At 39.3% G+C, this 72,089-nt stretch overlaps 2 protein-coding genes across 7 annotated transcripts; one reads left to right on the top strand and one right to left on the bottom strand.

Annotated features, from left to right (window-relative positions):
* The first annotated feature begins 20,528 nt into the window (after positions 1-20,528).
* Positions 20,529-22,867, top strand: LOC125099643 (P2Y purinoceptor 2-like). 2 transcript variants are annotated; one of them, XM_047728906.1, is made up of 3 exons: positions 20,529-20,655; positions 20,850-21,847; positions 22,306-22,867. In XM_047728906.1, exons 2-3 carry the CDS (start codon positions 20,900-20,902, stop codon positions 22,309-22,311), a joined length of 954 nt encoding a protein of 317 aa, XP_047584862.1. In that variant the 5' UTR covers positions 20,529-20,655; positions 20,850-20,899; the 3' UTR covers positions 22,312-22,867. The 2 variants fall into 2 exon arrangements, with proteins under 2 accessions (XP_047584862.1, XP_047584854.1); XM_047728898.1 differs by lacking the exon at positions 22,306-22,867 and having other exon boundaries at positions 20,850-22,250.
* An 8,396-nt stretch (positions 22,868-31,263) lies between these two features.
* Positions 31,264-54,386, bottom strand: MFSD1 (major facilitator superfamily domain containing 1). Of its 5 annotated transcripts, XM_047728876.1 has the most exons (16): positions 54,130-54,386; positions 53,507-53,559; positions 52,463-52,575; positions 50,067-50,109; positions 49,483-49,550; positions 47,595-47,703; positions 44,059-44,161; positions 42,166-42,264; positions 41,611-41,722; positions 40,236-40,292; positions 39,727-39,883; positions 38,366-38,463; positions 37,683-37,795; positions 36,151-36,198; positions 34,370-34,427; positions 31,264-33,090 (listed from the first exon to the last, which is right to left on the bottom strand). In XM_047728876.1, the coding sequence occupies exons 1-16, from the start codon at positions 54,299-54,301 to the stop codon at positions 33,087-33,089; spliced, it is 1,407 nt and encodes a 468-aa protein (XP_047584832.1). In that variant the 5' UTR covers positions 54,302-54,386; the 3' UTR covers positions 31,264-33,086. The 5 variants fall into 5 exon arrangements, with proteins under 5 accessions (XP_047584832.1, XP_047584834.1, XP_047584833.1 ...); XM_047728878.1 differs by lacking the exon at positions 52,463-52,575 and having other exon boundaries at positions 54,130-54,267; XM_047728877.1 differs by lacking the exon at positions 31,264-33,090 and having other exon boundaries at positions 34,366-34,427.
* Between the last annotated feature and the right edge of the window lie 17,703 nt (positions 54,387-72,089).

Here is a 72,089-nt window from a genome sequence, read left to right as displayed (position 1 = left end):
TCAAAGTCACCATTTTCAGCAAACATTTGGGAAAATATATGAAATCACTATATGGAGATGAATGGGCATGTAGAGGTCAACCAGAACTTGGTCAAGTGTTTAATTCAGTAGCTGAAGCTCTGCAGGGTCTGATCTAAGCTGAAAATCTGTTTGAAAAGAGCTGAGTGTTTCTAATTTAAGACACATGCCAACTAGACCTAAATAGCAAGGAAAAACGGGAATAGGTGTACTGAGAGAGAAAAAAAAAATCCTGACAGGTTCAGGTTAGCTTCTCACTGAAAAAGTTTCCCATAACCCCTGAGGTTCATCCAACATGAAGAGTTATACAGAATTAGTTGCAGATGGATGACATTTTCAAACTCTGATTTCATTTCTCAATTTTTTTCTTTCCAAAAACTAACAGTTTAGGGCCAGGCTGGAGTCAGGATTTCCATTCACATCTTACTGCTTGCTGCTTTTTTTCATCATCACTCATCAACAATACTCAAACAACCACCTTGTCAGAACTTGCCCTCTGGCTAAGTGAACTGAGAATGAAAAATCCTTTTAAACTGAACAGTAGTCTCATGTGGGCAAGTGGCAAGGCTTCAGTTTGGAAGAAATTAAGTACAGGATCCATCCCCTCAAAGTTGGCTGAGGGTGAAGGTCTTTGATCTTCCCACGTGCCTACAGAGTGCAGAGTAATGCTTTCAAACAGCCCTAAGATACCCCACAAATTGAGCCCTCAATTCTGCCACCACTCAGACCATCATGCATCATGTACTTGCTATCAGAGGAGCGCAGACATTTTTTATTTATGATGAACTTGGAGATAATCTCATTTGAACCCCTTGTTTTGCTGAAATGGGAGCCCAGCGGTATTAAATGTGTTGTCCAGGCTCACACAGTAAACTGCTGGCATACAAAGACCCCAGATCTTCCATTTCATGCTCTTTTGTCCTACATTATTTGATTTGCACATAATGCTAATACATCATAACAGTTAAAAATACTCATTCTTTTTAAAATTTTCATTCATCACATATTGCCATAACTTTTCAGCAAGAGTATTTTAGGTCTTCAGTAGAAAATTCCTGTGGAAGATTATATTAACATTCTCAATCATTTGCTCTGCCTTTCTGCGAGAGGATTAAACCTCCTTATTGGCATCAGGTTTGACTGGGTGATTTACTCTGACCAATGACATGTGACTAGAAGTGAAGCATGCTATTTCTAAGCAGAAGCTTTAAAAGCTATTCCATGTTTCCTCTATCTCTCTTTTTCTCTCTGCTATAAGACAAGCATGTCCCAGATTGGGACTACTCCTTCAGCCTGGATCCCAGGATGAAGAAGAGACACAAAGAAGACCTGAACCTGACTCACAATTAGCACATTGTGAGTGAAAAACAAGACTTTGCGATTGTAACCAGTAAGAGATTTCTTTGTTATTGCAGCATAATCTGGTAAAACCTGGCTCTTAGAGTTACCAACAAAAGGCAAAAACAACAGGGGTGCTTGGGTGGCTCAGCAGGTTGAACATCTGACTTTTGGTTTCAGCTCAGGTCATGATCTCAGGGTCTTGAGACCAAGCCCCACATTGGGCTCCATGCTCAGAGGGTAGGTACTCTGTTTGAGATTCTCTCCCTCTGCCTCTGCCCTTCCCTCTGCTTGTGCACGCAGACACACACACACACTCTCTCTCTCTCTCTCTTTCTCTCTAAAACAAGAAAATACATTTTTTTAAGAAGCAAAAACAAAAACAACATGTTTGGTCAGTTACCATAAACAACTCAAAAAATTGTGAATAGAGAGACTAACACAATACACTATTTTTAAAGATGAGAACAAGCCAAAATTCATGGTTTTTCTTTTATGTATTCACTTCCACATTGCACGGAACTTCCTTTCCAAGAGCAGTGTGAAAAGTTGGTGGTGGGATTACTCCCAGTGCTTTTTACTTATCCTTCTCAAGAATGCACATCTCATATCAAAGGTAACAAGACCTTTGCATGAAATTAAGATTACTCTAAATTGCCCTAAATTGGTTTAGAACTCTAAATTGGAGGTTAAAGAGAAGAAGCCAGAGAGAAGCCCAACACTCCCAGAGTCAAGGCCTTGGATGAAGGCTCAAGCTACTTCTCTTTATGCCCATCCATGATGGTAGTCATCCAACAACCACACCTCAGAAACTAGCCCGTTATTGTCTGTATGAATCCAGCAATAAAGTCCATTCTGCTGGGATGGGAGAGGTCACATGACCCTCAGCAGAGCAAGCCACTTGTCTCCTTCCCTTCTAAGAAAGGAAACAGAACAATCCCTCATTCAGCTAAGATCCACTAAGTATCTATTATGTGCAAGGCACTACTAGGCCCAAGGATACAAAGAATAAGACAGACAAGGTCCCTGACCTCAATTAATTTACATTTTAGTAAGAGACGCACAACAAGCAAGCAAAAGAATAAACAAACACAGATTTCATAAAAAACAAACATATGTATGTAATACACACACACACACATAAAGTAAACAAGGAACAAGGTCCTATAGTAAGGGATTACAGCACAAATTGTTTCAGATAGTAAAAAGCCCTTTCAGAACATAACATTTTAGCTAAAATCTGAAGGATAAGATGAATTCAGCCATGCAGAGAAAAAAGCTATGGTAAGTGTGTTCCAAGCAGTGGTGGCAGGAATTGTAGAGACTCTGGTGCATGAACTAGCATGATATGTTCAAAGAACAGACAGGCTTTCAGGGAAATGGCCTTGTGATTTGAGTCCTAGGACCAAACATAACATCAGAACAATCTGGACTAAGGGAATGTCAGGGAGTGGACTATGGGGAAACAGTCCCATTTACAGAAATTATGAAGAATGTTGAGCAGAGAGACAGATTTGGTGGTGGGGGTGTGGAGGAGGAAATCAGGAGCTCACTCTTGGCCACACTAAGTTGATGAAATCTGTAAATATCCAGATAGTGCCAAATGGGCAGTTGGATACACAAGTCTGGAGTTCAGGAGACAGAACTGGGCTGTGGGCAGTTATCAAGATATATTTAAGTGGCATGAAAAAAATAGGTTTCACATACTGGTTGGGTATTATTCTTATAGAATCACAGATTTATTTTTCTCAAATAAACCTATAACAAGAAAGCCAAGGGGTGCCTGGGTGGCTCAGTGGGTTAAGCCTCTGCCTTCGGCTCAGGTCCTGGTCTCAGGGTCCTGAGATCAAGCCCCCCATCAGGCTCTCTGCTCAGCAGGAAGCCTGCTTCCCCCTCTCTCTCTGCCTGCCTCTCTGCCTTCTTGTGATCTCTCTCTCTCTCTGTCAAATAAATAAAATCTTTAAATTAAAAAAAAAAGAGAGAAAGCCAAGAAAGGGTTCTAATGGCTTCTGACTAGAAATTAGGTTTATGAATTTATGTAGAAATAGAGTTATGGAATAAAGTTAGTGAGGTCTTCAACAGAGCAGGTTGGCATGCAACAACTTAGCTACATAAATCCAATCTTCCACCCTGACATATTCTAATATATACAATTTCTTATAATAGACACATAGTGAATAAATGCAATTCCCCACAACAAATATGTAAAGCAAGCTTTGCAGTAACCATAGCCTCAGGGTTAAAGATTATATTCCATAGATGATCACAATAAACCTCTGCAATAAAGAAAGAAAATATCCCAGGAGATTTCTTTACCTTCCCAGCAAATAAACAGGCTAGAAATTCAATTTCACATGGAGAAGAGCACGTATATATAGATATAACCTTAAGAGGATTTTTAACCCACCTAATAAAGTTTATTCTTTGTGAATTTACATATTTGTAAATATTTTCCAATCTTGTCCCTTATCTTTGGAGCAAAGGATAAGGAGAAGCTTGGTCCTCTGCATTCTCAGATACATTTATGTCAACAATTATCCCTTCTATCAAGAATTCCCATTCAAGGGGCGCCTGGGTGGCTCAGCAGGTTAAAGCCGCTGCCTTCGGCTCAGGTCATGATCCCAGGGTCCTGGGATCGAGCCCCGAATCGGGCTCTCTGCTCAGCAGGGAGCCTGCTTCCCTTCCTCTCTCTCTCTGCCTGCCTCTCTGCCTACTTGTGATCTCTGTCAAATAAATAAATAATCTTTAAAAAAAAAAAAAAGAATTCCCATTCAACACTCTTACTAAATTCCATGCCTACAATTTCAACTACCATGTTAGTCAAGGTTGACTCAAAATGTCCTGGGCTATGCCAATTTGCTTTCACAATGGACTGAATAAAATCACCTTGAGAGTAAATATAGACATGGAAGGGGACAAGGTCTGGAACTGGGCCCTGAGGATCAAGTTGAGGAGGGCAATACAGTGAATAAGACTGAAAAGAGTGAAGTAGGAGACATACTAGGGCATTATCACACCAGAGAAGTTGTTCTAGGCATTTGTTGTTTTTGCTGCCTGGTATTCATTCCCTTTCCTGTAAGAAGACCCCAAATGTGTTTTAGGAGAGCCACCACCCCCTCACTCTAAATATACGGAATTTGGATGAAGCTAATTATCTCCACTGGGTCAGAGAGTTGGAGCATTTAACCAAAGCCTCCGCCAATCAATGCAGTCAATGGTTGGTTCAGAGATAAACAAAGAACTTAAAACAAGACAAGAGGAGCAATCAGTGCTAATCCCAGGAACTCCTGGCTGAGGCATAATTTTTCCTGCTGGATTTGCACATCATTAAATGAAAGAGTGGTCTGTGACAGCCATCCTGTCACTAAAACCGGAGAGTACATATGAAAATGAAGCCAATTTGGAAAAAGTGGGGCCTTGAAATATAGAGAGAAAGCAGTCTTGGTAGCACCATCTATAAAAGCCAGCCTTATGATGTCAATGATTATATGAGCAATAAATTATTGTTTTACTTGGTCACCTTTGGCATGGGTTTCCCTCACCTGGAATGAAATCCTAACTAGTGGAGAAAACTGTTTCAGTAACTGCAGCATATGCTGGTTAGAGATTTAAATGGAGTCAGGAAAGCTCCCATAGGATTTGGCAACACGCAGGCTAGTGAGAGCCTTGACAAGATCAGCTGCAGTACAGTGGCGGGTTGGAAACCAGATTCGAGTGGTCCTGTGGAATGTCCTCCCGGCACATGCATTACTAGTCATGGCTCCCAGCTGTTATAACAGAGCAGAAAGGGCCCTGGACAGAGAATCAGGACGTCTGGAATCAGACACAGCTCAGCCATTAACCATCTACCTGAGCTTGGACAAATTGCTCAGTTGAGAGTTTCCTCATCTATCAAGTGATTAACACTTGCTTGGTACCCAAGGGCCCCTACGGCTCTAAAAATCTTGGTATGTTCTTATTCTCAGCAAATTTATTCTGTTCTGGAACGTAGGGGAAGAAGTAGTCATCCGAATCCACTCGGGTCTTCTTAGCATACTCTACTATGCTGCTAAATTAAACTCTCCTTGGCTCAATCTTCATTTTGTAGAATCATTTCATTGAAGGCCTTATCATCATTGTGGTTGGCCTGTGTAGACCACAAGGGTGTGCCCCTGCCTCTGGCATTCCAGACTGAGTATCTCCTCTGTGGTCACCCATGGCTGACACATCCCCAGTATCCTCTTTGTCTTAGGGTCTCAGGCTGGTCTCAGAGTTTACTGAAGATATTTGTTATGAACTCCGCAGTATCTCACCCAGATACTTTTACAGGTCTTTTGATTCTCTAAAAGGCAAAGATTTTTGCTGAATAAATCAGCTTTCATTCTTGTCAAAGTCTTTTCTGAAGAATGTTGAATGTGCATTGCTCTTTACTTCACACTGCACACTGGTCCCATTGCAAACTCAGCTTTGTCCATGAAGCAAAACATACACAAAAGGTCAGCAGTGTTGAAATGCATCTTCCTTATTTAGTGCAGAAGAGGAGAGGTTAATTTTTCAACACGGTAACATACCGTATATATCAGCACTAACAATCAGGTTTTATTTCCCTGAGTCAGCTTTAAAAATAATGTTGACTTTTATGGTCGATACATTATAGATCACCATATTTATGTCAGAACATATTGGCATGAAAATAAATCAATGAAAATATTAATGAAATCATGTTTAAATGAAACCCCTTGCCACTCCAACACCTTCCCCTCATATTTTACTGCAGTACTTTCTGAGACCTCACCTCTAACATGTTTTACTGAACGTGACATCAAGCCCTATTTTCATTCGCTATGACTACTGTTTTTAATCTGTCTTGCATATAATAAGGTTCAAAAAATATCCACTTTGTTCTTTTACCATATACATACATAACTGCATTCCATCATTAGTAGGACTGTCAGCTTAAATTTATGGTTTACGTATGAACGAAATATCTCAGAGTCAAAGCTCTGACAGGCATACTATTAATAACTGAAACTCTCTGTATTGGAGACCAGCTTCAAATATTATATTTGCTATCCACAATTGTTTTAGAGTCATGAGAAGTTTCTATTCTAAGTATGTGTTCTAGAAAGCAAGTTCATAATTTGGACATTATTTTTTTTTTCAGCATAACAGTATTCATTATTTTTGCACCACACCCAGTGCTCCATGCAATCCGTGCCCTCTCCAATACCCACCACCTGGTAGCCCCAACCTCCCACCCCCAACCCCTTCAAAATTCTCAGATCGTTTTTCAGAGTCCATAGTCTCTCATGGTTCACCTCCCCTTCCAATTTCCCTCAACTCCCTTCTCCTCTTCATCTCCCCTTGTCCTCCATGCTATTTGTTATGGTCCACAAATAAATGAAAACATATGATAATTGACTCTCTCTGCTTGACTTGTTTCACTCAGCATAATTGCTTCCAGTCCCGTCCATGTTGCTACAAAACTTGGGTATTCATACTTTCCTTTTTTCTTTTTTTTTTTTACAGCTTTATAAACATATATTTTTATCCCCAGGGGTACAGGTCTGCGAATCGCCAGGTTTACACACTTCACAGCACTCACCATAGCACATACCCTCCCCAAAATCCATAACCCCACCCCCCTCTCCTAACCCCCTCCCCCCATCAACCCTCAGTTTGTTTTGTGAGATTAAGAGTCACTTATGGTTTGTCTCCCTCCCAATCCCATCTTGTTTCATTTACTCTTCTCCTACCCCCTCAACCCCCCATGTTGCATCTCCTCTCCCTCATATCAGGGAGATCATATGATAGTTGTCTTTCTCCGATTGACTTATTTCGCTAAGCATGATACCCTCTAGTTCCATCCACGTCGTCGCAAATGGCAAGATTTCATTTCTTTTGATGGCTGCATAGTATTCCATTGTATATATGTACCACATCTTCTTTATCCATTCGTCTGTAGATGGACATATAGGTTCTTTCCATAGTTTGGCTATTGTAGACATTGCTGCTATAAACATTCGGGTGCACGTGCCCCTTCGGATCACTACATTTGTATCTTTAGGGTAAATACCCAGCAGTGCAATTGCTGGGTCATAGGGTAGTGCTATTTTCAACATTTTGAGGAACCTCCATGCTGTTTTCCAGAGTGTTGCACCAGCTTGCATTCCCACCAACAGTGTAGGAGGGTTCCCCTTTCTCCGCATCCTCGCCAGCATCTGTCATTTCCTGACTTGTTCATTTTAGCCATTCTGACTGGTGTGAGGTGATATCTCATGGTGGTTTTGATTTGTATTTCCCTGATGCCGAGTGATATGGAGCACTTTTTCATGTGTCTGTTGGCCATCTGGATGTCTTCTTTGCAGAAATGTCTGTTCATGTCCTCTGCCCATTTCTTGATTGGATTATTTGTTCTTTGGGTGTTGAGTTTGCTAAGTTCTTTATAGATTTTGGACACTAGCCCTTTATCTGATAGGTCGTTTGCAAATATCTTCTCCCATTCTGTCAGTTGTCTTTTGGTTTTGTTCACTGTTTCCTTTGCTGTGCAAAAGCTTTTGATCTTGATAAAATCCCAAAAGTTCATTTTTGCCCTTGCTTCCCTTGCCTTTGGTGATGTTCCTAGGAAGATGTTGCTGCGGCTGACGTCGAAGAGGTTGCTGCCTGTGTTCTCCTCGAGGATTTTGATGGATTCCTTTCTCACATTGAGATCCTTCATCCATTTTGAGTCTATTTTCGTGTGTGGTGTAAGGAAATGATCCAATTTCATTTTTCTGCATGTGAGTGTCCAATTTTCCCAACACCATTTATTGAAGAGGCTGTCTTTTTTCCATTGGAAATTCTTTCCTGCTTTGTCGAAGATGAGTTGACCATAGAGTTGAGGGTCCATTTCTGGGCTCTCTATTCTGTTCCATTGATCTATGTGTCTGTTTTTGTGCCAGTACCATGCTGTCTTGATGATGACAGCTTTGTAATAGAGCTTGAAGTCCGGAATTGTGATGCCACCAACTTTGGCTTTCTTTTTCAATATTCCTTTGGCTATTCGAGGTCTTTTCTGGTTCCATATAAATTTTAGGATTATTTGTTCCATTTCTTTGAAAAAAATGGATGGTACTTTGCTAGGAATTGCATTAAATGTGTAGATTGCTTTAGGTAGCATAGACATTTTCACAATATTTATTCTTCCAATCCAGGAGCATGGAACATTTTTCCATTTCTTTGTGTCTTCCTCAATTTCTTTCATGAGTACTTTATAGTTTTCTGAGTATAGATTCTTAGTCTCTTTGGTTAGGTTTATTCCTAGGTATCTTATAGTTTTGGGTGCAATTGTAAATGGGATGGACTCCTTAATTTCTCTTTCTTCTGTATTGTTGTTGGTGTAGAGAAATGCAACTGATTTCTGTGCATTGATTTTATATCCTGACACTTTACTGAATTCCTGTACAAGTTCTAGCAGTTTTGGAGTGGAGTCTTTTGGGTTTTCCACATATAGTATCATATCATCTGCAAAGAGTGATAGTTTGACTTCTTCTTTGCCGATTTGGATGCCTTTAATTTCCTTTTGTTGTCTGATTGCTGAGGCTAGGACTTCTGGTACTATGTTGAATAGCAGTGGTGATAACGGACATCCCTGCCGTGTTCCTGACCTTAGCGGAAAAGCTTTCAGTTCTTCTCCATTGAGAATGATATTTGCGGTGGGTTTGTCATAGATGGCTTTGATAATATTGAGGTATGTGCCATCTATCCCTACACTTTGAAGAGTTTTGATCAGGAAGGGATGCTGTACTTTGTCAAATGCTTTTTCAGCATCTATGGAGAGTATCATATGGATCTTGTTCTTTCTTTTATTAATGTGTTGTATCACATTGATTGATTTGCGGATGATGAACCAACCTTGCAGCCCTGGAATAAATCCCACTTGGTCGTGGTGAATAATCCTTTTAATGTACTGTTGAATCCTATTGGCTAGTATTTTGGTGAGAATTTTTGCATCTGTGTTCATCAAGGATATTGGTCTGTAGTTCTCTTTTTTGATGGGATCCTTGTCTGGTTTTGGGATCAAGGTGATGCTGGCCTCATAAAATGAGTTTGGAAGTTTTCCTTCTATTTCTATTTTTTGGAATAGTTTCAGGAGAATAGGAATTAGTTCTTCTTTAAATGTTTGGTAGAATTCCCCCGGGAAGCCATCTGGCCCTGGGCTTTTGTTTGTTTGGAGATTTTTGATGACTGTTTCAATCTCCTTACTGGTTATGGGTCTGTTCAGGCTTTCTATTTCTTCCTGGTTCAGTTGTGGTAGTTTATATGTCTCTAGGAATGCATCCATTTCTTCCAGATTGTCAAATTTGTTGGCGTAGAGTTGCTCATAGTATGTTCTTATAATTGTCTGTATTTCTTTGGTGTTCGTTGTGATCTCTCCTCTTTCATTCATGATTTTATTTATTTGGGTCCTTTCTCTTTTCTTTTTGATAAGTCTGGCCAGGGGTTTATCAATCTTATTAATTCTTTCAAAGAACCAGCTCCTAGTTTGGTTGATTTGTTCTATTGTTTTTTTGGTTTCTATTTCATTGATTTCTGCTCTAATCTTTATGATTTCTCTTCTCCTGCTGGGTTTAGGGTTTCTTTCTTGTTCTCTCTCCAGCTTTAGGTGTAGGGTTAGGTTGTGTACCTGAGACCTTTCTTGTTTCTTGAGAAAGGCTTGTACCGCTATATATTTTCCTCTCAGGACTGCCTTTGTTGTGTCCCACAGATTCTGAACCGTTGTGTTTTCATTATCATTTGTTTCCATAAATTTTTTCAATTCTTCTTTAATTTCCTGGTTGACCCATTCATTCTTTAGAAGGATGCTGTTTAGTCTCCATGTATTTTGGTTCTTTCCAAATTTCCTCTTGTGATTGAGTTCTAGCTTTAGAGCATTGTGGTCTGAAAATATGCAGGGAATGATCCCAATCTTTTGATACCGGTTGAGACCTGATTTAGGACCAAGAATGTGATCTATTCTGGAGAATGTTCCATGTGCACTACAGAAGAATGTGTATTCTGTTGCTTTGGGATGAAATGTTCTGAATATATCTGTGATGTCCATCTGGTCCAGTGTGTCATTTAAGGCCTTGGTTTCCTTGTTGATCTTTTGCTTGGATGATCTGTCCATTTCAGTGAGGGGAGTGTTAAAATCCCCTACTATTATTGTATTATTGTTGATGTGTTTCTTTGATTTTGTTATTAATTGGTTTATATAGTTGGCTGCTCCCACATTAGGGGCATAGATATTTAAAATTGTTAGATCTTCTTGTTGGACAGTTCCTTTGAGTATGATATAGTGTCCTTCCTCATCTCTTATTATAGTCTTTGGCTTAAAATCTAATTGATCTGATAGAAGGATTGCCACTCCTGCTTTCTTCTGATGTCCATTAGCATGGTAAATTCTTTTCCACCCCCTCACTTTAAACCTGGAGGTGTCTTCGGGTTTAAGATGAGTTTCTTGTAGGCAACATATAGATGGGTTTTGTTTTTTGATCCATTCTGATACCCTGTGTCTTTTGATTGGGGCATTTAGCCCATTAACATTCAGGGTAAGTATTGAGAGATATGAATTTAGTGCCATTGTATTGCCTGTAAGGTGACTGTTATTGTATATTGTCTCTGTTTCTTTCTGATCTACTACTTTGAGGGTCTCTCTTTGCTTAGAGGACCCCTTTCAATATTTCCTGTAGAGCTGGTTTGATATTTGCAAATTCTTTCAGTTTTTGTTTGTCCTGGAAGCTTTTAATCTCTCCTTCTATTTTCAATGATAGCCTAGCTGGATATAGTATTCTTGGCTGCATGTTTTTCTCATTTAGTACTCTGAATATATCATGCCAGCTCTTTCTGGCCTGCCAGGTCTCTGTGGATAAGTCTGCTGCCAATCTAATATTTTTACCATTGTACGTTACAGACTTCTTTTCCCGGGCTGCTTTCAGCATCTTTTCTTTGTCACTAAGACTTGTAAATTTTACTATTAGGTGACGGGGTGTGGACCTATTCTTATTGATTTTGAGGGGGGGGTTCTCTGAACCTCCTGAATTTTGATGCTTGCTCCCTTTGCCATATTGGGGAAATTCTCTCCAATAATTCTCTCCAATATACCTTCTGCTCCCCTCTCTGTTTCCTCTTCTTCTGGAATCCCAATTATTCTAATGTTGTTTCGTCTTATGGTGTCACTTATCTCTCGAATTCTCCCCTCGTGGTCCAGTAGCTGTTTGTCCCTCTTTTGCTCAGCTTCTTTATTCTCTGTCATTTGGTCTTCTATATCACTAATTATTTCTTCGGCCTCATTTATCCTAGCAGTGAGAGCCTCCATTTTTTATTGCACCTCATTAATAGCTTTTTTGATTTCAACTTGGTTAGATTTTAGTTCTTTTATTTCTCCAGAAAGGGCTTTTATATCTCCCGAGAGGGTTGCTTTAATATCTTCCATGCCTTTTTCAAGCCTGGCTAGAACCTTGAGAATCGTCATTCTGAACTCTATATCTGACATATTACCAATGTCTGTATTGATTAGGTCCCTAGCCTTTGGTACTGCCTCTTGTTCTTTTTTTTGTTGTGAATTTTTCAGCCTTGTCATTTTGTCCAGATAAGAGTTTATGAAGGAGCAAGTAAAATACTAAAAGGGTGGCAACAACCCCAGGAAAATATGCTGTAGCCAAATCAGAAGAGATCCCAAATTGTGAGGGGGGAGAAAGGGGATAAAAAGGGGTTCAGAAAGAAAAAAAAAAAGAAACTATTAAAAAAAAGAAAGCCGATAAAGAAAAAATATAAAAAGAGGAAAAAATATATATATATTAGATAAACTATTTAAAAAACGTTAAAAAAGAAAACGGTAAAAGTTAAAAAATTTAGCAGAAGAGGAGAAAAAGAAAAAAAAATTGAAAAAGAAAAAAAAATTAAATTAACTGCAAGGCTAAAAAATCATGGGGAGAAAGCCATGAGTTCCGTGCTTTGCTTTCTTCTCCTCTGGAATTCCGCCGCTCTCCTTGGTATTGAAACTGCACTCCTTGGTAGGTGAACTTGGTCCTGGCTGGGTTTCCCGTTGATCTTCTGGGGGAGGGGCCTGTTGTAGTGATTCTCAAGCGTCTTTGCCACAGGCGGAGTTGCACCGCCCTTATTCGGCCCGCGCTGAGTAATCCGCTCGGGTTTGCTTTCGGGAGCTTTTGTTCCCTGAGCGCTTTCCGTAGAGTTCCGGAGGACGGGAATGAAGATGGCGGCCTCCCGGTCTCCGGCCCGGAGGAGCCGAGAGCCCGGGGCCCCACTCCTCAGTGCGCCCTCAGAGAACAGCGCCCAATGACTCCCGTCACCCTGGCCTCCGGCCGCGCTCCGAGCTGACCGAGCCTGCGACCGGTTCAAGGCAACCCCGAGCTGAGAGTCACTCCTCGGCTCTGTCTCTGTAGCCGGCTTCCCCATTCTAATACCGGTAAGCTCTGCGACACTCAGACACCCCCGATCCTTCTGCGACCCTGCAGGACCTGAGGCCGCGCTGACCCCGCCTGGGCTTCACCCCAGTTAAGCCTCTGGAGCGATGTCCCTCAGCGGAACAGACTTTTAAAAGTCCTGATTTTGTGCTCCGTTGCTCCGCCGCTCGCCGGGAGCCAGCCCCTCCCCCTGCAGTCTATCTTCCAGTCGCTTTGGATTCACTTCTCCGCCAGTCCTACCTTTCAGATAGTGGTTGATTTTCTGTTTCTAGAGTTGCTGTTCTTCTTCTCTTCGATCTCCCGTTGGATTTGTAGGTGTTTGCAACCTTTAGATAAGCTATTTAGCTGATCTCCCGCTACCCGAAGTAGTCTCAGCCTGCTACTTCTCCGCCATCTTGACTCCTCTCCTAATTTGGACATTATTAAAGAATGCTTGGTGAAAAAGAAAATCCATTCTCATAAGTGGGTCTTCTCTTTCTGAGTAACGGTGAATACCTGGGTCAGTCAGAGTCTCTTGGAACATTTCTTTGGCTCTGTGTGCAGAGTTAGCCATCTGCAATAGTAGCAGAAGCCAAAGGATGCCCAGAGGGAAAGCGGAGCCAGAAGAAGCAAGGAAGAACCAGAAACTGACTAGAGAGAAGCAATAAAATAGAAAAATAATAAACAAAAGGATGAAAGCATTGGTTGGTAGCAAGAGAGAGTAAAGTCACTGGGGTTGTCCTTAATCCCTCCTTCACCTCCATATTTAATCATCACCAACTCATGTTCATTTACTTCCTAAGTATCAGCTGAATCCATCACTTGTCTGTTGCCACACTTACCACTCAAGTTAAAGCTACCATCTTTTTCCTCTTAAACTAGAGCAAATGCCTCCGAAATACTTTACAATTCTGCCTGTTCTCCACTCTTCAAAAAGTATCTAATCTAAAGTCGTGCATTTCTCATACACTTATGTGTACACACACATACAAACATTAAACCCATTAGTGGGACAAAATCACTTAGATCTAAATGTGGAAAGCTAATATGCTAATATAGGGGAATATCTTTATGACCTCAAAACAGAGAAAGATTTTTTTTAAGATTTTATTTATTTATTTGAAATAGAGACAGAGAGAGCACACGCTCAAGTGTACAAGCAGTGGGGAGGGGCACAGGGAGAGGGAGAAGCAAACTTCCCACTAAGCAGGGAGCCCTATGTGGGGCTCGATCCCAGGACCCTGAGATTATGACTTGAGCTAAAGGCAGATGCTTAACTGACTGAGCCAACCAGTCGCCCCAATAGAGAAAAATTTTTAAGCCAGATACAAAAGCATAAGCCATAAAAGAAAAATTGATCATTTCAACTATGTTAAAATTGAAAACTTCTATTCCTTAAAAAATACGTATAATACATATATACACACACATGTCATTAAGCCAGCAAAGTCACAGAGTAAAAAATATATATATTTATAATAAGAATAACTGAAAAGACTTATCCAAAATGTGTAAATAACTCCTAAAAATCAGTAACAACAAAAACAAGACAACACAATATAGAAAAATGAACAAGAAAAAACTGGAAGAATGACTTCACCGCAAACAGATAGGGGGTCAGATACAGCAAGAGACCCTCATTTCCCATGCAAAAGCAACATAGAAGGGCATGTAAAGGAAGAGGCCAACACCTTATGGGACAGAAGAAAAATGGGTTTGGAGACAATATGCATTCTCTTCAGTGTGTTTCCTCTTTCTGATGTTCTTCTCCACTCAAAGGACACACCCACCACCATGGTCTGGCCAGTGGGAGATAGAAACTAATAAACAAATGCCTCCTTTCTTCTGGCCCTGGGAGAACCTTCTTTGGATGTGGTTGATTCAAGATGACAGTCTCTTGGGATTGAGCACTAAATTGCTTTTTGTGGGGGCCAACTCAATAACCCATCTTTGAGTCCTCCTATTAGTCCTCCCTCATTCACCAGGTAATTCCCCTTTGTCCCTCACTCTTGCTCCCTAGGACTGTACTTCTAATAAAATAGTTGCACACTAAACCTCCACTCTGCTTTCTGGGAGACTCAAGCTAAGACAACAGCATTCTCCCACCTCCCCCATGTGCTGAGTGTCCACAGCCATCGTGGATTCTTTCTACCACTGCCCCCCACCTTAGCAACACTATAGCAACAGGAAGGGCTCCAGTGATGGACAGTATGTCAGCATGTTAGTGATTTTAAACAGCAATCTGTGAGGGGAACTTGCTGCCTGAGGGTAAGTGTGGATGGAAGGAGCGGTCCTTGGATGCAAGCCCTCCACTCGGGAGATGCCTTGGGCAACTTTCCCACTAGCCCTAGAGCCCCAGGCTCTGCTACTGATCTCTGCTCTTGCCCCAAACTAAACCAACTTTCTACATTTCTTGACACAGAACACAGGGAAAGACAGACTCAGTTGTACTGCATTTAAAGATCTTTGTCTGATGCCAAATGAAAGGAAAATGAAAAAGTTTCATAAAGATCCCCTTTCAAGGTTGTGATCCCAAAGGCAATGATGAACTTCTACAAGCAAAGGACAATATAGCTACAGTTATTTTAACTACAACGTTAATGTTAAAAATTCAGATTTCAAAGTTAGTTTGAGGAGATCACACAATTGTACAGATGGGGGGGAAATTAATTTTTTAGTAGTGATTATTTTTCTAGACAAAGTAACATCACTTTCAGAGCAGCCACCTAGGCTGTTGTGACAGTACAATGTCAGAGCAATGCTTCCCAATCACTCCCCATGTTTACACTAATTTGAAGTTGCCAATTATGTCAGATCCCTGTCAACAGAAAACAAAAATGTGCAAGCTGCTATATAAATTATTGAAATTAAGCATTCACTGTCTCTAGACAATCCTCTAAATTATTTAAAGGATCCAGTTTGCTTTCCTTGAAGGAAAAAAAAAAGCCCTTGGATTCCAATATTTTGGAACAACTGAAATATGTAAGAGGAATCCAGGTACACAGCTGGGGAAAGCCTACAGTATAAAAATATAGTAAAAAATCATTAAATAGCTAATGTCAGTGCCTTTTATTTTAAGACTCAGGTATAGTTTAAAACTGGATAGAAGGCTGCTATATAGGTCTCATTCTTGATAGGTTTTTTTAAATTCTATTTATTCTGTTCTCTCTTTGCCATTATTTCCAGATGATGCTTTTTAAACTAGGGTTCTGTCATCTATAACAAAGGCACTACATAAAGTTACTTCAGGGATGACCTGCTCTTTTGTTTCTGTGTCTTTTTTGTTGTATGACTTGGGGGTTAGGGGAGAGAAAACATTTCCTGGAAATGTGGGAATGAGCTGAGTCTCTGCTTTGTAAAAGAAGTCCAGACTTTCCCCCAAATCATCACAGATAGGACTTCCATCAACCTCTCTGAACCTCAGCTCACTCAGCTGTAAAATGGGGTGGGGGGGATAATGCCTGCCACATTGCCTGTCTCACGAGATCTTTTTAAAAATCAATCACAATACCAGGCTGCTTTTGGCTGTCTGTATCTCCATTTCATTGTGTGAACCGAGCATAGTAACTGTAGACATAGACAATTAAGAGGTTGTTTGGTGGGGTTTCCTATATGTCCTCAATGAATTATACCTCGTCCATAGCTGCTATTCCTGGACCTGAGTCCAACCCTAGTTTCTACTTCCTTCCGCGGGAGGGGGTGGGGATTGTAACCGGTCGGTCTTCATCGCCACCCACTGGTCTGCTGGCCAAATAACACCAAGTTATCTAGTGAATTTGAAACATAAGAAAAGTAATTCAAAGTAAACCACCAACTATTTTCATCCACCACCTCATAGAATGTACCTGGGGGCCTCATTTTTTTAAAAAAAAACTTGTCAAAAAATCAAATAATTACACTGTGGTATTCATCTTTGTAGTTTATCTTTGTAAATTCATCTGTGTAATTCATCTTTGTAAATTAAGAAATACACATATTAATTAACAGTTTTGCAGAATAACTTGTAAAAATGAACTTTCACTGTCTGAAGGTATTTATGAGACTCCATTAAGTAGTTCCATCTGTTTAAGCAAGAAAAGTCTCCAGATATAGGTAAAATATTAAATATTAAAATCAATTCATAGATTTAAACATGTATAATACAATAGTGGCATTTTAAAATGAAAATGAGCAATGCTCACTCCTTTGGCCTAGAATCTTTTTTAAAGATTTTCTCATTCAACAATCATTCCTCCACAATCAAAAGGCAGTAACACAGGGGGTGCCTGGGTGGCTCAGTGGGTTGAGCCTCTGCCTTCAGCTCAGGTCATGATCTCAGGGTCCTAGGATCAAGTCCTGGGATCAAGCCTCACGTTGGGCTCTCTGCTCAGCAGAGAGCCTGCTTCTGCCTCTCTGCCTACTTGTGACCTCTGTCTCTCTGTCAAATAAATAAATAAAATCTTTTTTTAAAAAGTAACATTTTGTCGTTACTCAAATTTATTCGTCACTTTTCCTTTTTCTGAACTCTTGAAATATGTATCTTATAAACTTGTTAAAGGAGAGAGAACAGTTCTTTCATCATAGGTGTGCTTTTCCCTGGGGGATGATAGCTATTTTAGGCCATTAGGATGACAAAGACTTCCCCATCCCTTTTGAAAGATGTCCAGTGTGATACCGAGATCACTACTGCTCTTGGGAAGGCTTGATGAGGCCCCTGTCTGTAGAGCAGGGGGCCACAAAGAGACCCAGGCTCTTGGAGACTCACAGTGGGAAGACCCTGGGCTCAAGGTCAGAAGCCATCATACCCACTTAACTATACACTGGGGACACCTGCTTCATTCTTTCCATAAGGCCCATCTTCCCACTGAGCCCATTTAAAAGAAACAAATTCCAACCCTAAATTGTGTCAGTCTTTTTGAAAGCTCTTGGGGAAATGGTGATAAAGAGGGGAAACTGTATAATGCAGTACACACTTTCCAAAAGTGCGGACTTCTCCTTAGAATCCCATTCATCATGGCAGATGCCCCCTCAGTTCTCATCTATTGTAAAACCCCAGCCTGCCTCTCCTCCACTCCTTTCCTTTATTCTATGAATAGCTACATGGCCCTTCAGTTCTGCATCCCAGTGAATGGGGAGAATTAGGAGTTCTAGGGAGGCAAAAAAAAAAAAAGCCAGGGGTGACACAAGCCAGAAAAGAGAGGCTTCTGGGAGGAGGGGATGGTCAACACTGTCAGGGCTTTCAGCTAGTGAATTAACCCTTTATGACCTGACTTTTTCTTCTTCCTCTTCCTTTCTCCATAATAGCAACCTCAATGATACACTAGTCTAAACACCATGTAGTTCTCTACACTTATCCCTTGACTAAGATGGTCATCCTCTCACCTGAAAAGCTGTCCCTCCACAATAGATAGGCCTTGAAGTACATATACAGTATCAGTCTGCTCAAGCTGCTGTAACAAAATACCAGACTGGGTGGCTTAAACAGTGGAAACACTTCTGGAAAGTGAGAAGTCCCAGATCGAGAACTACAGGGTTTGGTTCCTGGTGAGATCTCTGTTTCAGGCCTGCAGGCCACCTTCTCACTAAGTCCTCACATAAAGTCAACGCTCTGCTGTCCTTCATACAAAGACACTAATCCTACAGAATTAAGGTCTCACTCTTATGACCTCATCTAACCTTAATTACTTCCTCACTCCAACTTCAGTCACATTAGGGGTTAAGGGTTCAACACCTGAATCTGTAGGGGACATAATTCAGACCACAGCAGAAGTTAATAGCCACAGAGAAGCAAGGGACTTTCTCCAATTATGGGATAGCAAAGGCACACTTGCCCTCCCATCCTCCCACACAAACAAAAGAGCTCAGGTTTTCAGGGCACCATAGTCCCTAGCAAAAGAGGGAGGAAGGTGTGAGAAGAGAGCTAAAATATGTTGGGTTTCTCCCTTGCGGCAGGCCAGCGGGTGTTGTGTGCCTTTCTTCTAGCTAATTCTCATGGCAACCTCACCTCACAGAGAGACTGCCCCATTTTACAGCTGAAGAGACCACAGCTCCGAGAGACAAAGTGGCTTAGTTCAAACTGCGCTAGTGGCCCCTGGCAGAGCTAGATCTGAGCACTTTCCACCATGCCACAAGGCGCTCTGAGGGAGCAGAAACCCACAATCCACATCAAGAACCAGCATACTAGAGGGCCTAGTGAGCCCCATAGAGGGGTCTTCTCTAACCCTCAATTTCCTCAGCAGTAACCTGCAGCTAATAATGCTTCCTCCACAAGCTTGTTCTGAGGATTAAATAAGCTCACAGTGTGAACTAACTGGCTGAGCCTGCACTAAGCCAAGTTGGTTCCCCTCTTTGTCTTCCCTCTGAGAGCCCACACCAAGCTGGGAAGGCAGCTTCGCTGAAAATAACTAGGCATTTGCCAACCCCCCACATGAAAGATTACAGGGAACAAAATGAGAGAAAACTACATTCCTTTTACTCATCCAGCCAAAAAGCTCTGCTCTCCTTAGGTAGATTGTAAAGCCAGTTAACAAGGAGGTGAGCCCTCTGGCAAGCTGCAGCCTGGAGAGCCACTGTCCCCCAACCTCAGAACATCAGGCCCAACGTTCAAGCTTTAGGCTTTGGCTCAGGCCCGGGCCTCACCACCTACTCACTCTGTCTCAGGGACACCCTTGACTCCTCCTCTGGTGCGTGCCCCATGTCCACACAGTCCTGTCCTTCCTGCCTCAGCAGCATCTCCAGAGACCCACCCTCCACCCACCCCGCATGGCCTCACTTGGGGAACTGAACAACCCTCACCTGCGTATACTGCTACAGCTCCCTTACAGTCTGGCCGCTCCAGGCCCGGCTCTCAGCTGCTATTGGGGATCTTCCTCACACACAGCCCATCCCATCACCATCCTGCTGAAGAACTCCCACCCTCCTTCTGGAGGCACCCCCACGCTGGCTTCCCTGCCAGGAAATGTGGAGGCCTTAAGCTCCACTGCCTTTCGTGGGCTGCCTCCCCAACCCCAAGGAAGGCCCCTCACCCTTCTTTGCCTAGCGAGCTCTTCTGTTCTTTCCCCAAGCAGCTCAAACAGCAGCTCAGCAGAGAACTGCTGATCCTGCTGGTCTTCACAGCATTTTGCTGACCATTCTTCACATTGTTACAATTAGCTGTATTGGTTTCTGTCTTTCCCACCAGACTGAAATCCTAGAGAGTAAGAGCTGTATTTTATTCATCTTTGTATCCCTAGTGCCAGACCCAATAGATGCTCAATAAATGTTTGTTGACTGACAGAGTGAATGAGGTCTCTGTTCCTTTTGTTGTGAATAAAGCTCTGCGTTACAGCTTATAGTCAGCCCTCAGTAGCACTGTGCTATAGCTTTTGGTCGACACTCAATCTATGCCAGTTACCTATTTGAAACCTTTCTCTCTTGCCCTGTATTAGCTTGTCTTTCTGAATGTCAAACCCTAGAAATAAATTTCTTTTCATTCCTGTAGGCTCCATGGTGGTTGGCTGACCAACACACTGACTTCCCAGTGTGACAGAAATGTGCAGGCTCCACACACAGTTTCCTCCGCTATCTGGATCTGCCTACTGGATCTGCTTCCTCAGCAGAGATGGGAGTATGGAAGAAGCTGCACCTGACCTCATGGCTTAGATTTGGTTTTGGATGTTCGGGATGCTGAGGTGGTTAATAAGCAAATCAGCCTCAGTATTCAAATATGCAGTTAAGAAATCTCGAAAGAGATACAAATCCAAATGCCCTTGGAGATTTCCTGACTCTATGCAAAGGATTCTAGGCAGAGGAGTCACAGTTGTATGCCCTGTTGAAATTACAGCACCTCCCTGCAGCATGTGTACCTGAGCTTCCTAATCACATCCCAGCCTAGAGCAGAAAGCATACAGGATAGTGGAAGGCCAGCCCTTTGGAGCTGGTAAGTCTACAAGCCCTGCTTTAAAAGACTCCTGTGCCCTTGGGTTTAATTTTTTTTTTCTTCCTGGAGCTGGCCTATGTCAAACAAGGACTCTGACCAGACTGAGAACAGAGTTGAATGCCAGATCAAGGGAGAACCTAAGACACACGCAGCCAAGTTCATGACGCTATGCTGCCCATTTTGTTTCCTTCCAGGTAAAGCACAAGCAGAAGCAGCTGTGCTTCCGGAGGGAGCATCCCAGGAAATGGAGACGCTGGATACTAATGCCTCGAGGGACCAGCAAGTTTGCAAGTTCTCGGAGGACTATAAGCAAATCTACCTGTCCCTGACCTACAGTGTCATCCTCATACTAGGGCTACCCCTGAATGGCACAGTCTTGTGGCTCTCCTGGCGCCAAACCAAGCCTTGGAGCTGTGCCACCATCTACCTGGTGAACCTGATGATAGCTGACCTGCTTTACGTGCTGACGCTGCCCTTCCTCATCATCACCTACTCCCTGGGTGACAGGTGGCCCTTTGGGGAGCTGCTGTGCAGGCTGGTGCGCTTCCTGTTCTACACCAACCTTTACGGCAGCATCCTGCTATTGACCTGCATCTCTGCGCACCGCTTCCTGGGCGTGTGCCACCCGCTGCGCTCGCTGCCCTACAGGAGCCGCCGGCACGCCCTCCTGGGCACGGCCACCACCTGGGCCCTGGTGGTCCTCCAGCTACTGCCCACCCTCTTCTTCTCCCACACAGACTACATCGATGGCCAGATGGTCTGCTACGACATGACCGGCCCAGAGAATTTTGATCAGTTCTTTGCCTATGGCATGGTTCTGACACTGTCTGGCTTCGCCTTACCTTCGTTGGTCATCTTGGTGTGCTACTCGCTGATGGTGAGGAGCCTGATCAAGCCAGGAGAGACCCTCAGGAGGACAGGCAATACAGCCCGGGCCAAGTCCATCCGGACCATCTTGCTGGTGTGCGGCCTCTTCACCCTCTGCTTTGTCCCCTTCCACATCACACGTTCCTTCTACCTCACACTCCGCTTTCTATCTTCACAGGACTGCCAGCTCTTAATGGTGGCCAGCATGGCCTATAAGATATGGAGGCCTCTGGTGAGCATGAGCAGCTGCCTTAACCCAGTCCTGTACTTTCTATCGGTTGGGAATAACAGAGTCAGGCTCTTCCAGGAACTCAGGCATAATAAGGTGGGTGAGCAACCAGCTGGAGCCAAGGGAGAGAAACCCAGGGGTGGCCAGATCTGGGTACTGACAAGATGAAGTTTGGGGAAAATGAGCTCCAAGATGTTGATAATGACTTGTCTGAACACAGTCATGTGGTATCAGGAGAGGGGCTCAAGATCTCTGAGCAGTATCCTGCTACAAAGGATTTTATACTGATGTTAAGAGATTGTAAAGGAAAAGTATGGAGACAGCCACCAACACAAAGGAAAACTCTCATTTTAATCAGAGCTGGAATTTAGCTCTTATCACTCAGGCCTAAGCTTGAACATCACCTCCTCAGAAGCTCCTACCCACCCTAGTTAATACTGACCTCTTTCCTCATAACCCAGTCACTATTTCCCTATCTACTGTCTTTTTAGCACTTATTAGTGCCTGACCTTGTTAACTGGTTTACTCATGTACAGTCTGTTTCTTCCCCCTAGAATTAGGTTCCAACAGGACAGGGACCTCATCTGTCTGACTGCTGTACCCCTAAGGTGCCTCCGCAGCAGGGCCCCGCACACAGTGAGTGTACAATCAACAGGAGTGGAATGAATAAGTAATGAGTGGATGCATGGATAAGTGAACAAAGCCCTTACCATGGAAAAGCACTTTACATGCAATAATTCATTTGTTCCTCACAACAGCCCCTGGAGGTACGAACTACTGTTAGCCCCATTTACAGATAAACAAAGAGCCTTAAGTAACTTGCCCAAGGTCACCCAGCTGCAGAATGGTTAGATCCTCATGCTGGATGGAAGCTTTGAACCCAGGCACCGGCCTCTGAAGCACAGGCTCCTAAGACAGACGCATATGGCCCAGTCCAAACGCTGCTCAAGAGCCAGCCGAGTGCACCTTAGCAGCACCCGCTCCTCGTTCACGTCAGCTTAGCTCTCACACAGCCGCTCGCAGGTGCAGACCAAGGGGTATACAGCGTGCGTTCTTTCACTATACTTCTTAACCAGGGTTCTAAGGTTAGAAAAAAGCTCTGCAGGGCAAAGTGGGGAAAAAAAACAGGGCAACGCAAGTGCATGAATGGCGATTCACCTTATCCTTATTTGAACATAATGTTTATGACAGAAAAATTTTACCACTGTATTTAGTCATAATATGATGTTCATTCTTAAAATATATATATATAAAGGGACACCTGGGTGGCTCAGTTGGTTAAGCTGCTAAGCATCTGCCTTTGGCTTGGGTCATGATTCCAGGGTCCTGGGGTCGAGTCCCACATCAGGCTCTCTGCTCAGTGAGGAACCTGCTTCTCCCTCTGCCTCCCATTCCCCCTGCTTGTGTGTTCTCTGTCTCTCTCTTTCAATCTAACAAATAAATAAATAAAATCTGTAAAAAAAAAAAAAAAAAGATCCATGGTAATCTGAAAAGATAACCTTAAAAACCTCTCATATTTGAACAGTAATGATCTCCAAGGAGTTCTCAGATCTAAACATACATTATTCAATAATTCATTATAATCTCCCTATGAAGAGGTGGATAAGCCTTTTTAATAAAAACCAAAGAATAACCCGTCATTACTACCCCACTCTAATTACAGGAAGTGTCTGAGAAAGCCGTGTATATGTCTACATTATAAAATTTTATTCTGAAAGTGCAGTTTATTGCTTTCAAAGGCACACAATAATTAGAACTAGACAAAGGGTTGCCTAGCAGAATTCTTTAGGATAATTAATTTAATGGAAGGCAAGGATGTTTTCTAATTAGTAGGTCAGCTGTTTCCACATAAGTGCCTCTATAGCAGCTAAAAGAACTTAAAACTGTTTGCTCGTTTGAATATTCTCAGCTTTCTTGCTTATATTATTCATTTTTGTCCCTTCCTTTGCATAGCACACACAGAAGAGTCAGGTATCCAAAAGTCCCAATTGTCACACCTTACAAATTAATACGGTTTACATTACTGGAAAAATGGTGCACGAGGCTCCTCAATAAAAACATAAAGCCAGGAGTGCTGGGGTGGCTCAGTGGGTTAAAGCCTCTGCCTTTAGCTCAGGTCATGATCCCAGGGTCCTGGGATCGAGCCCCACATCGGGCTCTCTGCTCCGAAGGGAGCCTGCTTTTTCCTCTCTCTCTGCCTGCCTCTCTGCCTGCTTGTGATCTCTGTCACATAAATAAATAAAATCTTTAAAAAAAAAAAAAAAAAAAAAAACAACATAAAGCCATCCCGTGTGTCCCCCTAGCACTTACCTCGAACATACACCAGCCTGCCAACCCTGGAGGTGGGAAGAAAATTAATCTAGAATCCTCAGGTTACATCACCTTTATCTAAAAAGCATGTGCTTTAACACCCCTAATCAAAGTTTTCCAGCCTTTAGTCTTTGTAAACTTAGGTGCTTGCAATTATTTCTCTGATCTATATAATGTTAATTTTGCTTCTGCAGAGTCTTCCGACCTACTTAACAGCAAAGTATAAGCATCCATTTTTAACTTAGTTCTGTATAGTTGGGATAAAAAAAGTTTAACTTGGTTGACATCACATCCTGGTTTTCAGGGACAATTATCTCAAGACAAAAATCAAACTAGACTACTCCCTTTGAAAAAAAGACCCACTTGTAATGGGAGCTGGGAACCCAATATAAGTCAAGGGGATATTCCTGACTCCTCTGTGGTCACTGAAAAAAAAACTCACCCACAGAAGGTACAATAAGACTAGAAGAAACAAAAGTTCTTCCTGGATCTAGTCATCCAATGCCCACCATCCTGGTATAAGCTGGGATCTTCAAATATGTTATTGCCCTGGGCCTCAAGAATCTTGCAAAATCTGCCTGGCTGTTCGGAAAAAAACTGAAGGTCAGCAAATATTACCATGTTCCAAACAGCATGACTGGGGCAGTAGCAGATACCCATATCTTGGCTGTAGCCACATACAAAAGTGTCAACCATGGGGCCAGCCCTTAAGGACATTACAGACTATTGGAGAAATAAAACTGAAATGTTCAACAGCAATATGAACATTAATTCAACAGTTTCAGCAGCTACAGAAGAAATCATGCCAGCTGTTGATTAGCCAAAAATAAACAGTACAAGCAGTACATATTAGGGAAGAGCAGGGGTAAGAATACTACTACTGACTGAGAGGGCCATGGAAGGCATCATAAGCATGCAGAAGGCTGGTGAAATTTCAATTAGCATAATTTCCCAAACAGTGTTCGAGAAAAGGAAAAATCTGTGAGAGCCCATGTTGGTGCTTGAAGAGGAGGAGAAGGAGATAATGCTGGAAAGGTGAGCTGAATTGTGATTACAAAGGCCACCCCAGAGCCGGCCAAAGAACCACTCAAGGCACAGGGAATCTTTGGGGGCATTTAAGCGGGAGAGGAATATGATCAAAGCTGTGACCCAGAAACTTAACCTGGCAGCCTCCATGTTTTGAATGAATTAGAGAAAAGAAACAAAACTGTCACAGCCAACTTGTGTGAGATCCTAATTGGCCTTTCTTTCCTTCAAAGCCAGCCTACACACCACCTCCACATTTTCTTTAAAAGAGCATTTTTCTTATACGACATTCTCCCCAGCTCTGTCCATGCCCTCTCTATATCCTCACTTCTACAGGACAAAGCCCAGACTTCTCATGCAGGCATACTACACCTATCACAGTCCAGTCCCAACTGAACTTTTCAATTCACAGCTCTCCTGCCACACCATGTGGATTTCTACCCCTCACATGTTGACCACTCAATACCTTCCCCCAAACCTTCTCCACATGCTTAAGTACCCTTCCTCCTCCAGATGCCATCGGTCTCACTCTGCACCGCTGATTCTGCCAATGCCTTATCACCGTGGAGTTGAGGATGGTCTCCTTTCTCATTCCAGGTCTGTTTTCTCTCACCCACTAGTTCATTTTCCAATCTATACAACATGGCATGTTAGCAACATTTTGAACATAGTAGACACTCAGTAAGCAATGGTGATGCTGATAATGAAGAAGGCAGTCCACATTTAGAAGACCACTACAGTAAGCCAAGCATACAGATAATGGGCATGAACAGAACTAAAAAGACTGTAAAACATTAGATAGAATTAAGAGAAATAAAATACTCCTTTAGACAGGTGGTAAGGAGACAGAACAAAAATGACTCTAAGTCTCCAAGCCTAAGGAATCAAAGGAATGATAAACTAGCACCTAGCACATAGTAGGCACTCAACAGTCAACGGGCAAAGAAAAAGGAAGGTGGGGGGGAATCTGTACACTGCAGGGGAGAGTTCAGATTCAGACAAATTAAATGTGAGCGGCTAGGGAGGCCTCAGCGGGAAATGCAGGATAGAGGTTCAGAGACAGCTTAGGCTCAAACTCAGTTTACAATTAACCATCCAGGGAAATATTCAAAGCTGAAGATGTAAAGGGTACCACTGATAAAGAAGGAAAGAAAGAACGAAGGACCTAGGAGATATGGGAACCATAAAAGTCTTGACAGGTAACACAGGGACAGGAGGTGGTGCTGGATTCTAGAGTGCTAGAAAATCAAATGAGGGAAGACTTTCAAGAAAGAGAGTAATTAACCAAAGATGTCACATGAAACAGACTAGTCAAAGAGAATAAACAGCTGTCTCTCAGAAAACAATTCAAATGCCACCTCTTCCAAGAAGCCTTCCCTGACCCTGCATCAGAACACCCTTTCCCTTCTCCCACCCACTACCCACACCCAAGAAACATCTCCCCTTCTACCAAGTATGAGCAGCAATATTTAAATCCTCTTACTTCCCCTCCTACAGGATCTAGCAGATTTCAACATATGGGTACCCACTAAATCTTTGTAGAATAAATGAACACACAGCAAATGGTTCTCCTGTGTATGCTTTTCTGGAATTACTGCCTAAATCCAATTTATGAATGTGTGCCTATAAAATTAAATCATAAGTTGTCTGGGATTTCTTTGTTCCAACACTCACCAACTCCAATTCAAAGCAATTCCAGAATACACAATACCTGTAAGCATGCTCACTTTTTAGCCCATGTTTTAAAAACAATAAAAAGGAAGGGAAATGTTTCACAAAGTTGTTTGCAGTTAAGCATAACTTAACCTAACCTTATAAAGTTATGTATTCTCATTATCTTTTACTTTCTTATAAACCGACCAAATCTCTTTAGTATTTCAGTTTCTCAATGTTTTGTTTTGTTGAGATTTTTTTTTTAATGTATCAAACAATTTCAAAGGTAATGGCCTTAAGAAGAAATTCACGACGAGAAACAGAACTTACGTTCTTGCAGCTAGCTATAGCTGGGAATGTTTAAAGTGGTTAAACCGTGAACAAAAAGCAAAAAGAGCCACTTCAAGAAAATTAAAGAATCACAGAGTCTGAGAATGTTCCACTCTGCAAGTAGAGAATCACATTAACAACAAGACCTTTATAAAGCTTTAACCTCACGATCAAAAAAACAAAAAACAAAAAAACAGCCACTAAAGACTCCTCCTTATGTTCTCTTACTTTATAGCCTACTTTCTTGCAAGAACAGGCTACACTTCTTTAGTGTAATTTCTACCATGGATTCATACTTCAAATCATTGCAAGCTGGCGGCTCTTTCCGGTTAAATGGCCCCCCCATCTACTGAAGCTGGAAATTTGGGAGTCGTGCTCAATCCCAGTCTCTCCCTCATCTCCCATAATCACATTGTCAGTTCAACCTCCCAAGCATCACTAGAACTTGTTTTTTTCATCTCCTTGTCACTGCTTTAGTTCAAATTCCCATCACCTCTCGTGGGTGTCACTGCTCCAACCTATTAAACATCCTCCTGACTCTAGATCTGTTCCCTCAACCTCTACTTCATTTCCTTCCTTCTGCTCCTAGGGTCACCTTTCTGAAATGTAAACCCTCTCTTAATCCCCAACAGAAGTATCTTCCAAAAATTCCCATTGTCTTCCAAAACTTTCCATTTGCCTTCAGGATTAAGATCATGCTGAACATGGGAGCACCTGTGTGGCTCAGTCAGTTAAGCCTCCAACTCTTGGTTTCGACCCAGGTCATGATCTCAGGGTTCTGGGATCAAGCCCCAGGTCAGGCTCTGCACTCAGTGGGAAGTCTACTTCTCTCTCTCCCCCACCCCACCTCTCTCCACACTTGTATACACACTCTCTCTAAAATAAATAGGTAAGTGTTAAAAAAAAAAAAAAAAAAAAAAAACCATGATGAACACAGAATGAAAGGGCTTCACCAATCTGCCTCATATCAAAACTTTCAAGCTAAACTCCCCCTGAATCCCCTTCATTCCATTTTCATTACCAGCAGGCTCACTCAGGATTAGCTCCATGATCTCTTGCCCTCCCCACTCTCTCCTCACTCCTTCCCTGCTTAGGTGAATCATCCTACTTACTCTTTATGATACAGTTCAAAGACTATCTCTTCTGGGAATCTTTGACGTATTCTAGGTCTTCTGAACCCCATTAACCATCACTCTAGGACAGTGCTCATCACACTGTAATACAATCACAGAACCACTGATCCTTTGTCCATTTCCCCATGCATCCATGCAACTCTTGAGGAAGACAGTCAACATTTTCCACATCTCTCAACAGCCACCTCCAGTAAGGAACTTTAGGTTCAGTGATGCCAGAAACAAATGATGACACAGAAATCTATGCATATCTTATATTATCAAGTATCATCACATTGTTATAGCATCATGCTCGATTTTTCCCACATCTGGTTTCCTTTGAATTAAAAGATGATGTCAAACATACATCCCAATTTCAGAGATGTTTAAGGTGAAATATTATAGTCTATGAGATACAGCATATTAAGTAACATGATCATAAAAACTTTATGTAGTCATCAGACTAGAATAGCATTTTCCCGGTTCAAGTGTCGAAAATAAATCAAACTTAATTCTTAAATGAAGATACCACATGTACATTACCTTAAAATATTGTAATATTTTTCCTATGAAATGATCATTGAGTAACTGTTTGTTCTGTATCCTAATTGTGGTAGCCTGAACACAAATCTCTACCTATTAAAATTCACAGAACTATAAAATAAAGTTAAAGCCATGGAAAATACTTCTAAACATCCACTAAATATATCTGTCCTCTTAGGCCCATTCCCCCACTTTCCATCCACCAAGTCTGGACTCCACCTCCAAAGACCCCACCAGAACCCAAAGAGGACACATTTCTCCTCTGACACTTTCACTCCATCTAATGATCAGCGACCCTAAAATCCGTGATAACCTGTCTCCAGGCCCATCTGCCCACTTCCTCTGTGTTCCAGCCCAGGCTTCCTCTTGCTAATACAGGACCTGTTCTCCTTCCAGTCATTTCTCTCCCAGCGCAGTTGCTGCTCAAGCCCAGCCATTCTCCTCTCAACCTCCTCCTCACTCACTCCATCAACTATCCAACTCTTGTGCACTGTACCCTGCGAAATCTGGGCTCTAATGCGGGCAGGAGGGGGGAAAAAGAAGAGGGGTTCACCTTGCGTCCTGACACTTGTATTTACCTCTTCCCCAGGGCAGACAGGATCTGCTTTGAAAGGTTAAAAACTAACTGAACATGCTAAGACACAGAACCTGAAATAGTCAGATTTCCCTCAGAAAACTGAACAAACTTCAATACTGGGGGAGGAGGGAAGGAGTTGGATAAACCTCGCAAGAAGCTTAAAAGTGTCATCAGCCCACACTTTCATCTGTTCGTGAACAACCCACTGTGTCCTAGAAATTTCTCACCATGCTCTATTTATTTGCCAGAGTGCCCAAAGGAATCCGAGCAGAATCCTAGGAGAGCCATATTCTCCAATTCATCAACTAAATGCAAGGAATGGATGGATATTTCTCTAGACAGTGTTTCAGGTCATCATCCACCAATGAATATATATCTAATATGTGGTAATCGACCATATCCGTATGTTTCATAAATTAAGTACATGAGTGCTAGAAGAAACTCTAATGATACTCCATTTTGCTGATCAGGAAATGGAAGCACAGAAAGTTACAACCTAGTAAAACTTAGGAGACGAGCATAGAAGATGATCTTCTTCAAAGAGACAAAAAAAGACAAACTCCTACAAAGGACATACTAATCCCAAACAGAAATACCACTGATTTTCATTACACAATTAATTTGCAAAGATATGGGGGAAAAAATAATTTTAAGAAGCTGAGTGAGTTAGGCAGGGTCACTGACAACATGTGGTACTGATAAAGATCCACCAAGGAGAAGACATATATACTTGAGTACATGACCTTATATAGGAACAGCTCATGGGACTATGTGGTAATAAGTTTGTAAATAGTTTGGTTGTCTGGCCTACCTGCATGATGTCTAGGACTGTTCAGTATTTCCTACAAAAGATCAGTTTTCCCCCATTAACTTCTAGAGAGCAAATCTCTGTTCGGGGCCTGAACTCAATTTTCCCCTGGTGCGCTCCAAGAACAAGTTAATGGAAGGGAGTATGAGGGAGTATGAGGCTGAGGTTGAGGCAGTCCAGAAATCATGGATAGTCTGCAGACAACTTGAAGCTGTACTGTGCCACCAATGAGATCAGAAAGTGTGTTATTAGCCCTTACCCCATTCTCTATTCTGTTTTGTCTCTCAAGGTTCCCTTCACATGCAATTTTTTCCAGTCAATGCAAATTCTATTTCTAACTCAGGGACCTGTTAATTCCCACCTACACCTCCAAAGTTCTTTGAGAAACACTATCTGTTACCTTCCTCCTTTCTGAAAACCAACTACCACTTTCCTCAAAAGTAGCACTCAAACTTGTATTGAATTTTCTTCTTTGTGGGATTTTAAAAGCTTCTATTACAGTATTTACTGTTGAAAAATTAGAAAATATAAATAAGCCAAAAGAAAGTCCTCATCCAAAGGCATTTACATACATATCCTTCAGACACGTTGTTTGTTTTTATAAAAACAGCAGCATTCTGGGGGCACCTGGGTGGCTCAGTCAGTTGAGCATCTGACTTGATTTTGGCTCAGGTCGTGATCTTGGGAATTATGGGATCAAGCCCCAAATGGCTCCACATTCAGTGCAGTCTGCTTGGGTTTCTCTCCCATGCAGGCAGGCTCTCTCTTTCCCTCATAAATAAATCTTTAAAAAAAAAAAAAAAAAAGCAGCACTATGAATCTTCATATAATAATAATGCCATCATTCCATGTCAATGCTCTCTAATGAAACCATTTAATGACTGTTTTAATATTTCACTTAAAGCATATGATATGATGTACTTAACAAATTACCTATTCTTAAAACGTGGGTGACTTCCTATTTTAGGCTATTATAAAGCAATCTTGCTATGAAAACACTTTCTTAAAATACATTTATGTGTATATTTGCCTGGTGGTTCCCTTGGGGTAAATTATTAGAAATGAAACTGCTAAGCCAAAAGGCATGAAGCCCACCATCATTCCCTTTATAGGTCTTTTTATTCATATTGCCAAATTATCCTCCAAAAAGTTATTTCATTTTATTCTTTTTATTTATATATCATTCAAAAAAATATTTATTTTGTGCCTACTTTTGCTAGGAACTATCAACACAATCATAATGAACACATGAGACACGGTCCCCACCCTCATGGAGCTTACAATCTAAAGGAAGAGCGAGACACGCCCCCACCCACACTATCACAAATTCTTCATTATAAGCTGAGGTGAACAAAGAAGGAAAAATACGGGGCTTTTCAAAAATCACAAAAATTTTAGAAGAACTTGATATAGCCTGAAGGTCTGGAAGAGTTTCCCTGGGAAAAATGCGTCTGAGCTGGGGCTAAGGTTTCTGTTGTAAATCAGGTAAAACCAGGTTGTAAAGAATCCTGGATGAAATATTCTAGGCAAAGGGAACAGCAAGGACAAAGCCCCTGAAAAGGCAAGGAAGAGGACCCATCTGAAAAAATGTAATGAAGCAGCTCGTTATGGCTGAGGCACGGAGGCAGTGGAAAGAGTAAGGCAGGGGCCAGACCACACAAGCCCTCCAGCAGCAGCAGCAACTGGCTTCTTCCACTCTCACCAGCTGGTAAAACCAACATTCAATAATCTGGGCTAAAGTCAAAGTCAAAAGAACAAACAATGAATAATGACAAAATAAAACTGTAAATCAGAAAAATGGATGTAAATAAACTTGACCTGAACAAGGAATGTACTTTCAATCTGTTCCAGAACTTTCAAGCATACAATCTTATGTCCTATATTTTGAACAATACAACTAGCTAAATATGACAGTTTAACAGTTGTCTAAAATATCTGCATACTCCTGGAGAGCAAAACACATGAAAAATTCTTTGACTTTAATATATAATATGCTAAAACTAAGTCAATTAAAAAGTTTTTAAGTTTGTCAAAAGAAATTTTATAATTGTATTTTATTTAACTTGGAAATCATACATGTTACTTAGGTTCTACTCTGGAGAAAACAGTACTCCATTGATTTTCAAAGGCAAATTTTCTTTACTCTGACGTTGATTATCTTACAGAAATAGTCCAAATAAAAAAGACTTAAAATCAGTATTTTCATATTTTTTAAAATAAAGTTTTAGAAGACATCAAGTATTCCTTTTGCAGTGTCTTTATTCATGTAGATATGCAACTATCATAATTTAAAGGACATTTTTTAGTAATTAATTAGATTATAAGAAAAAACTGTACAGAAAGTTTATACCATAAAATTATATCCCTAAGTGATCAGTGTCCTCAATAATGGAGAGATAAAGAAGCTCAAGAGGGTCACTGCTCAGCAACCTCTTATAACTAAAGATAGCAGAATACAATCTGCTATTTGTAAAAATGAAGAGACTGCATAAAAGATATCTTTCAAATATTCCCTACAGAAACATGGAATGCCTATTAAAATAACATTGTTTATTCTGTATAAAATATCCCTTCTACCCTCTCAAAAGCTTTTTTTTGTTTTAAGATTAAAAAAGAAAAAAAAAAGCCATATCCTTAAGAAACATCTTCTGAAAATTATCTCAATGCCAGATCCAAGTTTTCCATTATTTACTGTCCTTACCAAAGTTCACCTGCATATTCCAGAGGAACTTTCTAAACTTTACTGTTGATTAGCCTAGTCTAAAGCAGAATTCATTAGCAATAAACAATACATAAGACACAAGCTAAAATATTCCTCACAAACATACTTTGAAATAGATGCTTTTGAAATGTAAGTATAAATTTCCAGACCATTATTATTCCTGATTAAACTCTAGATTAAAAAAAAAAAAAAAGTGAGGTTTTCAGACCAATGATGTGTGCAGCTCATTCTCATGACACAGTCATTTAAGTTTCTCATCTGCAAAACAATGCAGTAAATTATCAGAAGGGGGGAAAAACAGCAGCCTCATCTGGTTTACAAAATAAAAACCATTAGCATTACAAAACACATACTGCCAAATGTTAAAGGTTGCACACTTTGCTGAATAAACTCTTAAATCCTCTTGATTATAAAAGTAACATTAAGATCAACATAAAAAATCTGGAAAATACAGAAAAACAAAAGGAAAAAGTATGCTGTAACCTTACCATTCAAATAGAATTGTTAGTATTGGGGGTTTTTTCTTTCAGTATTTCTTCTATTATATACAAGTACGTAAATAAGAAATACATGTGCCTGCATACTTTTTCCTGAACAAAATTAGAATATTACATTTGCATTTTAATCTTTTGTCTACTTAACATGTGGCATGGTAAGCAACTCTGATTTGGTGCAGGGAGGGAATTACTTCTGACTTTTAAAATCCTCAAACATGATTGTAACAATGTATTATATGGATGTGTCATCATCTATTTAACCACTTCCCTACTTTGGGACACTCACGTTGTTTCTAATTTTTTGACATAACAAACAAGACTGTTTAAAGATACTTAAAACCTGTAACATTTCTGATTATCTTCTCAAGATATATTTCTAGAATTACTATGTTAAAAGGAAATTTGAAATGGCCAAGAATCACCTCCCAAAAAATCCTTTGTTCTACAAGACTTTAACCTATATAAAATTCACAAAACTTATAGTTACATAATATATGTTTACAAATAAATGTTTTAAGTCATAAAAAACTGAGTATCTAAAAAATCAGAAATCATAATAACAGGAAATAGAATCAATATTACGTTTTAGCATACACTTATGGAAAAAATAAGTTTAACTTAATGCCACACTAGATACTTAATTGGTTCCAAGTCAGAGAACAGAATATTAGTACCGGGAGAAGATGAAAAGTTATCTCAAATAGTTAAAAACAAAAGATAAGACAATGGAAGGGTAAGCCCAGAACATAAGCTTAGGACAAAGACCTTTCCTCTAATAAATTACAAATACTACAGGTCTCCCTTTCTCTCAAAAAGCAATTTAAAACCCAGTTATTTTTCCCCCTTCACTTTAACCCTTGATATCTACCCTATTTAAATTTTCTATAAACAAGAATTTTGTTGTAGTAGTTCCCAGATAATCGCTAGCTCTCGAATCTCAAGAAGACTAGTTTCTTAAAAGCCCAAACCTAATACTTGGAAATAAAATGCTAATGTTTCAGATTTGCAAAAGGAGAGAATTTTTCTCTTTCAGTACTTACTCGGCATGAGAAAGTTTTATTTCTTCCCTTTGTCTTGCAGAATAATTTAGGTTCCCCCCTAAAATACAAATAAGCACAGAACTTTTTCTACACAACTATTAAAAGTAAAATTCACACACACACACACACACACGCACACACACACATGCATTGGTATACCTTAAAGTAACAGAAAAGGCAATGGGAGATGACAAAGAAATGGTTTATCTCCTGGGGCCTTCCCAAGGGAAAAAATGTTTTTTAAGAATCTTTATATGAGGGGCGCCTGGGTGGCTCAGTGGGTTAAGCCGCTGCCTTCGGCTCAGGTCATGATCTCAGGGTCCTGGGATCGAGTCCCACATCGGGCTCTCTGCTCAGCAAGAAGCCTGCTTCCCTCTCTCTCTCTCTCTGCCTGCCTCTCCGTCTACTTGTGATCTCTCTCTGTCAAATAAATAAATAAAATCTTTAAAAAAAAAAAAAAAAAAGAATCTTTATATGAGGGCGCCTGGGTGGCTGAGTGGGTTAAGCCTCTGCCTTCGGCTCAGGCCATGATCTCAGGGTCCTGGGATGGAGTCCCGCATCGGGCTCTGTGCTCAGAGGAAAGCCTGCATCCACCTCTCTCTCTGCCTACCCCTCTGCCTTCTTATGATTTCTCTGTGTGTCAAATAAATAAATAAAATCTTTAAAAAAAAAAAAAATCTTTATATGATACAAATACAAATAACCACTTCTTAATTTCAGCATTTTTTTTTAAGTTTGGACCTACATACTTCTTTACATCTTGTTAACTCAGACATTGTATTAATAATCAGTAAATAGTGGAAATTAAGAGAAATGAAAGGAATGACCTAAAATCATTTAAACAGCAGGTTTACACATTTTACTAAGTACCTAACAACCTTTAGGGGCAACCTAGTTAGAAAAATTAATAAGAGTAACATCAAAATCTTATACAGAAGAAAGAAAGAAGTACAAATGCATTTTAAAAATACTAGCAAAAGAGGGGCGCCTGGGTGGCTCAGTGGGTTAAAGCCTCTGCCTTCAGCTGGGGTCATGGTCTCAGAGTCCTGAGATCAAGCCCCGCATCGGGCTCTCTGCTCAAGCGGGGAGCCTGCTTTCCCCTCTCTCTCTCTGCCTGCCTCTCTGCCTACTTGTGATCTCTGTCTGTCAAATAAATAAATAAATAAATCTTTAAAAAAAAAAATACTAGCAAAAGAAAAAAAATCTGTAACACCTCATTCTGTATCAAACACTTTCAACCTTAAAATACAAACTATAACTATAAATTTGCTTACTTTTTTATTAACATAAAATGTATTATTTGCTTCAGGGGTACAGGTCTGTGAATCATCAGTCTTAACATAATTCACAGCACTCACCATAGCACATACCCTCCCCTGTGTCCATTGCCCAGCGACCCCATCCCTCCCAGCCCCTCTACCCACCCCCCACTTCCACTTACTAATTTTTTTAAATATGAGACAATAACACAGTAATGGCCTTAGGTTATTTTAAAACTGCCATACTTCCTTATGCTAACATAAAAAGAACATCTAAAATTTTCTATTACAAAACTTAAATTGAACTGGCCAGAAAGAACATGACAATGATTTAATAAGTCTGAAGTTCCAAAATGCATAGTTATATGTTACATAATGAAATGTGTTTCCATGAACATATGAACAGATTGTCATTATTACATGAACTAAAGCACTGGCCTCTAAAGAGGCATGCAGACAATCCAGGGACCCCACAAGATGATCCACGATGGTTTAAGAAGAAAATGTCTGAATTCTACTTACGTCGGGCACGATTCACCACATAGAGTAGGACCACAGATAAAAGTGACACTGCAAGTGAAAAAAATCACAGGGTCCTTAAAAAACATGTACCTCTTCCCAAAGATTCCTATGTAATCATAATTACAAAGTAAAACTCAGATAAATCTTCATTGATTGGCAATTAAAAATAAAAACACTACCCCCATTATTTTCCAAAAACCACTAAAAATTAATTACACACCATTTTTTTCCCATGGGCTACATGAGCCCAGGGATAGCAGGACCAGAAAAAAAGCAGTTGAGAGAAGGGATGGAGCTGATCCACCCAGAGATCACCCCTGCTGCTCTTTACTCTCTAGTTTAAGTGTTAGTTTTCCTGGTACTTCCAAAAACTCCTGCCAGCCTCCTAACTGTTTATCTTTTTACAGAGAACCGAACAGAAACAATCCTTTCAGGATTTTAAGTCTGAAAACACCACGTCCATTTTACAATTTAACCAAGTGTTAGAATGTGGTCATCTGACTCCCAGAAGCCCAGAAAGCCCAGAGCCAGTGGAAACCTCAGAAAGTCATGGCTTGTCTTTTTACCATAACAAGTAAGGCACACTAAATTTACTTTAGGTTAATATGGCAACAAAAACAACTCTAAATAGCATGGTATTTGGTTTAAGAACCAAATATATATAGAGTTGTGGACTGAAATTAAACCACACGTTGCAGCATCAAACAGACATAAACACTTCCATGACCTGAGTATTTTGAATTCTACATGATTCACTTTTTAAAAACAAATAACATATTTTTAAAATTTGATGTGTTTACTTCTAAAATTATGGGATAATAAAATGCATTCAGGCACATCATAAACCACATTTCAAGTATAAACTGTCTTTTATCCATGTAAATGTAAACGATAAAATCATTACTGGGGTTTGCCATTTTAAACACATGTCAAAGCATAAAAGACAACTTGATATGTTTATAAGAATTTATAAGATGAACACAACTATCTGTATGGTGAAGCCTACCACAGGAAAAATGTTTATTTTTGTAGTTTTCAACAGTTTCCTAATACTTCCTATTTTTAACCAATAAATCATTACAGGTAAACGTTAAGTAACCGGGCCAAGAATAAAAGCAACTTAAAGTTGCCTTATGGATAAACCATGAGCACTCACACCTGAATCTTATCAATGTCCACACACTCACACCAGGGACATACTCACCACTCTTCAAAATGGTTTCACTTTAAAGAGGATAATGTTTTCTAAAAACCATAAATATCTAAAATAGAATAAGAAGCAGATTCTACTACTACTTTTAAAAATAAGAATCTCCTTTAAAAAATGCCTGTGAATCTTCACAGAACCAGAAAGCCACCAGCTGGGAAACTCTGATGCACAGACTAAGAAATAGGCAAATCTGGGAGATACATCTTAGGGATTTGGTTTAAAAGAGGGAAAAAGAGAATAATAACAACAAAAACCTAGAAGTATAAATGAAAACACTGTTATCCATTAAAAGAAACTAAATGTTGCCATATCACATACTTACAAGAAACACAAGCAATGAAGAAAACTTCTAAAAACAAATATCCCCGAGTATCCAATATCATGCCAGCAATGATGGAAATGATTGCCAGCCCAAGATTCTGAATGGACTGCATGCTACAATTCAAGAAATATAAAGACACATCTTCATACACACAGTAACAGTTCACTTTAAATATTAGTATCTATAAATGACATACTATTAGTGTTAAGAGATGTTTTTACCTAGGGACAACCTGATCAGGTATTTTTATCCCATGACTATTTCTGCTACTAGATGTTATGCTCAGAGGTAAGGGAGCCTGTCTTATTAAATGCAATATAAGCTCAACATTTTCCTGCTGATTGAAAGTAAGAGCTAAGTGAATACCAACCATGGGTGCAGTTTCCCCCTTTTGCCCTTTGGGTCAGACACCAGAACTCAAACTTCTCACTAAGAAGCCCTCAGATAAAAAGGCAGTCAATGGCAATGTCAGAAATAACTTCTGGGTTAGCTTAATACCAACTCTCTTGCTGGAAGACTAAGGCATTTCTGTTGCCACAATAATATCACAATTAGGTTAACTGACTTTTCTGGTGGTTTCCAGGTTCAGAGCTGTCCCAGAAGCATGATGATGACTAGGTTCAGGAGACCTGGAGTTTCATATGATTGCTATAGCAGAGAGACATTATGGTGTAAACACTTACAAGCCATATGCAGTTCCCAGCTGGTGTTCAGGAACTACAAATGCCACCATTGGCCACAATGCACAAGCAAGCAACGAATAAGAGAGTCCCAGGAGACACTGCAGAAAGTGACACAGAAAAACGTAAAAGTCTTTTAACATTAACCAAAAGGTGATTTTCCTTTGATGCAGATTAGCCAGAGTGACATAACAGCAAATATATGAACATTCATGCATATTTTACTGCAATTTTGCTAAAACTCATTTGATAGAAAAAAGTCTAGACCCTAACAGTATCCCTCTAGTGACAAAACACACTATCTTAACCATATTATATTATATGCACACATAACTTACTGGTCCCAGGGTACAATCAAGGACTAAGCAAGAAAATAAAGCTAATTTGCAAAAAGTTACCACCAATGTTTCAGGCAAGGTAATTTTCCAGTATTTATTAACTACAAATTAAGCAATCAAGGGAACATCACACCAACAGTCCATTATCTTACTTCAGATCATCAACACCTAACTGGAGGGCAAGGCAGAAAACTATCACCTAATGCTGACTTTTTCTTTAGTTAAAAAAGAAACCTTATGATTTAAGTTTAAATAAGATCATCTACACCTAAGATACTGGCAAAGATTGAAATTGGGCCAATGCCCACCATGGCTAGGATACTAAAAACACACACACATTCGTATATTATTGGTAAAACTATAAATGGGTAAGAATTTCTTAGAGAAGAAGTTTCACAATGTCTATCAAGATGTTAAATGTGCAAAGCCTCTGCTACAGCATTTATACCTCCAGGAATCTGTCCTATAGAAATTTTACTAAGTGTACAACAAACATATATGCCCAAAATATTCTTTTATTAATAGGTAAGAACTGTAGCACTTGAGCCTGTGGTCTTTAAAATGATATTCTAAAGGATAGTAACAAAAACCTGATGATGAATTCATTATCACTTTTTAACTGCCTAAAGGTCAAAGACAAAAGAATGCAAAATCATGAATCCTGGGCTGACAGACTTTTTTTTTTTTTTTTTGCGTGCCACCTATGATGGAAGAATTTTTTAAAGAAATACAGGAAAATAAATGAAACTGGTAAGCAATTAGGCTTTAAAAGACTTTATTTCAAATTCTATTTCAGCATTGAGATTACTGTGTTAAATAAGCCAAATAAAATTAAAAATATCTTATTCATTAATAATTAACATTTATTTACTTTAAAAATAGTTATTTTGTAGAGACTGCAATCACAGCATTGTTCTTCCTACTGTCACAAGCTTGGCTTTCAGAGGAGCGGAGTGTGGCTCCTGACGTGCACTTGACAGTCCTCCCCGAAGCCCTGTGCCCTGTGAGTGTCCGCAGTGACATTACCATAGCAATCCAAGGGTTCCACAGCGTGAAGGCCAGCATGATGTGGGCAGCGAGAGTGGTCACCACGGCACACAGAACCCAGATGATGTTCTTTCCTGTTTTATCCACCAGGATCCCAAATATTGGGGACATGGGAGCTGATATGACATATACAATACTGCCCAGAGAATCAAAAGATATTTAATGAAATGTATCACAGCTACCAAAAAAAAAAAAAAAAAATCCAAAAAGTTCCTAAAACTATTAGGCAAAGCAAATCCTAGCTCGTTTAATTAAACATTCTTCTAAAATTGTCATCAGTAAACAGAAATTTAAATATTAAAGAGTGATCCAAGATTTCTTCGATTTTCCGTTAATGCATAGATGGTCTCTCAGGATCGAGTGGCAATATGCTCTTGGTTTCACATTACAGATGTTAAGTCACGTGCCTTTTTTGTCTCTTAGAACATTTGCTTATAATTAAGGACACACGCTATGCACACAAGCACTCAAGAGGATTAATGAAATACCTGTTAATAGCACTTGCTGCCTGGGAAGAAAATCCAAATTTTTCTGTAAAGAAAACTCTAAAATACAGAGAGAGAGAAATAAGCACTTTAGAGAACTACTCTGTTTTTAATAATTAAAGGCAAAATAAAACTACATAAAAGTAACTCTAAGTTAGTCAACTTTTCCTTCTTGATACTGTTATCCAACCTTATGTAACATTCATCTTTAAGCAACTGGCGCTAAAGCTTTAGGGTTTACATAAATATTTCACTAGCTAAGTAAAATACACTGATGTGGATTTTTTTCATTTTATTATTCTTTCTTAAAAGGTTTTATTTATTTGAGAAAGAGAGAGAGGGACACAGAGAGCACAAGCGGATGGGAAGTACAGAGGGAAAGGAGAAGCAGGCTCCCACTGAGCAGGGAGCCCGATGCAGGGCTCGATCCCAGGACCCTGGGATCATGACCTGCGCTGAAGGCAGACACTTAACTGACTGAGCCACTCAGGCACCCTGATTTTTTTCATTTTAAATAAGCACCAAACAGTATGCATAAATTTTCAGAAAACCAAATGAATTATTACAACATAAAATTAAGAGTGCTTCTTTTCCTTAAAGTGGGACTGGACAGGTTCTTTGCAAACAGAGTTTCAAATTACTGAAAACAATCTGAATTTAAAGGTTCCGATTATAAAGACGCACCCCTATAAGCACACACACACTGCTCTGTTCGAACAGCTGCCAGTGGAAAGGAAGAGGTAAGTGGTAACACAAAAAAGAATTTGATTTTGAACCCCGGCATAATTATAGTCCTAGCAAATGGAAATGTGCCCAGGTATAATGAGCCAAAGTACTGTTTCCATTCTCAAGAATAGGCTTCCAAACAAAAGAATAAAGAGGAAATAAAAAAGAATACTAATCTGATACAAAGCATTAAAATAAATCTACATTAGGCATCAAAAACTATTAAGTATTTCATCAAAAAAATAATCAAAGTTATTATGCCAAATATTAAACCTTAAGATAAGAAAATCAGTTATATCCCAGGATATAAAATAATTCCTATGTAAATATAAACTATAACCAAAAAATCAAGATTTATAACTAACAGGGCGCCTGGGTGGCTCAGTGGGTTAGGCCGCTGCCTTCGGCTCAGGTCATGATCTCAGGGTCCTGGGATCGAGGCCCGCATCGGGCTCTCTGCTCAGCGGGGAGCCTGCTTCCCTCTCTCTCTCTCTCTCTCTGCCTGCCTCTCTGTCTACTTGTGATCTCTCTCTGTCAAATAAATAAATAAAATCTTTAAAAAAAAATATTTATAACTAACAAAATTGTATTTGTGTGATTAAATTCTCATTATAATTTAGCCAACAAAAATGCAATGCTACAGAATACTCACTTCCCAAGTCCAATAAAAGGGAACACTGCCACATAATAGCAGACACAGATGATAAATATCAGCCAGAGGGGTAAGGAGAAGTCCTTCACATCAGTTAACTTAATAACTTCACCTTGAAAAGAAAAGGAAGAAACTACCAGCATCGTTTTGTATATCTAGGTCAATATTTTTCTTTTATCTTGTGATTAACCTTTGCCATCCAGTTTACAAAATACTTTTCTCAGCAAATTACTGGAACATAGCTTCTGGGAAAACTTAAAAAGACATTAGAAAAAACAAAATCTAATATTAGTGTCTACTCTCCTGCTGTCTTCCAGGAACACTCATCATTTTGCAAATACACAAAGTGCAATCAAGAATGTAAATTTTGCCAAAAGCACTTAAGGGAAAAAAAAAAGTACCCCAAAATTTAGATAAGTAGGAACAGATTAGAAAGTAAAACATGTATTAAGCCTCACTGGACTTATAACACTATATTAGGAACTTACCTCGTTATAAATTATCTTCAAAGGTCTGCAATTCTCCAAAGCCCCCCTTTCCTGCATTTAGACCTACCTGTTTTTCCTTGTGCTTTATGAAGGATTCTCTCTGCTCTCTGATCCAAGTAAGCGAGAACCAAGGCACAGATTAGTGAAAGAATACATGTTATACCCCCTACAATAAAAAGAGAGAGAGAGATTTTTAAAAGAGAGCGACTGAAGGTTCCCAAGAGGCAGTAGCTTAGCGTTAACAGCAGAAAACTTAGCAAATGAAACAGATAGCATTTAGACACATGAAGAAAATCCTACAATTACTAAATCGGGACAGAAGGAAAGAAACAGCATGTGATAAGTACTCAACAAACAAAAGTCACTCTTATTATATTATTTCCTAGTAGAAGGTTGTAGACTAGAGGGAAAAGACTAGAACATACTAGGCTAATCTTGTAATACAGAATAAGACTTTAAGAAAGTGGATGACAGCTAGCAAATCTGTACTAATTTCTTAACTAAGTCTAAGCACTGATTACTGACAGATGCCAAAGGGAAAAAATTATATAAGCAAAGTCTGATTCTGTGATCATCTATCTTCCTCTTGATTCCTTCCCAAAGTCTGTAACCCTTGCTTCTACCCTTTGGCAACCCATAGGGTCCCACCCTCCCACAGCACAGCTAGCCAGGCTCTCCTTCCTTTGTGTAATCAGCTCACTAATTACTCACTAACGCTGATCTGATATCATTAAAGCAAATCAGGATAAAGAGTAAATAAAGTTTATACTTCTCAAGATCTTTAAAAGAAGCTCAGTAAAATAAATGAATCTTTAATTTCATAATGCAGTCTAGAGGAAAATTGCTAAAATTAAAGGAGATATGGGTTCTACTTCTGCCACAAGCTGAATGATATTGAACACAGAACTTAATCTCTCAGGGCTTCAACTTCTCCATTTGTAAAATCAGAGGCTTTGACTTGATGGCACAGATCTTTTCTGGTGCTAAAATTCTTTAAAATTCTCAAATTCTCCAGTGTGGAGAAGACTGGAAGGAATACTGAAGAGCATCTGAGAGTAAGAAAAAGAGCTTTTAAATAAGGCAAGGGATCTGAGTGGGCAGGAAGGAAAGGAAAAGCCTCTAGATTCAGGTTGCCTGTTCAAGATTTCCTCTCCACTGCCCTCTTTCTACCAAGCTATACCAAGGAATTATAAGGAATAAAAGATGGCACAGAATGTTCACCTCACCATCCACAAGTCTTTGTAGGGCTCTGCAAGTGACCCTCTTACCCACTATGGGGCACAGTTACAAAAATCCACTGCTCAGAGAAAAGCACAGGGAATTCCAGAAGGTCTCATATGTTTCTTAGTGATCCACCCAGCAACCAGCACAACCAAGTCTTACCTAACAGAACTTAGGGCCAGAAGGGACCTATACACTTTTAGTCAAACACCTGAAATTTTACAAAAAAGAAAACTGAGACACAGAGGTTAACTTCTTTGTCCAAGATGACAGAACTAGTTACAGCCAGGACTAGAACCCAGACTCCTGACTCTCAATTTAGTGGATTTCCCACAACATTATATCCCTTCTAACTTCTCTAAAATCTTAGCTCCATAGTATTGTAATTGAACCTTGATCAAAAGGAAATAATTATCCCTCTGCTACAGACTAGTAACACCTTACATGTATAAAGTCAGTTTTCAGAGTTTTCAAATACACTCTCTTATTTGCTCACCATGACAACGCTAAAGTAGACAAGGTGGGACTAAATCCTCCATTTTAAGAAAATGGAAATAGTAACATAAACTGCGTGAATGATTCACTATTTCTAGTTAGGTCCAAGAACTTGTGAACTATTCAGGCAAAACTATAACCAAAGTGGTCTAATCCCAATTCCAGTGTGCTTCCTGCTCTGCCACATAGTTCCTATGACATACTTTCAGAAGAGCTAAAACAAGGGACATCAGGATCCACTAACCAATCATAAGTGTGATCCCAAGGGTTGTGTGACCAGCAGAACCCAATGAAGCTTCAACCTTAGAATACAGCCATCCCATGAGATTCATGTTTACTGTACTTCCCTGAAAGAGAAAGAAAAAACATTTCATTTACATATATTACATATACTCTGCCTTGTTCAATAAAGGATATGAGGTGGCTAAGAGAAACAGGATCCAGATTAAACAGAGAGATACATTTTTTTTAAAACATGACTAGGAAAAAACTAACAAACTAAGATAAACCCACAGATAAGATTACTGCACACAAAAAAATGCTAATATGTAGAAAATGCTAGTACCGAAAACAGCACAGTACATTTAGAATTTTCTAGCAGCAAAAGCAAAAATGAAACGAGTGACAAAATTCACAGGGTACCTAAGAATAAAATAAACTTTCACTCAGAAAAAGCACAGCCTTGCTTATAGTTACATCTCAAAAAAAAATTGATCCTATCCATAAAAAGACAATAAAAGTTATAGAAGATAATATCCTCATTCGCTCGTTCATTCAGCAATTATTGAGCCCTGATTGAACCTGTCACTGTTCCAGGTACTGGGAATATAACAAAGGACAAAACAGAAAAACCTCCAGCTTTCATAAAGCTTACATTTCAGTGGAGTAAAAGAGGTAAAACATGTAGTATATTAAATTGTGGTAAGTATTTTTAAAAATAAGGGGAAAAAAAAAAGCAGGGAAGGAGAACATAAAGGGAGATTGTGCCTTTGAGTAAAAACTTGAAGGAAACTAGCCACAAGGTGATCTGGGGGAAGGACAGAGCATTTAGGCTGAAGGAACAGCCAGTGCACAGACCCTGAGAATGCATACGGCAGCATGCTCAAAGAACAGCATGGAGGGCAGAGACTAAAACAGTGTAAATGAAGAAGAAAGAACAGGAGATGATACCCCTGAAGAGGAAATGGTGGGAAGGCTGGCTATAGGTAATAATATGGACTTCCAGCTTTTATTCTATGTAAGATGGGAAGCCACTGGGGTTTTGAGTAGAGAAGTGGCAGGATTCCATGCATTTTAACAGATTTGCTCTGGCTGCTATAGTCAAAAGAGACTACAAGTGGGAATGAAGGCAGAAGTGAGGACATAAATTAAGGGGCTACCGTAATAATCCAGAACGATGATGGGTCTTGGTCTAGGGTAGCTAGCAATGGGCATGGTGAGAAGTGGTCACAATATGGATATATTTTGATGGTAAAGCTAAAAGGACTTGCTAATGGAAAATACATGTTGAGGGGGGCAGTAATTTAAGATCACACCTAAGGTTTTGCCCAAGCAACTGGAAATAAAGAGTTGCCCATAAGTGATGATGAGAAAACTGCAGCAAAAGCTGGTTTGGAGGGTAGTAGGTATAAAATGAAGAACTGACTTTTGGCCATGTCAGCTGTGATGTGCCTACCAGACATCTAAATGGAAATGTCAAGTAGAAAGCTGCATTATAGGGGTGTGGAATTCAGGGAAAAGGCCTGGACAAGTGATATAAATATAGGACCAAAGACATGTTATTTAAAACTGCAAAACCAGGTAAGATCACAAAAGATGGGAAGTGTCAAAAGAAAAGAGAAGATATCCAGTAACCATGCCCTAGGGCACCCCCACATTTACAAGTTCAGAAGACTGACATAGATCTAGCGAAACAGGCGAAGTAGTAAAGAGAAAGACAAGAGGGAAACTATGAGACTGTAGTGTCCTGGAACCCAAGAGAAGAAATCAGGATAGGGGGAATGTCAACTGCGCTAAATGCTATTATTGACAGGTCAGACACTAAAGACTGAAAAATGAACATGTCCTCAGCAATATTCTCACAGCAAACACAGTAGCAAATTTCACACAGCTGTTACTTGAAAAATGCTAGCCTATGGCATTACTCAAATGAGCAATAAGGTATAAATGGAGACTTACTGGAAACTTTCCTCAATATCACTGAAAATAAAAGCTTCTCAAAGACCAGGATGTTGCCTTAAAAATCCTTTAATCCTAAAATGCCTAACGTGCCATGGCTTAGCAAGTCCTCAATAAATATACTTTGAAATAATGAGCTTAAAAGTAACAAATTACAAATGAAAATCAAAAGGGTGCTAGACTCCAACCCCCAATAAGATATAAAAAATGAAAAGTGCACTGCCTAAAGGTACAATGGTAACATAACAGATCAAGTGTCCAAAACCAGACAAACTCACAGCTCAGCCTATAGGAAAATGATGAAGAGGTAAAGCCAGACTCTCTATGATCATTCTGAATATGCACAGGGAAAAGGGAAGCACAAAAGCACTGAAATTCCATCTACCCCAGCAGTTCTGTAATGAAATCCTTTGGTCCCATGCTTCTCAAAAAGACCCTAAGCACAGAAATCAGATCAAAGCTGAACTGCCCTAGCTAAAGAGGAGGTGGCTGCTTGAGGTCTGGCTTACTCTACCTCGTCCTCAAGTCCTTCCATCACCCCCAGTAACCTCCACCCTGCATCCTCAAAGCCCCTGAGATTCCTTTCTAAAAACTTAAGGCTCCTCAGAATGCAGCTCAATGGATGAGAGCTAATTTGTGACCACACAGAAAAGAATTTAAAGACCACCAGTAGCCACAATGATGTCACCAAGATTGTATCTTACTTCTTTCTTCGATAAGTTATTAGACAATGAAATTCACAAACTGTCACAGACATATCTTGACCTCCACAAGATACATAATGAAGTACTCAAATATACTTGTGGATAAAATTTAGACAATATGAGAAAACACACTAGCTATGAATTACAAATTAAAGTCATATTTAGGTGTTTTCACTCAAAAATGATTTTTTTAAATAATAATAGTCTCTACTATCAAAGCTATAATGAAAAGGATCCTTTCATATCCCATAGATGGGGGATGTAAACATCACTGACAGGATAATATGAAACTACTAACCTAAGAAACCCTAACAAACCCTCTTGACTCAATCCCATTCCTAGCAGCCTAGCTTCAGGAAACAATCAGAGATGCAGACAAGTTTTATAGTGTCACACAATAGCACTATCTATAATGGTTGAAAAATTAGAAAGAACCTACATGTATGAAAATCACAAAAATGTTATGAAAATTACATGTATAATGAAATAGTATGCGTGAGGCCGAACTTTACAAAGTTAACTTAAGTACAGGAGCTGCTCTATCAACAGTGAGCTTCCAATCACTAGAAATGTGCAGGTTTCGTCCAGAAGCCTTGCATACCAGGGAGTCCAAAAATGGGCAAAGAAATTAGATGACAAAACCTGTAGGATCCCTCCCAGTGCTCACATTCTTTTAACTAATGAATGCTCAAATAGTATTTTTAGACTGTTTCCTAAGTGCTATAAGGTTAGAAATGCCTTAAACTAAAGGTAAATGCTATACTATAGTCTACAGACATAAAAAATCAATACCTAATATAGCAAACGAAAACATATTTCATCCCATTATTTTTAAGAGAGGATTACAAGATTAAATCTCTTACTTCCTGTTTGGCTTCATTAGGTTTGTCATACTTACAATTCTAGCCATACTAAGTTGGAGTCCAAACACCAAGTTTAATTCTTTGCCTTTAAACCAACTCACAGCATATGTATTCTGGGCAACTGCTAAGGACTCCCCACCGATCCTAAAAATGAGAAAAGGAAGAAAAATTACTGCTGTTACAGAAACACCACAGTTAGCAATGTAAATTTAAAATCTGGACACCCCTCCTATCAAAAGGTTGGCTCTATTCCCCACCGCTGGATCTAAGTGGGCTTGAGACTGTTTCAATCAATATAATATGGTGGAAGTGGTGCTGTGTAATCAAAGCAGACATCTGCCTTCTCATTCAAACATTCACACTTGAAGCCTTTAGCCATCTTGTAAGAAGTCCAACTACCCTCAGTACACCATGCTATGAGAAAGCCAAGCCACAGAGAGAGGCTGCATTTAGGAAATGCATCCAGCAGTGCTAGTCTTCAAGGTGTCCCAACCCCAGAATGAGACCCGTGAGTCAACAAGCTTTCAGATGATTCCAGCACTCAACCTTCCATGAATCTTTTGAGCAGAGGCTCTAGACATCTGGTGCATAGACAGGCTATCCATGCTGTACCCTGTTCAAATTCCTGACCCACAAAGTCCACAAACACATTGTAACAGCTCTATAACACTAAGTTTTGGGGAGTGTGGTATGTTGCAATAATAAGCATGACCTGTAATAACAGAAGTCTGGGTTATACACCACCTGTGCTATATAAAATGTTCATGGGGGAAGAGTGGTTCATACTTTGTAGAAAGACAAAAAGGCACATTTTTCAGGTCAATACCTTCCATATATCAAATTTTCCTATTTCCTGGGTTTTAACTTTTCATTTTGTAACTTTCGTTTTGTAAGACCACTCCCCCTCCAGGCCTTTAGTTAGGAGATTCTCCTTCCATATCCTAACACTGAGTCCTTCACACTCTGTCCTAATCCAAAAATACTCCCATTCTCTTTTACTAATCCAAACCCCTGACTGATGTCAAGACATACTTCATCCATGAGGCCATTTCTGACTATACCTCTGTCTCTGGATCCCTTTCATATTTTTATATACCGTTTGTTTTCTTCTCTTTCATTTAGAGCACTTTTGGGGGTATATCACATATGTCTACATGTCCCCAGTACTTACAAAAAAGCTTAAATGAGTGATGTCATCTGCAGCTCTCAGGGCAGGAAGCCCAAGGCTGGACTCAGAATGAACTTACTGAACAGACATTGAAATTCATAAAGAATAATCATTCTATTGGTTATTTTGCTCATTCAAGCCTCTTTAACAGGGTTCAAAAGGACCTGCATGTTATCCACCAAGAAACAGCAAAATGTCCATAAGTCACCAACCTAGAAATGGTTGGTCTATACTTTTTTTTTCCTTTTAATTTTATTTATTTATTTGACAGAGATAGATCACAAGTAGGCAGAGAGGCAGGCAGAGAGTGAGAGAGAGAGAGGGGAGCAGGCTCCCCGCTGAGCAGAGAGCCCGATGTGGGACTTGATCCCAGGACCCTGAGATCATGACCTGAGCCGAAGGCAGCGGCTTAACCCACCGAGCCACCCAGGTGCCCCGGTCTATACTTTTCTAAATGAGGTTTAAATCAGTCTTCAGTACAAAAAAAGACAAAACACCCAGGAAAAATATCATTTCTGGAGAACAACTTAATATTCAAAGCCCAAACAGAGTTAACTATGACCACTCAAAATTGTTGCTCACTTTAAAGGAAAAGTAAGACAATAAACATTCTTGTGTATATATAGCTAGATTTCAAGGATTTGAGGTAATTCTCCACAACAGACAGTAATATATTTTTGTGAATCTTTATTAAATTGATAGGTAAACAGTGAAATAGTAATATATTAGGATGAATGAAATTATCCATAACTTACCCAAACACAAACCTTCCAAATTCCATCAGCCAAAAAGCATTAAATATTCCACCCAGAGCAAAAATCACCTAGAATGTAGAATATAAATGAAGAATCAATGAAAGAGTAAACTTAAAAGTATTCAAGAGAAATAAGTAACTTATAATGAATCACAACTTCTATAATAGTCTTTAACATTCCCTCTTAGTAAATCTGTGAAATTTAAATATTAATGTTCAAGGGCGCCTGGGTGGCTCAGTGGGTTAAGCCGCTGCCTTCGGCTCAGGTCATGATCTCGGAGTCCTGGGATCGAGCCCCGCATCGGGCTCTCTGCTCAGCAGGGAGCCTGCTTCCTCCTCTCTGCCTGCCTCTCTGCCTGCTTGTGATCTCTCTGTCAAATAAATAAATAAAATCTTTAAAAATATATATATATTAATGTTCAACTATCTCAAGGCTTAAAATGGACTATACATTATGCTACGTAGGCATTTGTGGACTCTGCTTAATTAAGTCAGGCATTCAATAAACACATTTTTGCTGGTGGAATTAGACAAGAATTCAAAAGTCACTGTTACATAATCAATGAAGGTTTTGGACCTTCTCACCTGTCCAATGCAAACAAAGCAGCTAAAAATAATGGTGCCCCATCTGTTAGAGAGAGAGAGAGAGAAAGAGTATGAATTAAGATAAGTATGTCACCAAAACCCTTCAGTAATAATTCTTCAGTCTTCTTTGACCCCTATATTCCCTCCAAGGAAAGAAAAATGAAGTACTAGTCTGCCTCTAAAGTCAGCAGCTTTCCCAGGCTACATGTTAATCTAAAAAGTCTTGACTTCTAAGGGGATTCAGAGACTTCAGTAATGGCATGTTTAACTTAAACGATTATCATCTCTTAAACAAACAAAACTTGTTAAATAATCTTCAAGAAGTTCCCAGGGTTCCCACTTAAAAATCAACATTCTTGGGGCACCTGGGTGGCTCAGTGGGTTAAGCCGCTGCCTTCGGCTCAGGTCATGATCTCAGGGTCCTGGGATCGAGTCCCGCATTGGGCTCTCTGCTCGGCAGGGAGCCTGCTTCCCTCTCTATCTCTCTCTCTCTCTGCCTGCCTCTCTGTCTACTTGTGATCTCTCTCTGTCAAATAAATAAATAAAATCTTAAAAAAAAAAATCAACATTCTTGGGGCACCTGGGTGGCTCAGTCAGTTAAGTGTCCAACTCTTAGTTTCAGCTCATCATGATCTCAGTGTGGCATCAGGCTGGCATCAGTCAGGCATCAGGCTCCGCCCTCAGTGAGGAGTCTGCTTAACATTTTCTCTCTCTCCCTTTGCCCCTCCCCTGCATGCACATGGGCATTCTTTATAAAATTACTATTAAGAGTTTAGAATTTATTCCAAGATTAAGTAATTTTAACTGGTCATAATTCCTGGTAACTAAAAACTCTTTATTGATTTTTGGTTTTGGGTTGAGTATAGTTGATACGGTATTTTAATACTTTCAAGTATACGACACAGTGATTTGACAAGTTTATACATTATACTGTGTTCACCAGAAGTATGGTATCTGTCACCACACAACACTATTACAATAATATTACCTATATTCCTTATGCTGTGCCTTTTATTCCTGCAATTTATTCAGTCCATAACTAGAAACCTGTATTTCCCACTCCCCTTAACCCATTTTGGCCAACCCTCCAGACCCTCCCTTCTGGCAACCATCAATTTGTTTTCTGTATAGGTATGATTCTGTTTTTTGTTTATTCATTTGCTGGTTTATTTTTTTAGATTCCACATATCAGTGAGGTCATATGCTATTTGTCTTTCTCTGTCTGACTTATTCCACTTATCACAGTAACTATTTTTAAAAGGATAAATACAAGTTAATACAATTACAAATCTGTCTACTCACACATTCTATACTTCAAATGTCTGTTTCCCCACAGTAATATTTATTTATGGGGAATAATATTTATTACTCCCCAGAGTAATAAAACGCCGGTATTTTAAGAGTCCTTAAAGATTCTATGAGTAAACCATACTTCTGAAACTCAAATCCCTCTCCATATCCTTGTGAAATGGCCATCCCACATTCTACTGAATGTTCTCTAGCACTAGAAAACTTGCTGTGGTCCCAAGGCAATTCATGGCCCCTCATCAAACTGATCAAGGAAATTCTTCGTCATACTAAGCAGAATCTGTCCCCCTGAAGTTTCCATCCCTAATTCCATCCCTTCAGACTAAGCAAAACAAATTTAATTCCTCTTTAATACTTAACCCTTCAAAATTTTTAAGTCCCCAAGTCTATACACTTTCAGTTTCTTCAATCCTTTTCCATCGGACATGGCTGGAAGATCCTTCATCATTTTTCCCTCTGCATTCTGAAAATATTCTGCATCCCTCATGGAAGTTTCCATTAATAATATATATACAACCATAAGGATGAAAAGTGACAAAGCTTAAAATGTTATTCCTTCCTCAGCATCTAACAGAAGTGGCCACAAAAAGTTCAGTGCCCAAGGGCAGAAAGAGAAAATCTCACTGGGACTGTGAGAGGCAAATACTATATATGCGCCAAATACTATACATCTTTCTCAGTCCTCATAACCACCTTGTAAGGCAGGAATCATTACCATACTTTACCAATAAAGAAACTAAAACTCAGGAAGCTAGCAACAGCTCAGAATAGGAAGTTGAGCAAGTGGCAGCAATGGCATTCAGACCCTGGTTTGCCTGATCCCAAATAAGAATATAATTTGTACTTTTAGATAACTGAGTTACCATATTTCATGAGTAGCACTTACTAGTTCCAACCTTAACTGAAATACCAACCAAGTTTCAAAAGCCAATTCCAGGAATATATAAAAACCATAAAAAAAAAAAAAACTAATGTAGATTATCATAGTCAATATAGAATTTTAGTCAGTTCTTATAGAAATACCTTAATCTAGTTCCATGATTTTCTAGTAATATTTTACGCATAGGTGAGATGTTTTTCAAGCTTACCGTATTCCAAATACTCGGTCAATCAAAAAGCCACCAAAAAAACACAAAACTACATTTGGCCAAGAATACCAGGCATATAGCAGCATGAATTTCGTTGTATTCACCTGCATATCCTATATGGGAAGAAAATGAAACTATTTTTTTTCCAACAGTTAAGTTTATCAACAAATCAAAACATTCTTTTTGTGTAGGACAGGCGTTTTCATAATCATTTGTAGTTACTAACTGCTTTAAGAATCCCATGACAGCTGTGGCCCCCTCCCCCAGAAAACTGGTCACACCTGGGATCCCTGGAAACTTGATGGATCCACATGCCTTTCAGAGGCTTCAGGGAGTCCAGGATCAATTAGATCTCCCATTACTGGGACCATCTCCATCTGCATCTGCCTCTATCTACTACATTCTTATCCCCCTTATACTATATGCACTGGTGCTCTCCTACCCCAATATGGAAAAAGACAATCTTAGTCCATCCCTACCCACCCCCCACTAAATCCTACCTTCTTTCCCTTTCATTCTAGAATGTGAAGGGCCAATCTATTTCTTCCTGTCCAAAGGTAAAAACCTTAAAAAGGAAAAAACTATCTAAATACACAAGAAACTATAAATATTAAATGTATTTTTACAAAACCAAACTAAAAATACTGACATGGAGAATCCTCTGCAGTTGGCATCCACATTTTAAAAATGAAGGAATAAAAAAGACTTATTTAAGAAACAAAAAGCTATTCTACCGAATCATTTGTCATTCTGATGATTATGCAATTGGAAAGGGAACTGCAAACAAAAATCTGCTAATAATTTTTGGCAATTCTGTGGAAATAGGACTTAATTAATTTAAGTGTAAAACAGTATCTAGTCAGAAGTGCTATAAATAAAGTCTTTGTGGTCACTCATTCCAACTCAAGAACACTCCTTACTACATATGGATTTTACTACAGATGTTAAAATGATTCACTGAACAATGTTTCAGACTAGGCAATCTGAGACCTGGTGATGCTTCAACAGCTAACTCCAGAGAAGCAAAGTGAAAAACCAACTTACCCGTTTAACCTGAGTCTGAAGGGCAGCAGGATTATCATAGCAAAAATAGCTGCCTAGAATAAGGAAGAGCAAACATTTTATAAGTGATAATACTGCCCATAGAGAAGTTTCAGGTTGCAAATATTATTCAATGTTTACATTTACTTTCAACGTTTATATGAAGGGCTCCAGGACTGACACCACGGACCATTTCCCTTCCACTAATATTTTCTGCTACCTATTAGTCATTAAAAGGGGAATATTACTTAGGGGTAGGTAGTTCAAGCTCTCTGAATTCTTTCTTAACAGTGTATCGAAAGCTTTGACAAAATAGGGATTCCCTCACATCTATGGCCCCAGGGGGCGAGCTGCCAAGCCTCCGGGACTTCTTGAAGGGCAAAAGAGTGGGACAAAACTCGACCGGCTCAGTCCCCTAACCTCTACCTCCGAGATGCCGAAGGGCTAGCAACGTCCGCAAACTTGAATGGAGTCGCGAAGGGGTGGGGGAGGAAGTTCAGGAGTTTAGGTCAGAAGCTGCACTGAGGCCGCGTGTCAGCTCTGAGCTCAGTGCGGATTTCGGGGATACCACACAACATGAGAACTTCTGGATCATCAGCCCCTCCCCACCCCGCCAGATGTCTCACCGAAGCCTAGGAAGCACATCAGCAACAGCACCAAAAGCCGGTGCGCCAGGCGACTAGGGTCGCAAAGGGCTGGCAGGGCTGCAGGGACAGGAGAGGTGGCAGGGGCACCTCTGCCAGCCTCACTGGGGCCGCCTTCCAGCAGCGCTCGCGCTTCCTCATCGTCCTCTTCCATTGGGCCGGGGGAAGACCAGGACGCGAGATAAACTCCGAGAGAAAACCAGGCGCCTAGGAGCCAGAGAAGTCTGTGGTCACGTGGCCACTGTAGCTCACGTGACGCGGCGGCGGATCTCGCAGAGCTGAGATCACGTGAGTGGCCGTGATCACGTGGCGAGCAGAACCGGCCGGGGAGGTAAGGAGGAGGCGGTGTTTCGCCGATCGTTCTCTCTGAGATTCTGTTAAGGTTCCCACCTTCGGCCTTCCACCGTGGGGAGCACTGTCTTTTTGTTTCCTGCCCTGCCCTTATTGCAGACTCTGCGCAGCTCCGCCGGGAGAAATGCGGGCCTTGCGTCCTCATCGACGCCAAGGTCCTGCGTGCTCCGATGTGGGCTGGAGACCCGAAAAGACGCGCAGCCCTTCTCGCAGCATTGCTCTCCTCGGCCTCTTTGCTCTCCATATTAACACATTTGATTGAATACCTATTGATATGTCAAGTGACATGCCAGGTACTGGGATACAAATGAAATGAGACGAGCTCTCGGACCTCTGAGAGTTTACGGTTTAGTTGGCGACAGTGACAAAAATTTCTACTTTAAAGAACTAGGATGAATGGATGAATGTGGTGAGAACAGTGACTTAAATCAGCACTAAATTTTATTGAAATGCCAGGGCAGGGCATTTGGGAAAGGGAGAACGGGTGCACACTTTAATTAGCTTTAGAGAAAGTAGCATAGAGGGGATGGGAAATGCTGAAGCTACTTGAAGGTTGGTATCTAAACAAGATTTAGTAAAAATGAGCCGGTCGTGCTGCCTGTTTCAGGGGATGAGTTACGGGGAGAAGGGGAGGGGTGGGTAGGAGGGATCATAAAAGATGCAAGCATGAAACAGAACTGTGTGTGTGTGTGTGTGTGTGTGTGTGTGTGTGTGTGTGTGTGTGTGTTGATTTGGGATTGTGAGAGAAGGAACTCAAGAGTAGAAACACTAAATGTGTTCCATGCAAGGATTCTAGCAGAATAGCAAAAATACAAGATTTGTGTTTTTAAAATTCAATCAGGCAGCATCATTCGATCTCCAGCCTTTCTGCGTGTTTCCAGACTTTACAAAAAGAATTTTGAGGGTGAATCCTAGAGGTCTAATTACAGTGATGATTGCTAGGTGTAAGAATATCAGAGGTGGCAAGGGCCTGCAGTGGGGAAATAGGGATGGAGCAAAAGAGACAATAAGTATTTAGGAGGTGAAATGGGGATGACTTTGTGAATAATAGCATAGAAGGTTTGAAAGAAAAGGATTCGAGAATGTCTCCCAGATATCTAGCACAGATCTCAAAAAGAGGTCAGAATATAGGAAGAGAGGAGAGTGGGGGAGAGTGTCAAAGGAGAAAAATTAGCTTGAAACTTTTGCCTTTGAGATGCCTACACTTGAAGTATCCATTTTCCACCTTCCATTCTTTCTTCAGTTCCAAAAGAGTAGCCCCCAGTCTAATGAAATTGCTTTGCCAAGATGACTAACAACTCCATCTTTCCAATTACAGTGATGGCTTCTCTGTCTTCATCTTACTGGACTTTGCAGCATCAGTTGATGCCATTGACAGTCTCTTCCTTTATGATCCCCTTGACACTACCTTTGCCTTGCTTTCCTTCTAGTCTACTAGGCTGTCACTTGCTGTCTAATTTGTCAGCTCCTCTTCTTTGACTTGAATTCTAAACATTACAGTGCTCCAAGACCCAGCCCTGGGCTCTCTTTCACCATCCAGTCCCATAACTTGAAAGATCATAACTATCTCTGGGCTGTCCTTTAGGTAGCTGTCACTGTGCATGGCTCTTGAGCACTTGAAGTGTGGCTCTAATGGAGATGTACTGTATGTGTAAAATACCAGATTTAAAAAACTGGTATGAAAGATATGTTAATTTTTCTACTGAATACATGTTAAAATGAAAACATACAGATATTGGGGCAAATAAGATGTTGCAGTTAATTTTACCTGCTTTTCTAATGTAACTAGAAATTTTTAAGTTGTGTATGTAGCTTACATACATACATGTATAAATGTCTACAGAGAGAGGGAAAAATGTAAAATGTTAACATTTAGGGGATCTGGGTTCCAGGTATATGGAAAATCTTTGTACTAGTTTTTCAGCTTTTCTGTGAGTCCTATTACTGTATGACAAGCAAATTGACTTCCTTTTTAATTACCAGGTGTTGGAAAAATAGGAATGAGGGCATAGGTATAGACTTTATCACCTGGGACACAAAGCCATCAGGTTGACCAGCCATTTTCATTGGTGTGGGGATGGGTGCAGCCTCTGAAGCAAAGTTAGCCCCACAGACAGAAAAAACGGTAGGGTTTTCTTGAAAATCTTAAGATCTAGATTCACAGATTTTTACTTCTTGCCACTCCATCAGAGGGCTGTGTGGATCAGAATATTCCCTTTATCTCCATTCTATGCAGAAGCCAAGCTGAAAACCTCATAGTCCTTTTCAGTCCCTTCTTTCCCTCTCTGGCCCACATCCACCCCACCTCTCCCCACCAGCAATGCAAGTTTCTAATGCAGGACAAGAGTGAGGAGTGTCTGGTTCTGCTTGGGATCCCAGAAGCAGTAATAATTGAACTTGATCTCCAAGAATGAAGAAGATTGAGGAGGAATGGGGGGGGGGGGCAGGGAAAGGGGTAAGTTATTTAAGGCAAAAGGCAAAAACAATGTCATATGCAAAGGCTTAAAAAGAGATACAAAATCACATCAACTGCCATATCAGCTTCATCCAACTCTATGTGGCAAATGTACAAAGCAAGCTTTGGAAGTCTGATAAAAATAATTAGATTGATTTAAATCATGGGACTAAGTAGTGGAAGATAAGATTGTCCTTACATGGAGGACATGGGGAGATGGAGAAGAGAAGGGAGTTGGGGGAAATTGGAGGGGGTGATGAACCATGAGAGACTATGGACTCTGAAAAACAATCTGAGGGTTTTGAAGGGGCAGGGGATGGAAGTTGGGTGAGCCTGGTCGTGGGTGTTATGGAGGGCACGTTTTCCATGGAGCACTGGGTATGGTGCATAAACAATGAATTCTGGTACACTGAAAAGAAATTTAAAAAATAAAAAATTATTAAAAAAAAAGATTGTCCTTATATTTTAGAATTGAATTGGCACTGGGTGTTAAACAATGAATCATGGAACACTACATCAAAAACTAATGATGTACTGTATGGTGACTAACATAATAAAAAAATTTTTTTTAAAGAATTGAATTGGCAAAACTGGTGGCCCAGATAATGGGAAGGCATCCACTAGACGGTCTGGGGAACCTTGGCTAATTCATCTACTTATTCTTTGACTGCCTCCTTTAGTTTTTTTCCTCTTTTGGTTTGGTTTGGTTTGATTTTTGGGTTTTGGGGTATTTTTTCTTTTTTTTTTTTTTTTTTGGCATTACCATCATGACCTGAGAATCTGTGCTTCCCACACATTTTGCCTGGTACCTTGCCTTTGACTGTCTCCAGTTGGAGAAAGCTCTTCCCTCACTTCTCAATTCTGGGACTCAGGTAATGCTATTTTTTATTCCTTAACATTTCTCTCAGCAATATGTTTGCAAGGAAGTCCACTCCGAATATTGCTTCCTTTGACCAGAATATAAAATTCAATCCTTTATAAAGAACTATGGCATGACATAAAGTTGAAATAATGTCTTTGTTAAACATGATTTAAAAGTTGATTGAAATAGAAGTGATTTTTCATTAAGAAAAGATACTTAGTATATGACTTGGACTCATTGCACATTTCTACACCTTAATTTTTCCATGAGTAAAAATCATACTTGTGACCTGCATATTTTATTGGGCTTCCAAGGTGATTGTGGGATTTTTAAGCATGCTAATGTTGTTTGTGTGGGAAAAAAATGAATGACAGTGAGCAATAAATAACTAGTCTTAATGTTTCTTAGATACAAAGTTTTGCATCTAAAATAATTAAAGCCAAAGAGCAGTCTTTATGGATCTGACCCTCTATGGCCAAACTTCTTTTATAAAGATCTAAAAGAATGTTTGCATGCTCAATAAGTAATGCTTTTTATTGGATAGAAAAATACCTAAGAAGCATTGATTTATTTTATTCATGTCCAGTGGAATAATTCTGATGTTTTCCTCATTTGTGGAAAATTGGAGTCCTGAAAGAGCAGAATCAATAATTCACTGGGGTTTCAGTATAAATTAGTAAAGAAAAATTAGACCATAAATTGCTATATAACCTACTTGGAAGAACTGGTTAAAAGAAGGAAAGAGAATGCAAAATATATTATTTATGCAAATATATATGACTGTTCAACTGAATGAAAAAATTAATTTAAAAAATACAAAAATTATAGACCTATTAGAAATATATGAGGCAATATGACAAAACAATAATAAAGAGATACACAATAAAGAATTACAAGATGAAGAGGAAAAGATAAGAAAAAACAACACCAAAACCAGCCCCTTGGAAAAACAGCATAAGAAAGTAAATATAAGAATGGCCCTAAAGAAGCACAAGAGATTTCTTAGTGGGAAAGGAAAGAGAGAGCTCTTACACCTCAGAGGTCAGAGCCATTGACCCTCAGATCCCAGTGAGACATTTAGAACCAAAACATGCATGAGTGTAAAGTGTAAAAGTAAATACATGTGTTTCTATTCATACACAGACCCCCAGATTGGCACAACCTTATTAATCTGTTTTGAAAATTAATTAAAGAGAAGAGACCTGCCCCCAAAGATAGGAAATTGAGTATGCTGGGATGAAGAGGAAGAAGGCTGATACATTGGGAACAAAGATAGGTACCATGGCCAAGATGAGATGCCGTCTCAAACTTCCCTAAATTTCTAATGCCAGTGACTGCATTTATGCCCTACAGACTTCAATTTTTAAGAGATGTCTCTCTTACTGTGATAATTTTTAATGTATGCATGCATTCCTGTTTCAATCTAGTTCTATTTTCTCTATGTGTCCATCTGTGCTTTCATCCATATGCCTACCTCTACCTATACATTTATTTATCTATTTATCTACTATGGTTGTGGAATTGTTTTATAGACTAATTGCAAAAATAAACTCACCATATCTTCCTTCCCTCATAACAGGTAAAGGGGCTCGGGAAAGAATATGTAATATTGAATTTTCTAATTGGAAATTTTTAAAGGAAAATATATATGTATACAGACATATACATATTAAGCAACAAAAATTGTGCACATATGAATTACATGTTGAGGAAGAGAAAGACTATGAGAAAAAGACAAAAATTAAGCTCTTTGAGGAATAGGTATAGGAAGCATATATGGACACATCTTACACAGGTTGTGGTTTACTGTCTCAGCTCATTCTTTTCACCCAGCCTGTGATAATTTAAATGTTTCCTTTGCCCCTGGCATGATGTGAAGCTTTGTCAGTAGAAGACACAGGAGAGACATCTCAGGCTGGAAGGATCTAGCCTGCAGTTGGTTGTGCTCACTCCAGGGCTTGGCATGCACAGCCTCTCCAGTGCCCGGTATTTTATATTTTATATTACCTGGTATTTTATCCAGTATTTTCCTGCAGCACAGGTAAAAAAAAAAAAAAAAAAAAAGGAAAAGGAAAAGAAAATCAAGGAACCCACAGCTTAATAGAACAAATAAATCTGTAAAGTTATTACTATAACAAAGCTATAAAACAGAGATGCCTCTGAAGTTTAGAGTAAGAAGAAAAAGAAAAGGATAAGAAAAATTAAAATGACCAGCCTGTTGGAGGAACAACAACAGAAAGGGAAATGTGAGCATCTACTCCAGAAGCAGGGCAGATTTTATAATTTGGGAAGTGGTAAGTTCTTCTGTACTCTGAGCTTGAAATTTAAGTCAATACACACCTATGTCAAACAGACCTTGTAAAATCTTTTTTATTTATTTGACAGACAGAGATCACAAGTAGGCAGAGAGGCCGGCAGAGAGAGGGGGAAGTGGGCTCCCTGCTGCACAGAAAGCCCAATGCAGGGCTCGATCCCAGGACTCTGGGATCATGACCTGAGCTGAAGGCAGAGGCTTTAACCCTCTGAGCCACCCAGGCGCCCTACAGATCTTGTAAAATCTTGAACACTCTTACTACACTCTGGTCCACCTGCTGTCGTCTATTCTAGAATAAATTGTGAATTCTGCAAAATAGCACATTTGGTGTGTGATTCAGTTCATACATCTAAACCTAAACACAATTTACTGTTTCAGATCCATATCTTTATCTCTCTCTACCTATCTATCTACTGAGAGAAGTGACCTGCCACACACACAGTACATTAGTGAATATGTCAGGAGTGTGGGCCCAGGGAAGGGAAAGACAGGTGTACCTGTCTTAAAATGCCATCTTTGTCCATCTCTACCATTCCCAATTCACCACAGATTTCTAATACTAACAATTAAAATATTTCCTGGATTAGGTCAAAAAACAGCATTGATACAGATGTCAATTGTTAAAAGTTGTTTCTGTCTGCCTAACAACAAATCCTGGAAAATTCTCCATATCAGTTCCTACAGATCTTACTTATTCTTTCTTTCGATACTTGCATAATACTATATCATATATATGTACTGTAGTTATTCAACCACTTTCCTATATTGGGACACTTATGAAGCTTTCAGTATTTTGCAATTACAAATCAGGTCTCAATGAAGAATCTTTGCATATGTATCTTTATATTGCTGGAAGTTTGTGTTCAGGCTAATGCGCAGTTGCTGAGTCAAAGGATAAGTGCATATATGGCTTTCTTAGATATTCCAAATTTCCCGAGAGGGATCATAACATTTTGTGTTGTGAATGTACCTGTTTCCCCAGAGCCTTACGGAGAGACTGTATTGTCAAGCTTTTCAATTTTTGCCTGTTTGGGTTGGCATATGCAGCATAGACTTATAAAAATAACTTGAAGGAATGTATACAATAGTGGGTATACGTTTTTAAAGGCAGAAATCATTTGCTTTTGGATTGGCGTATTCACCTGTTGAGAGCATCTGTCTCCTGATGGTCTTTGTTACTCTCAGAGGGAAGTCTCTCTCGCACAGCCACTAAAGCTGTTTGGCCAGTAGGTGGCACTCTAGTGCTACTTTAAAGGGTAGATTCTAGTACAGCCCTCTCCATTCACAAAGCTTAGGACAATAACTAAAAATCCATGGTCTGTGTTCACTAGAGTTTCTAAGGGATAAGTCTTTAAAAACAAAACAAAAACAAAACCCAAGAGTAATATGCTTAGCAGGAAAGAGCTTTCCGAAGGGCTAAAGAAAAACAATTTAGCATGTTCTGATTTAAACAGCGTGTGGTAGTTCTGATCCGGTAACAAAAATTAACTAAATTAAGAACAATGGGCAAAGAGAACTAAACCATGATCATGTGGCCCTTTAACATATGTAAGTATTAGCAGATTTGCATTTTTGTCCTTGATGAAATGACCTACATAAGTCCACAACAATTAGAGGGCAGCCTTACCTGCACTCTATAGACACCCCTCTCCCTTACGCCAATCTCCAAACATGAAATGCAAATGTGTTAGTTTAGCTCGTGCAGTCCCTTTCCTAACATTACTTTCGTAAAACTGATCTTGACATGAATTCCTAAAGTATTTTTGCATTAAGAAAAATTGACAAGGATGATCTTAAGAACCAGAGAATCCTTACACGGATTACTTTGGACTAAAAGAAGACAGAAATCTTAGCAAACTTAGAGTATTAAACTATAGATCTTGAATATTCATTACTTACTTCAAAAAACGGGTAATTTTCCTTTTTCTTAAGATTTTATTTATTTGACAGAGATCACAAGTAGGCAGAGAGGCAGGTGGCGGGGTGGGGTGGAGACAGATGGCTACCCGCAGAGAGCCTGATGGGGGGCTCGATCCCAGGATTCTGGGATCATGACCTGAACTGAAGGCAGAGACTTTAACCCACTGAGCCACCCAGGCGCCCAAAAAAAGCAAGTAATTTTCAAATCAAAAAGAAAGAAGGTTGAGTTCGCAGATTAGAGCTGTATTGTTTATCTTCAGTATCAGGCATATTCATTATTAAAATTAATTAAATTGTCATATAGATTATATTTTAAAATATTTTATCAGTGCTCGCTTTGGCAGCACATATTCTAAAATATTTTATCAGCAGAGTCCTAGCAGAAAAATGAGAGCATAGGCGTAGGATACATCAAAATAGGGTATAGCAAAAACAGTTGTAATAAAGACCGCAAAAGACCGCCAAACTCCCGTTCTAGAATAAGCACAATATTCAGTAAACATTACCATGATGAAACTGACAACATGATACACACTGAGTTCTGATACCAACAGTTAAGTCACTCCTTAAAACAACCTTTAGCCAAGTGTGGTTAAGAAATCATCTCCATTCTGAATTTCTTTCTCTGCACTATGGAAGTTCTGCCACACATTTTTACCTGCTGGCTCAGTCCCATTTTGGTCATACAGCCTTTGTACCAGTTGCCTGACAAGTCCTGAGTTCTTGCTTATGCTCTTGTTCCAAGGTCACCTGAAGTGCTGTCTTCACAAAGGAATTCCCAGGAGTGTCCTCTTCCTTCCACCATGCTTGCTCAATGTCTATTGCTAATCATGTGTGACCGCAGGACTGGCTCATCTCTTTGTGTGTATGTGTGAGGCCCTGTGGCTTCTGTGTCTCTGATTTGAGCATTCTAAGTTTTCTGGCCATAGCCTCTGTTCTCCTCACAAGCAGTTATAGAAGGAGGGGTTTTCAGATCTGCTCTGTAAATATCAAGCTTTTTTTTGGGGGGGGGGAGATTAAACTATATGGGTAGTAGAAAATGACAGTGAGTTTATAAGAGTTACCATTTTATTACCTTCCATTTCTTGAACAAGAATTTCACTAAGTCTACCTAGCAACCTTGAATTTAGAAGTTGAACTGGTAAATCACAACTGAGAGGAATAATATTTTACCTAGAACTTTTGATATTTTTCAGAAGTTGAAATTTAAAATCAGCTAAGTGTTCCTGAAGAATCTATTACCTCTCTAGTCTGCCTATGCATTTCGATGAGCAAGTTGAAGCAATCTGAACATTTCTTTTTTTTAATCTAATAAATACTCATCTGCCAACTATTTATACATACAAAATAATATCGACTGCTTGCTGTGTTCCAGGCAGTTTTAAGCACTTTCCTGGTATTATCTGACATAATCCTCACAACAACCCCATGAGATAGATGCTCTGAATATTCCCATCTTATAAATAATGAATTTCTAGTAATCATCAGAGAAATGCAAATTAAAACACAATGAAAGGGAAAAAATAAAAATAAAACACAGTGAAATAACATTTCATACCTGTCAGAATGCCTAAAATTAAAAACACAAGAAGTAACAAATGTTGGTGAAGATGTGGGTAAAAAGGAACCCTCATGCACTGCTGGTGAGAATGCAAACTTGTGCAGTCACCATGGAAAACAGCATGGAGTTGTCTCAAAAAAAATAAAAATAGGATTATTATATGATCCAGTAATTCAACTACATTATCCAAAAAAATGAAAACACTAGAATTTAAATACATTTATTTAATTTAATGTTTTAAATTTAAAAATCACAAGGCACCCATATGTTTATTGCAGAATTATTTACAAGAGCCTAATTATGTAAGCAACCCAAGTGTCCATCTACAAATAAATGAAGAAAGATGTGTTATACATGTACAATAGAATATTACTCAGCCATAAAAAAAGAATGAAATCTTGCCATTTGCAACAACATGGATGGACCTAGAGAGTACAATGCTAAGTGAAATAAATCAGAAAAAGAAATATCCTATGATTTCACTTACGTGGGAATATAAGAACAAAACAAATGGACAAAATTTTTTAAAAAGAGAAAAAAACAGATTCTTAAATACAGAAAAGCTGGTGGTAACCAGAGGAGACGTAGGTGGAGGGATGGATGAAATAGACGAAGGAGTACACTTGAAATAGATTGAGAGTAGACTTATCTTGATGAACACTGAGAAATATCTAGAATTGTTGAAAAATTATATTGTAGGCCTGGAACTAATATAACAGGGTTAATTATATTAAATAAATTTAAATAATTAGTGAATATCTAGCTATGTAAGTAGGAAAAGGTAGAATGAGGAAACCATAAGTAAGCCAGAGCAGGCAGGGTAGATCATCCCCAGTGGACCTACACAATACCCAGGTAGAGTATCTCTCAGTAATGTAGTCTGATGAAGGAGCCTGTGTCCTGAGGAGAGAGAGATCCAGAGGCTTAGACTGGGTGCCCATTCTGTGGGAGAAGAAGCTATTCACCCTACTAATTAGACTGGGCTGGTAAAGAGGTAAAACAAAAGAAACAGTAAACCCTGGCAGGGCTTCCTGTGACCAGGACTTCCAAGACTTGAGAGCAGAGAGAGAATAAAGACCTTATTTCCATCTTATATGGATAAGGCAAACTCTCCTTTATGCTCTCGCTGCACTGGGCCAGACTGCAGCTTATAAAGGATTCTCCTGGGAGGCAAGGGCTCCCTAGTGGGAATAAGATACAAGTAATTCATCCTAAGGAAGGCAGAGGGTAGCATGTGAAATGACTGGACGACAGTTCCATGTTCCTGTTTGATTTTATGCCTTGTAGAGGCTGTGGGAGAAGTGCTCCAACCACAGGCATTTATAATTTGCGTACAGGCAAGCCTGACTTCCAACTGAAGCTCTGCTTGCAGGCTGGCTGTGACCACCAGAGCCCACTGGGCCTGCGCACAGGGTGGCCTGAAAGTTCCAGACAATTAATACCACCTCTATAGTTGGGCGATAAATATCACATCCTTCTTGCTACTTGAGTAGATAACTCTGAAGTGCATGTTCCCCATGAGAATTTTGCCTCACTTGTCCACTCTGGTAACTTATTTAATAATATATCCTTTTAAGGGCCATCATTCCTACCCTTCTTCATGTCTTCAGGGATCATCTCTTGTGTTGGGGGATCTTCAAGACTCCCCTCCCCCAGGTTCAGTGATTCACTAGCAGGATTCACACAACTCAGTATATAGTCATACTTGTGGTTATGATTTATTACAGCTAAAAGCAAAAAGAAAAGGCGCATGGGGTAAAGCCCAAAAGAAACCAGAAACAAGCTTCTAAAATGTCTCCTCCAGTAAATCACACAGGATGTGATTTCTTCCCACAGCAACAAGTTGGGATGGCATGTTCAAAAAGCTGTCGCTAGGAAGGCTCAATAGAGACTCCATGCCCAAAGTCTTTAATGAGAGTTAGCGTATAGACACCGTCTGTGTGGCATGTGCCCAAACCCCAGACTCCCAAAAGGAAAGTAGGTGCTTAGTACAAACCACATTGTTTACCCGAGGTTTAGGCACAGTGAGCCATTCATACAAGGATTTTGGGAACCCTCTCAAAATCCAAGTTCCCTGAATCCAGCCAAGGGCTGACCTTGCAGGCAGTCCCCTGGATAGCAATCTTAGGACTGGTGTGTTAATGCTTTTATCCACATTAAAAATATCCCAAATAAATCTCTTTCCCTCAGATCTTTGTGTCAGGGTTCACTTAACCCAGACCAATCCTGGAGTATGCTCCTTCTCTGAGATTACTGGCTAGTTATCAAGTCAGAAACTCAATATATTTGAGTTTGAAACTTACTAATGTTTCACCCTTTTTCAAAATGCTTTGGATTCATATACAATAATATTACACACACCAAAAAGAACTGAGAATGTGGTATAGCGGCTAGATCTCTGTTCTGGGAGTTAGGGATCTTCAGTCCTTTTACACTTCACATAAGGATTGGCTAACCTCAGTGGATTTCAGGTTGTTGCTATCAATAATCCCTTGTAAATTACTATTTTCATTCATTTGGGCTATTATAACAAAATGCCATAGACTGAATAGCTTAGAAATAACATCAATTTTTTTCTTAAAATTCTGGAAGCCACCAGATTCAAGATACCACCAGATTCAGTATTTGGTGGGAGTCCACTTCTTGGTTCTTTACACTGTGTCCTTAATATGACAGAAGGGGCAAGGGAGCCCTCTTGGTTATCTTTTGTAAAAGTACTTTTCCCATTATTATTTCCCATTTATGGGGATCTGCCCTCATGACCTGAGCACTTCCCAAAGGCTCTACCTTCTACCATCATCATGTTAGGGATTAGATTTCAACATATGAATTTTAGGGGAAAAGCAAACATTCAATCTATAGCGATTCCCTACCACCATAAGCCCATTTCTTTGATTTTTTTTTCTAAAAATTTTAATCAACTTTATTGAGGTATAATTTACATTCATTAAAATGTGTCCTTTGTCATTGTGCAAATCAATGATTCATGATAAATTTATATGACTATATAATCACCACCCCAATCTAAACACAATAGATGTCACCCAAAAAGTTCCTTCATGGCCCATTACCTTCAATCTTTTCCTCTACTCCTAGCACAAATACTAGATATTTATCTTGTTTTCCTTCTTTGTAATTTTCCTTTTCTAGATTTTCATGTGAGAGGAATCATACAATATGTAGTTTTTTTTTTCTACCTTCTTTCACTTGGCCTAAGCCATTTAAAATTCATCCATATTGTTGTGAGCATCAGTAGTTCATCTTTCTGTTGCTGAGCAGTATTCCATTGAATGAATGATCTATTTATCCATTCACCTGTTCATGAACATTTGAGTTTCTTCCAGTTTGGGGTATTATGAATATAATTGCTAAGGACATTCATGGGGAAAAAAACCTTTGTAAACATGTTTTTATTTTTCTTGAGTAAATACTGATGAGTAGGATTGCTGAGTTGTGTGGTAAGTGTATGTTTAATTTTTTTTAAATTTCTTTTCAGCGTAACAGAATTCATTGTTTATGCACCACACCCAGTGCTGCATGCAATACATACCCTCCTTAATACCCACTACCTGGTTCCCCCAACCTCCACCCCCTGCCCCTTCAAAACCCTCAGATTGTTTTTCAGAGTCCATAGTCTCTCATGGTTCATCTCCCCTTCCAATTTCCCTCAACTCCCTTCTCCTCTCCATCTCCCTATGTCCTCCATGCTATTTGTTATGCTCCACAAATAAGTGAAACCATATGATAATTGACTCTCTCTGCTTGACTTATTTCACTCAGCATAATCTCTTCCAGTCCCGTCCATGTTGCTACAAAAGTTGGGTATTCATCCTTTCTGATGGAGGCATAATACTCCATAGTGTATATGGACCACATCTTCTTTATCCATTCGTCCATTGAAGGGCATCTTGGTTCTTTCCACAGTTTGGCGACCGTGGCCATGGCTGCTATGAACATTGGGGTACAGATGGCCCTTCTTTTCACTACACCTGTATCTTTGGGGTAAATACCCAGTAGTGCAATCACAGGGTCATAGGGAAGCTCTATTTTTAGTTTCTTAAGGAATCTCCACACTGTTCTCCAAAGTGGCTGTCGGTGGGAATGCAAGTTGGTATGTTTAATTTTTTAAGAACTGCAGGACTACTAGGCAAACCAGCTATGCTTTTTGCATTCCCAACAGAAATGTATGAGAAATCCAGTTGTTGCAGATCCTCATGGACTGGATATTGTCAGATGTTTTTCTTTTAGTTTTAGACATTCTAATGGATATATACTAATCACTCATGGTAGTGTTACCTTATATCTCCCTGATGACTATCCATATTGATTGGGCAACTTTTCATGTGCTTACTTGGCATCCATGTAATATAACTTCTTTGGTGAAGTGTCTGTTCAAATCTTTTCCCCATTTTTAAGTAGCGAGTTGTGTTCCCAATATTGTAAGAGTTCTTTATTCATTTAAGATACAAGTCTTTCATCATATTATATTTTGTAAATAATGTTTCCCAACCTGTAGCTTCCATTTTTATTTTCTTAATGAAGCCCTTTTAAAATAGCTTTATTGAAATATAACTCACATATCTTACCATTCACCATTTAAAGTATGCAAGTCAGTGGATTTTAGTATATTCACAGAGTTGTGCAACCATCACTTCAATCTACTTTTAGAACATTTCAACATTCCAAAAATATACCTTGTACTCATTAGCAGTCACTCTCCATATCCCCTTACTGACCCTTCCTTACCCACCCAGGCTCCTGTAACCACGAAACTATTTTCTGTATCTCTGGATTTGCCTATTTGGAACATTTTATACAAATGGTATCATATAATATGAGTATATTGTGGTTAGCTCCTTTCATTTTGTAAAATGTTTTCGAGTTTCATCCATGTTATAGCATGTATCAGTACTTCATTCCTTTTAATTGCCAGACAATAGTGCATTGTGTGAACATACTACATTTTCTTTATCCATTCATCAGTTGATGGACGTTTGGATTGTTTCCACTTTTTGGCTATTATGAATAAAGCCTAATACAAACATTTTTTTTAAAGATTTCATTTATTTGAGAGAGAGAGAGTGAGCGACTGAGCGAGCACATAAGAGGGCAGGGTGAGAGGGAGAGGGAGAGGGAGAAGCAGACGCCCCACTGAACAGGGAGTCGACTCAGGAACTCAATCTCAGGATCCTGGGATCATGACTCAAGCTGAAGGCAGATGCTTAACCAACTGAGCCACCCAGGCACCCCCTGCTATGAACATTCTTTGTGGACATATGTTTTGAGTTATCATTAGTAATGTCTAAGGGTTCTAACTTCTCCACATCCTTGTCAATACTTGTTTATTATCTTGTCTTTTTTATTTTAACCATCTTAGTAGGTGTGAAGTCCTATTCCTTTGCTTTACATTTCCTAATGGCAAATGAAATTGAGCATCTTTTCATGTGAGAATTAGACTCTGCAAATCTTTGGAGAAATGTCTTCTGATCTTTTCCCATTTATTTTTTTAATTTTTTTTTTTTTTTGAGAGGTGGGAGAGGTGGGGGAGGGGTAGAGGACGAGGAAGAGAAAGAGAATCTTAAGCAAGCTCCATGCCCAGAACAGAGCTGACAGGGACCTCTGTCTTACAACCCTGAGATCATGACCTGAGCCAAAATCAGGAGTTGGACGCTTAACTGAGCCACTCAGGAGACCCTCCTTTTCCCATTTTTAATGAGATTGTCCTAATATATATTATTATATATGAAAGTTCCTTATCTATTCTGGACATAAAACCCTTATCAGGTATATAATCTGCAAATATTTTCTCCCATTCTGTAGGTTTTACTCATATTGTTTGCAGATCAGAAGTTTCAAATTTTGATAAAATTCAATGTATAAACTTTTTCTGTTTTCACTTTAAGTTTTGTCATATCTAAGAAACCATTACCTGATGTGAGGTCACAAAGATTTACTCTTGTTTTCTTCTATGAGTTATAATTTTATTCCTTACATTTGAGTATTTGATCTATTTTGAGTTAACTTTTGCGTGTGATACAAGAAAGGAGCATATATATATATATATTTTTTGCATGTGCATATGTCATTTATCTAGTACCATTTGTTGAAGGCTATTTTTCTCCCATTGAATTGTCTTGGCACCCCTCTCAGAAATCAATTGATCATAAATGTAAAGGTTTATTTTTGGACTCTAAATTCTACTCCAGGGATATGCAGTTCTATCCTTATGCCAACACTATACTGTCTTTATAGTAAATTTTGAAATCAAAAAGTGTGAGTCTTCCAGTTTGGTTCTTTTTCAAAATTGTTTTAGCTATTCTGGGTCCCTTGCATTTCTTTATGAATTTTCATGTCAACTTGTCAGTTTCTCTAAAGAAAAAAAAAATAACCAGCTGGGATTTTTAGTAGTGGCTTCATTGAATCTAAATCAGTTTGGGGAATATTGCCATCTTAACAACATTGTCTTCTTTGCTGGTGGGAGGTAGGAGATGAATTGTGTTTTATTTACATAGCATATGCCAAATAGAAACAAAGGAAGCAACTCAGAAAGGTCCAAGGTAATCAGCCATGTATTGTCTTCTGACCCATGATTATGGGATGTCTTTCTGTTTTTTTTAGATTGTATTAAATTTTTTCAACAATGTTTTACAAGTTTTAGTATACAAATCTTTTACTCCTGTTAAATGTATTTCTTACTAGTCTATTCTTTTTGATGATTTTGTAAATGGAACTGTTTTCTTAATTTCATTTTCAGATTGCTTGTTTCTAATTTATACAAGTATAATTGAGTTTTATATATGAAAATGATCCTTTATTTGCTAGTTCTTGTGTGTTTTACTGGACTCCTTAGGATTTACTATACACAAGATCATGTCATCTGCAAATAGAGATCATTTTATCATTTTACCTCTTCCTTCCTAACCTGAATACCTTTTATTTTTCATGCCTAATTGCCCTGGCTAGAACCTCCAGTAATGTTGAATAGAAGTGGGAAGAGCAGACATCCTTGTCTTGTTTTACTATTAAGTATAATGTTAGCTTTAGGATTTGTGTGTGTGTGTATGTCCTTTATCATGTTAAGAAATTTCCTTCTTTTCCTAGTTGCTGAGTGTTTTTATCATGAAAAGATACGAATTTTGTCAAATTTTTCTGTGTCTGTTGAGATGATCATGTGATTTTTTCTTTTTATCCTATTTAGTGTATATTACATTAGTCAAATTTCCTAAGTTAAATTAAACTAACCTTGAGTTCCTGGAATAAATCCCACATGTATGTGATGTATAACCATTTGCATATGTTTATGGATTCACATTACTAGCATTTTATTGAGGATTTTTGCCTCTGAATTCATAAAAGATATTGGTCTATATTTTCGCTTCCAGTAATGTCTTTGCCTGTTTTTTTTTTAATTAACATATAATGTATTATTTGCCCCAGGGGTACAGGTTTGTGAATCATTAGGCTTACACATTTCACAGCACTCATCATATCTTTGCCTGGTTTTGATATTAGGGTAATCCTGGCCTCATAGAATGAATTGGAAAATATTCCAACCTTTTTTATTTTTGAAAATTTGTGAAGGATAAGTGTTAACTCTAAATATTTAATATTTAATGTTAATGTTTTAAATGGTTTAAATATTTTAAATGTTAAATGTTTTAAATGTTTAATTCACCAGTCAAGCCATGTGGGCCTGGGCTTTCCTTTGTGGAAGTTTTAAAATTACAAAGCTGGTATTTTAACTTGTTATAAGTCTATTCAGATTTTCTCTGTTTTGTTGAGTTACTTTCAGTAGTTTATATCTTTTCAGGAATTTTTCCAATTTATCTCTCAAATTTGTTGGTATACAGCTTTTTTAAGTTATCCTTTTATATTTCTTCTTATTTCTGTAAAGTTCGTAGTTGTGTCCCCTCTAGGATTCTTGATTTTTGTAACTTAAGTCTTCCCTCTTCTTTCCTTAATAATAATAGTATTTCCATTTTCTTGCTCAGAAGACCGACTTTTTGGTTTGTTGATTGAATTATTTGTAAGTATTCTATTCTTATTTCCACTCTAAACTTTACCATTTCCTTTGTTCTTCTTGCTTTGGGTTCAGTTTCTTCTTTTCTCCAGTTCCCTTGATGTAAAATTAGGTTATTGACTTGATATCTTTCTTCCTTTTTCATATCAGCCTTCAAAGCTATAAATTTCCCTCTAAACACGACTTTAGCTGTATCATATACATTTTCTTTTTGCTTAATATTTCACTTTATTTTTTATTGTGTTTTATTTTAATTCCAGTATAGTTAACATACAATGTTATATTAGTTTCAGGTGTACAATATGATGATTGAACAATTCTATATATTTCTCAGTGCTCATCACGATTAGTGTACTCTTTAACCCCCTTCACCTACTTAACCCATCCTCCCACCTACCTCCCCTCTGGTAACCATTAGTTTGTTCTCTATAGCTAAGAGTCTATTCCTTGGTTTGTCTC

The sequence above is a fragment of the Lutra lutra genome, chromosome 1, assembly GCF_902655055.1.
Source record: "Lutra lutra chromosome 1, mLutLut1.2, whole genome shotgun sequence".
Taxonomy (NCBI): Eukaryota; Metazoa; Chordata; class Mammalia; order Carnivora; family Mustelidae; genus Lutra; species Lutra lutra.
Note: the sequence above shows the minus strand (reverse complement) of the source record. Positions and strands in the feature narration are given on the sequence as shown.

Coding starts and splice junctions, on each gene's coding strand:
- LOC125099643 (XM_047728898.1), top strand. CDS start 20,900: ATGGAGACGCTGGATACTAATGCCTCGAGGGACCAGCAAGTTTGCAAG.
- MFSD1 (XM_047728876.1), bottom strand. CDS start 54,301: ATGGAAGAGGACGATGAGGAAGCGCGAGCGCTGCTGGAAGGCGGCCCC. Junction 42,265..44,058: donor TGGGATCACACTTATGATTG/GTTAGTGGATCC, acceptor TTTTTATTGTAG/GGGGTATAACATGTATTCTT. Junction 41,723..42,165: donor TAAAGCACAAGGAAAAACAG/GTAGGTCTAAAT, acceptor TTTCTTTTCAAG/GTGAAGTTATTAAGTTAACT.